Raw genomic sequence first — 71,917 nt, forward strand, 5'->3', positions numbered from 1 at the left:
TACATTCCTTCATAGTATCTTTGAAACCCAGTGTGTATTTTACATGTAATGTACATCTCACCACATTCCAAGTGCTCAGTAGCCACATGTGGCTGGTGCTAGTACCGAACAGTGCAGGTGTGTGTGTGCTGTGAACCTTCACTCAAAACTTGCTTCAGATGCTCTACCAAAGGAGGGAACACCCAGGCTTTCTTATGAACTTGCTCAAATGTGGGTGTGGGGCCAGAGTTAAGAAGGAGGGGTGAGGCTTAAAAGCCATCGACTGTCATTCATCAAAAAAAGGAGATGGACTCTTTTTGTATATGTATCTTTATTATCTATCTATCTATCTATCACATATATGGTGCTCTTCCAGATGATGAAAGATATTCAAAACTACGTGTTAAAAAAAATTCATTGTGGGGGTGGGTAGTAAGTAAATTGGAAGACACTAAAAGCTTAAGACTTAGTAAAACAAGGCTGTGTATATATAGCAAAAGTGCAGCAGTTTGGGGAAGGACACACAACAACTCCTCCCACTAGCAAATATGGCCCAATCAATGCCCCAGAATGTTTTCTGCTGAGCCCCCAGCCCCACCCCCCTACTGCAGGCTACGGGGCTCCTCTCTCTCATCCTTCAGCTCTCCGTCACATCTGATCCCCTCACCCTCATCCGAGGGGTTCTCCCGTCCACGCTATCTAAATGAACATAGAGCTTCCCTTGCCCATAATTCTCTTCTCTTCTGCTGCTTCATGTTTCTTCATGAAGCTACCACTTCTGGGATTTGTTATTGTGCTTGCAGTTTATCTCCCTCCATGAATCTGGAAGCTGCATAGGGCAGGGGCTCAAGGCTGTTTTGTCTGCGGCGTTGGGCCAGCCCTTAGAGAAGAGGCTGACGCAGGGTAAGTTCTCAGTTGCTGACTGAGTGCCTGCCTGATTCGGAGGGCAGGAGGAGGCGGCCGCCCAAGAGAAGCAAGAAGGCCCTACTGTTAGAGCCACCGGGTTTTCAGAAAAGACAAAGTCAGGATTTTTCTGTTTTAAGAAAAGCAATTTCGTTTTTAAGTGCCTAGAATAACGTTAGGCTAACTAAGGATTTCTGGAATGCTTTGGGATTTGTTTTAATGAATAAATAGAAATTATATCTGTTAGCATTAATTTTTATGTGTAAACGGGTACATCCAAATTGTATAAAAGCAGTTCTCTTGAATCATTTAAACCTCTTCTTCACCCCACAAAGCGTTTAGCACATGCTTCCCTCAAAGATTCTATTAATGGGAACTAAAACCATGAGGTTGAAATGCAGAATAAGGAAAATTTTTTTTTCCATTTATGCAGGCATATAAGTGAATACCTCAGAACTGTGCAGACCCAGGAATCCGATATCAAGGATCCTGGGAAAATCAACACAATGGCCTATTCTGATATAACCTCAGATTAAGGGATGTTTTATTAAAAAGAATATAAGAGGAAGGGAAAGCCTTCCTTATGGTAGAACTCAAATTAATAAATGTAGAAAGAATGATGAAAATAGAAGATCACCATCAGGCAAAGCTATTGTTGTAGCAAGTATCATCAGTGTATGCTAAAATTATTGGCTAAAAGTATGACGAGAGAGAGGATATGAGCATACTCTCAGAGTGTCTCTCTACTAGATACATGAATTCTAACGGAAAAAATAGAAGCTCTCCTGTGGGGAAACGTGGTAGACGCCACCTAAACCAAGTGATCAAAGTCAACATCACCAGTCCTGAGATAACCTGACTCCGTGCACCTCCTGATAGGATTCACTGAGAAAGGGAAAATGGCACTGGTGTGGGATTCTTGACAAAAATGCAGAACTCACATTTAATCCTGAGGGAACATCAGGCAAACCCAAGTGGGTTTTACATAATATTTTATTTTACAAAATAACTAATCACTGAATTTCAAAATGTCAAGATAACAAATGATTAGGGCAGACCAAGAAACTGTCTTTGATCTGAGGCGATTATGGGGGCATGAAATTTAACGCAATGTTCATCCTGGATTGGATCCTGGGCCCGAGAAAGGACACTGGTGGGACAGTTGGCAAAATTTAAATCAGGACTAGGGATTAGTTAATAGTATTGCATCAGCATTAATTTCCTGCTTCAGATACTTGTACTAAGATTATCTTAGTATGGATGATGTTAGTACTAGGGTACTTAACGCAAAGGGCGGAGTTGGTAATAGTCGTAAGGGAGCTCTTGTACTGTTTTGCAATTTTCTTTCTCTGAAATGAATTCAAAATAAAAAATTGAAAACAGAGATAGGTATATTGACTTGGTAATCTGAACCAAGCAGAGGAGTAATGTTCCTAGTAATAATACTGTTATAAGTTGGACTGTGTCCCACCCCCAGTTCACATGCTGACGTTCTAACACCCGCAGAATATCGCCTTACTTGGCAATAGGGTCATTGTAGATGTAATAAGATGAGAGCATACTGAAGTAGGATGGCCTCTTAGGCAGTGTCCTTACAAAAAGGGGAAGTTTGGACACAGGCAGGCACACAGGGAGAATGCCATGTGAAGATTAAGGCAGAGATCGGGGCAATTTCGCAGCAGAAGCCAAAGGTCACCAGAGATTGCCTGCAAACCGCCAGGAGCTCGGAGAGAGACATGGAACAGATTCTCTCCACAGTCCCCAGAAGAAACCAACCTGGCTGACAGCTTGATCTTGGACTTCCAGCCTCTAGAACGGTGAGACAATTAGTATCTGTTGTTTACGCCACGTGGCTTGGGGTACGTTGTGAATTGGCCCTGGCAAACGAATACACGAGTTAACGTGTATTGAGAACGTACAACACTCGAGGCTCTATCTTGAGCTCTTCACATGCGTTATCTCATCGCATCTTCACTCCGCCCTTTGCGGTAAGTGCTATTATTGCTTCCAGTTAATAGCCGAGAGAACTGATGCTTAGAGTGGTAAGGACTATAGCTTGTCGATGGCCAAGTGGGTTAAAACCTCTACAGTGACATCCGCATATTCCCAATGGACTTCTTACTCCTCCTGGCTTTCAATCCCAAAAGTTTCTTATGGGATGTGAAATGGTTGCCTTTGATTAGTTTCTCTTTATATCTTATATATAAATTCCAGGGATGAAAAATAGTAAAGTACACATGTGGATGCCAAATCCTGTTTACTCACCCCCCATTTCTCTACAATCACCCCAGCATGGTGAAATCAAACACCTGCTTATTTGGAAACACTCAACATCCAACGTCTTAGTCCTCCCAAGAAAGGAGCTTTAGTTATCCAAGGAGAGATGCCATTTTGAAAGTGAGTAAATAATTTAAGTGAATATTGGGATTAAATTCAGTCATTCAAATCATGTGGGGCTGCATCCTGGGGCAATGGAGCTACTTAAGAAAAGTGGAGAGTAAATGTTTCCTCCATTTGATAGCAAATAATCAGAGAGAATTGCCCACTGGGGTCCATTTTGTTTGCCTTCTTGAGTCATTCCTTCATTCAATTAACCTTTATTGAGCATCCCTGGGCTTCTTGGCACCAGGCTCAGCCAGCACCATTTGAAGAAGACAGTCCCAGTTTTCAGTTTGTTTCTTATTCAGGGTTGTTCCCAAGGCAAAAAGGTGGAGGTGAAAGCTTTTGAAGTCACATTCCTGTTTCCCAATTCTCAACCCCTGTCCTCATAGGCATTGTCTTCTGAATGACTGAAGGGAATTTTCTTGCATGTAACGGTGATCCCCCGTTCCCCATCTCTAGCTCACATTTCACACATGGGCTCTGAACCCATCTATGGGTTCAGGTTTTAAGCAGTAAACTGATGGGCTCAGATTTTTGTTTTACCCATCACTTTTCTGCTTAAAACCTTTCAATGGCTTTCTGTTGCCATCATGGTGAAGCCCAAGCTTGACACTTGAGGAGCCACCTACTTTAGTTTATTTAGTAGGATTTAGTTCCTATTTACCCTCCATCCTCATTTTTTTATCTTTCTCCTTTCCTTCTTGTCCCTCACACTATGCTTCAGTTCAAAGGAGCTTTCGCTGGTTTCCAAACATGTCTTTCTTCCAGACTTGTGCTCATGTTACTCTCTTTACCTGGTAATTCCTCTTAATTCTTAAAAGTCACAGCATGGATACATTTTTATTTGGGAACCTATTTTAGTTTCTATTGCTGCTCCAACAAATTACTGTATATTTAGCTGCTTACAACAATACCCATTTACTATCTCGCAGACCTGAAGGTCAGAGGTCCAGGTGGGCTTGGCTGGGTTCTCTGCTTAGTGTTTCACAAGGCAGGTCTGTGTTTCTTTCTGGAAGCTCTGGAGAACAATCTGCTTCCAGACTCATTCAGGTTCGTGGCAGAATTCAGTTCTTTGTGGTTGTAGGAGTGAGATCCCCATAGCCAGCAATAGCTTGAAGGTTAAATCCTTCTTGTGCTTCATGCATCTGTGACTTCTCCCTCTTCTGCATCTGACTTCTAAGTGTTCGTGTGATTACACTCATTCCACCTGGATCATCTGGGATGATCTCATCCTATTCACGGATTCTAAGGACTAGGCGTGGACATCTTGGGAAGGGCATTTTTTGTCTGCCACCGATGCCCACCTTCAAATCGAGGTTCTGGGTCCCTCCTTTGCAGTCCAGGGGCAGGCACTGCTGGTTGCCTAAACAAGAACCATTTCCCACTCAGCTCCTTCTCTGCTCTCAGGGCCTGCCTCCCACTTGAGAGGGAGAGATTGCCAGATTCTTGTTTTCCCAGCCTCCTGGTAGGTAGGGCATAAGCATGTCTGCCCAAGGACTCTGGAAAGACTGTCTTTTCTGATTAAAAACACATGTTAGAGGAGAACTGCCTTTCCAATCCTCAGGCCTGATGAAATGAGGACATGACACGGGAAGCTGCAGTAGCCATCTTGAGGGGCACAGATGAGGACGGAAGCCTGCATACCGAAGCTAGTGGAGAAGAAAGTTGAAAAGAGTCTGAGTTCTTGATGATGTCATCGAATTGCTGAATTGCATCCCACCACCCCTTACCTCCAGACTTCTTGGTAGGTGCCCTTCTAGCTCCTTATTGCTCAAGTCACTTTTTAGTGGGGTCTCCCTTACTTGCAGCCTGAAGCCCCTGTAAAGGCAAATCCCCACAGATAACTCCGCAGAGTTTTCCTTACCTGTGCTAACACTTTCCACACTGTACTCTGACTGTCCTTGCTGCTGGCTTCAGCCCTCTTGAGGCTGTAAGATCTTGGAGGCAGCAGACCTGCCCACCTTGCTCATGGATTCTCCCCTGCACCTCTGTGCCTGGCACAGTAAACACGAGTAATTATTTGCTTAATGAATGAATGAATGAATGAACAAATGAGTGAAAGCCCTCCCTCTCCTTCAATTTTCTTTACCCCAAGGACTTACCACTGTCTCTACGACCAGGGTTGCCATGTGTGTTTGGGCAGGTCGTGTCCTGCACAAAGGGCCCTGGTTGAGGGGTCGAGAGAGCAGAAATCAAGCCTGCTGTCCGCTCAGGAAGCCATGTACCCTGGCATGGGGCTGTGTCTGCCCGGAGGAAGGGATACCTTTTTCCTTATTAGCCTTAAGGTGTTCTAGAGCTAATAGCAGTGCTGTGGCAGCCCAAATTCTGACTTTTCTTGTCTTAGAGGGTGCATGCCCTTGCTGTTTCTTTTCCACTTTCCTGTGGAGCAGAGGATGCTCTTCAGGTTCCAAGCACCACATTCCAAGGAGCTGGACAACTATTTTGAGAAGCTGATTAGTATGAAAGTGTTTGTGGGAATCCCTAGGTTTTCATATGCCACCTCTCGCTGGTGATAGGCTGGTCATTTTAAAAGCAACCTCTGGGAATTATGACTCAATATGTCAGGAACAGCCAAAATAGGAGTCAGGAGACCTAGGTTCAAGTTTGAGCCCTGGCATTAATCAGGCTCTGGGTGCTTGAGCAAGGAACCAAACTTCTCTCGCCTTCAATTTCCTCCTTTATAAAACTAGAGGTTTTCAAACTGGACCCTGAAGAGTTTAGGGATGTTGAGGTGGGGCCCCAGGGCTCTCAGTGGTGAGTAGGAGGGGGGACTGAATGGGCGGGAGGCTTCAACCAGAGCGACTCAGCTTTTGTCTGCTTTACATATAGGACTTTATAAAAAATTAATTTTTAATTATGCAGGAATATGCTAATACGTTCTTCTTGTAAAGAATTAGAACATTGCTGATAAACCTAAGGTCCCTTTGGCCACCATTCTCCCCAGTGCCTGTGTATGGTGGGACTTCATCTAAGATTTCCACTTGAACACAGGGAGTCCAGCTCGAACAAGCTGGGAGACCGTGGGTCTGGTGAGCCTCTAAGAACCCCAAAAGTGCAAAAAGAGGGATTTCAGAGAAATAGGTCAGCCATGGCTGGAGGATGTTTTAATAAGGCTGAGCAGAAACCCGTGCAATGGTTCTGAAACAGAGCCCGGCTCTGTATGCTGTGATCTGGGGGGGATGTCACTGCTGGGTGCTGGCAGTGGACCTGGGAGAGGGCTGATGGGCCAGAGGACACAGATTTCTGAGTCAGGACTGGAAAGCTTAAGTACTCGTCCTGAACCAGCCCTCATCTCCATGGGGAGGGAGGAAGCGGTGGGTTTAGGACTGCTTCTCCTTTTTGGCCTGACTTTATAAACACAGAAACTGCAACTGACATTCGAGGTCTTCTTGCCAGGTGCAGGGTGCTGGGAGCCTGGTTTCCTTACATTCTCACAACATCCCCGGGGAGGCGGTTGGCACTGCTAGCATGCTTGTTTTAGGGGGGAGGAAACTGAGGCCTGGAGAGATTAAGGAATTGCCTAAGGGCACAGAGCTGGTAAGTGGGCAGCAGGGATTTGAGCTGAGGTCTCCCTGCCCAGGGCTGGGTGCACACACACCCCCTGCACTCTGGATCCTCCCAGGCACTGTAGCCCCCATTCCATCAGTGTTTGCTGTGTGCTTGTTGGATGGTGGCTGTGGGAAGGAGGAAACGGACTGGACACTACTGTGTGTCCAAGATTTGCTCCCCAACTTTTCCTCTCCTCCAAACCCCAGGGTCACTGGCAGAATATTCAGCTCTCTGGAACCCCCCATGCTGGGGTTAGCGATTGGCCCTTTTGCAAAGAGCCAGGGAAGCCGCCTGGTGGGCTGGTGGCGAAGGGCCTGGGAGAGAGAGTTTACGTTCCTTATGAGAAAGGCAGGGGAGATTAGCAGCTGCAGAGCCCCGCAGCCGGTCACACACACGGGCCCGCACTGGGCAGAGGGGCTGCGCAGGACCGCGGCGACTGCCCAGACGCCCCGCGCCTGCGGAACCCAGACCTGCGTGAAGGTAAATGCAAATCCGCTCCCCCGAGCGTGCTTCCTGCAGAAGGAGGGTTTTCAGTATGCGCGTCTGGTTTCCTCTGCCCTCAGCCCGAATGCTGATTTTATTTTTGCATTTTATGAGCCTGAGAGAGGGAATTCATTTCCTTGGTTATAATATGGCTCTATGAAGAAAGTCTTGTCCAAATGCATTTTGCTCACAAATGCTGTCCAAGAAGAGCAGCCAAACTGCAATGAAATGGAAAGAGATGATTAAAATCTGATTTATAGGCAAGGTGAATTGGTAGGTTTATGCCAAATTATTGCATCCAGGAAGGCTAAAGGAAATGAAAAAGCTCTTCCTGGGAGCTGAAAACCTTTGTAAAAAGAAATATTTAGGATGCACATACCCTTATCCCAGCCTGGCTATATTTTAAAATATGTATTCACCATGTTTGCCCCTTTCAGACTGTGCAATCCCTGAAGGCAGGAATTGGGTTCATTGCATCTTGGTATCCCCCGTGTAGGGATGTTTCTGCAATTTTATTTATAAGAAAGGGATTCTACGTTGAAGAGCTTGATGATCTCTTCATTGACCGATTAATGCTTCCTCCATCCCAATTCACCTTCTGAGACACATCATGACCTCCTAACAATGATCCCTCCATGTCCCTACCCCCACAAAAGCATAGGGTCCCAAATTATTATTTTTTTCGGGTTATAGGTAATATAATAAGAATATTAGCCATCAGCTTTTATTGAGTACTTATTATGGATCAGGGATTTCTATAAGCACTTTCTAAGGGTTATTCCATTAATCCTCACAACCACTCTGTGAAGTGGTTACTGTTATTATCCCATTTTACAGATGAGAAAACTGAGGCTTGAAGAGGTTAAGTAATTTGCTCAAGATCACAGAGCTAGTCAGTGGAAACAGCCACCACTCACTGAGTGCTTACTGTGGGCCAGGTACTAATCCCATTAAACTGATTATCTCATTTTATAGAGCTCTTAACCCTCAAGAAGTGACCTTCACTGCTTAGAATTTCAAGCATTTCATCCCTTGGAGACCAGAAGCAGTGGGAGAGCAGGGTCTTGTTTAGCCTTGTATCCAGAAAGTTGAGGATGGTGCCAGGGACAGCACAATTACTCAGAAAAACATTGTGGAGTGAATGAAGGAACAGCAGAGGTGTCTTTCCCATGGGAACTGCTTGCCCAAGCCACCCCCTCACCCCAGCCCCACCCCCACCCCCCGCCCCGGCTTAGTCCTGCTCAGGCTCAGGCTGCCCTTGGCACAATCTTCCTGACCATGGTTCCCTTTCTTCAGACAGGCAGGGTATTACCAGGACCCTACATGGCATCATTGGATATGGCTCCAGGGCTCCCCAAGGGGTATACCAGATGTTCTGTAAGGGGCAGACCCAGGTGTTCTGACACCAGTTCCTACCAGTGCTGGCCTGCCTCTCAGAGACAGGATCTAGATGTTTAAGAGAATATCTTTATTTAATTTTCACTTTAGTTATTTCCTGTTTTGAAAACAAACATGGGAGGGGTTATTGCTTAATGGGTACAGAGTCTGCTTGGGAAGAAGAGAACATTCTAGAGATGGCTGGTGGTGACGGTCGCAGGACAATTTGAATGTAGCGGATGGCACTGAATTCGACACCTAAAAGTGACAAAAATGGTACATTTTCTCTCATGTGTTTTCTACCACCATCTGAAAAACCACACGCATGGGTCTCTCCTTTTAACACAAGAAGGCTGGGGTAGGTAGTTACAGGGTTTGGTTCAGCTTCTTGTTGTTGCTAGGGTCCCAGAGTCTTTTTATAGTCTCAGCATGATGGTTTCCATTCTGGTTGCAGGGTTTCCTCTGAGACTTCTTCAATTTCATCTGCTCAAGAGAGGAAGGAGGGAATGGGTGATGCTCGCCCTGGCTCTGTCTTTTCTCAGGAGAACGCCAGCAGAATTTTCTTAGGTGTTATGGGCTGGAACTAGGTCTCATGGCCTTGCTGGGCAGCCAGCGTGGCTAGAAAAGTGATTACGTAGCTTCCCAAACCTAGAGCTCAGGAGGGTCACTGGGAGAGAAAGAAGTTGAGAGGGAGTAGTGATGGGACAACAAGTAGGCTGTGTTTGGTGTCCTGCTGAAGGTCACATGGTCATGTAGCAGGGCTGGCCAGAACGAGTCTCCTGCAGTCCCAGTCTTGAGCTCTTTTGCTAGAACATTTGATACATTTGTAGTGGATAGACGCCTCATAAAGAAGGACTGTCCTGGAGAATATCTTTCAAAGACAAAAGCTCTTCAGTGCATGTACTGAACTTAAAATTAATCGGATGCTGAGAGGTCATGTCAGTTGGGAGCCAGAACATCTGAGCTCGGCCCTTTGCTGGCCAAAAGTTTTGGGAAAGGTCCCCTGGTCTCTGTACTCATAAATGTGATTAATTATTTTTTCTTGGTTAGCGTTGTTCATTAAGTGCCCATTACGTGTTTTGGTATGTCTAGATGAAAGGCCCTGTAGGAGGACAAAGAGTTGTTATTAACCAACCATGTGGTATCAAGTGTGGGCTCATAATACAAGATGATAGATTTCAAATGTTGGATGAGGATGACGGGATCTTTCCACCGTTCCTCCAGGTCAGAAGCAGAGTAGAATAAGGGCTCCAGGAGTCACTTCAAATAAGGACACTTACAACATCCCTATTATAATTACCTTGCCATTGCAAGGAAGCCCAAGTATGTTCACTTGGCCATTGAAGATAATAGAGAATGGACTCCATTCTCTTGGATCCCACCACTTGCTCTTTCCATGGGAGGCACCGAAGAGGAATTGGCAGGCTCTGCCCTTTCTTTGACCTCCCCTTCTCCATTGAGCCTTCCTGGGCAACTCCAGGTTATACTGATTCTTCTCCTTTGTTCTTACCCCAGGGCACCGTATACTGTACATTTTAGCATTTAGTGGTACTGCAGTTAACTTTTCATCCCTGTCTTATAAGCTGTGCCAGGAGTGGGCACTGTTTGGAGGAAGGCCACCCAAGATTTTCTGGAACTCCTCAACCTCAAGAGCTAGCACATGTCCAGACATATGACAAACCCTCCATAAACACTGGAGCTGGCCCTATGGGATGGGATGCTTATGACTCGACCAGGTTGGAGTTTTATTTCATGATGCTCTGGAACTAGTAGAGTTGATTGCAGGCTAGAAGGTGAACAGAGCAAGAGCATCCAACCTCTAAAGAGGGCATAATGCAGTTCGGTGCCCTTGCAGAGTTCCCTGTAGTCAGACCACAGGGACATTCCCTGAGCTCAGCAAGACACTGACTTTGGGAATCTTATAAAGGGAAAGGGCAACTGTGCAAAACTGGAAGTGAAATTGCTTCAAAGAAGGGCAATTCTTAAATGGCAGGGGAAAAATAATGCAGTCCTGGTAAATGTGGGAATAGGATCCTCGAGTCAGCTGAGAAAGCCCAAAGTATTATTGCAAAGAAGAGTTATATTTTTATTAGTTCATCGTCAGAATGTAAAAACAAGTAAACAGAAAACGAATGAAATCATTTTACAGAAAGCCTATTCATTACTTAAAAGTAGCACCTTAGTGGTGGGCACTTTCTGGTCACATCCGGTCAGGTTTGCTCACGCTGACGAGTAAGCAATTCTTGATCATTTTCTTTGCATCTTTGTGCTTTTTTTGCCTGGCTATTAAGGAGCACCTGGCAATTCTGACAGCTTTATGTGCTTGGCCCTACTGGTTCTCCTTCCTGGATCATAAGACCTTTTTACTTTCCAGACACTTACATTGTCTCCAGGTCCCTCTGCTATGTCTTACAGATAGATGGGGGTAGGGACTGCCAGGGTGGCTGAAGCTGAATTTCAACTTCAGTTATTTTTTTAGCCCTTTCTAAATTCAGGCATCCCAAAACTAAACTTGCTTAGAAGTACAGGTAGGTGGCCCCGAATTGCTTTATCAACACCACCTCCAGGAAGTCTTCATGGATACAGGAATTGACATCTCCATCTCCAGAACCTTCTCAAATGGATTCATGTCTCCATGCCTCTATTTAACTACTTCTGTGTTCTCATCCATCACAAATATATTATGGTGCTGGCATCAGAACATTGTGTTCTCACTGGTTGTCATAAAACCCATACACTTGCAGTCTTGCTTGAGAAGTTTCCAGTGTAAATAACACATAAATTCACATTTTGCGTAATAGGGCCTCTTCCTTACAAATCAGGTCCTGAGAGTATGAAACATACAATACATCTTGGCACACAAGTGTTCAATAAAAATAATAAATTAATAAATACATAAATTACTTAAATATTTAAATAGCATTAAGGTCAGTGGCAACCTGCTAGCTGGAAAATCTATAAATAAAATAGCTGATTGTTTCAGTGGCCATTTGGCATGTAAATGTAAAAATACTGCAAAGACATGATAATGATCCTTCACAAAAAGCAAATTAGGTAGAAAATAACTTTGGGGGCCTATTCTATTGAGGCTTTAGAAAATTCTGCATAATATCTTCCACTTTCCCTCCAAGGTTTCATCCTGGGATTGGAACCTGAAAAAGAATACCAACAGTTTCTGTGAATTAGAAATGTGGCAGCAAACCCTTATTTCACACGACACATGACTGGGGCAATTGGGTTTGGGGATTCCATGTCAGAAGGGCCCAGCCTGTCCTTATGTGGCCTAGGATTTGGTTGCCTTTGGTGTCTTCCCCCCACCCCCAGGTGCCCAGGATAAGGTTCTAACTCCTGAAAACAGCTTGCAAGCTATTCTTGCTCTGACTCTTAGCTACCTCTCCCCTCTCGCTCTTCTTTGCCTTCTCCTCCAGGAGGGCAGGACCTACGCCTGTTTTCTTTACTGCAGTATCTCTGTACCCAGCATAATGCCCAGAACACTATGGGCATCAAATAATATCTGTTTAACGAACAAAGGTATCTTTCTGACTCTGGTGACTGTGAGCCGGGCACCCTCTCTCCCCTTTCTTCTCCCGCACTGCCCCCCACCGCTGCCCGGCACCCGGGGACCCTGAGTGTTCAGGTGTGGGCTGGGCTTTGTGGGCCTGCTCACCTAACTGCAGGACACAGATGCCCAGTCACTCCAGGAGGAGCTGTAGTAGCGGTCTCGGGCTTGCACGCGGATCTTGGCATCCTTGTGGCACGTGACCTTGGCGGAGGTTTTGTCCACGCAGAGTCTCTCTTTCTGCAAAGGAGAGGGAAGTCGTTGGCAATGCAGTCACAAGAGGGGCTGGGCATATTTCTGCAAAGCTTGGTCTCCCAAACAAGCACACCTTGGTTTTTGGGCACCACAGTAGAGAATAAACACTGGAGTTGTGTAGAACTTGCGCCACCTACCGATAGAAGCTCCAAATACAGATGCAGCTTTTCTATTTCAGCCCAGAGGGAGAGATGGTTTGGTCCAGCTTTCATCTTTCTAGAAGAGCTGCCTCGCCTGAAGGCCCCGTGCACACTCACCCCTGTACTAGGCTGATGGTGGGACAAAGGCAGATATGCTCTAGCTGTCCCCTGGATATTCTGAAATACTATATCCTGATCCTTTTATCAGAAAACATGCTGAAGGGGCACCTGGGTGGCTCAGTGGTTAAGTGTCTGCCTTCAGCTCAGGTCATGATCCTGGGGTCCTGGGATCGAGCCCCACATTGGGCTCCCTGCTCAGCGGGAAGCCTGCTTCTCCCTCTCCCACTCCCCCTGCTTGTGCTCCTGTTCTTGCTATCTCTCTGTCAAATAAATAAATAAAATCTTAAAAAAAAAACAAAGAAAAGAAAACGTGCTGAAATCCAGGTATTGTTAACTTTTAGCTGTGTGACCACAGGAAAATGCTTTGGGCTCTGTGTCTCAGTTTCATCCTTTATAAAAAGAGGGATAATAATTATTCCTATCTCATAGATGTGGAAATGTTAAAGGTAATCCTCACATAAAACTCTTGGCCAAGTCTTTAATCGATAGAAAGTGTTCAGTAAATATTACCTATTAATGATATAAATTTTATGTAGGGAAGATACATATCAAGATTTTAAATAATATTTAGGTAAAGTCTACTCCAGAATAGCCCTTCCCCCCTACAAAAAATAATTCTCAGGGAGTGACTGAATGGCTGAATTTCTACCAAATGCTAAACACTATCCTGAATAAGGCCTTTATCCAGTGATTTCTAAAACCGGGGTCCCAGGAGTGTTGGGCTTTATAAAAGTGCCTTCTGGAACTTGGGATTATGATGGCAAGGCAGGAAAGCTTGAAAGCCATTGTCTTAGCCTCTGTAAGCACTAACATGCTGCTCAAAATCATTTCACGGTATGTGGGACAGCTGGGAATTATCCATTTTGGGTGAGACATAGCACACATGTTCTATCATTCAATTTACTCACTAAATTGAAACAATAATGATTTGAGACTCCTGGAGCCCAGATTTCCTATGTGAGGACCAATTCTGAGTGCAAGAATTAATGACCACCCATACTGGAGGTCAGCTGTGGTTAGGTACACGGAATTTGTGTCCACTGGACTGGTTTCCTGGTTCTGACCGTTTACAGCTGCGTAACTTTGGGCAAGTCATTTAACCTCTCTGAGCTTCAGTGTCTTCCCTAGTGAAGTGTTGATGATAATACCACCTGCCTTTGTAGGGTTATGTTAAGGATTAAGTGATCTATCCATGTAAAACCCTTAAAGCAGTCTGAGGCAAGGAGAAAGTGCTAAATAGATGTTAGCTACAGTTATCATCCCTCGTCTCCTAGCTGTGGGCCTGCATAAACCTGGGTATATGGCCCTGGAGTCACCTCTTACCTTTTCCCTATTGTTCTTCCCCTGGCCCTGTATGCAGAATGTCAGGGAGAAGTAGGAATGCGGGGTGCTCCAGGTGTCGGGGTATTCCCAGCTGACCTCCACATGCCGAGAATTCTGTAGTGGTTTCAGCTGCAGGTTCATGGGCGGGTCCGGTTTGACTGTGGAAGAAGATAAAGAAACACCCTTTGTTTTCCTCGGGGGGCTTTGGTGTAAGGTAGTTCTGCCTTCTGATCCCACTTTCCCCTTTGTCCATTTTGGAGGGGCTTATATTCCAATAATGAAGATTTTTTTTTCAAATGCTAGAGAAAGACTCACTGGGAATAACTACAATTAGTAGGGAAACCTTGGTTCTGAATAAAAATGCTATGCCTGGGGGGGTCCTGCTGGATTCACCACAGAAGCTGCCTGGACAGCAGATGGAAGGGTAGCCAAGAGCCTGCTTTTCCCAATGGGCAGAACTGGGTCTGAGTTGCTAGCTGTGAGATCCGGGGCAACTTACTTAACCTGTCTGAGATTCAATTTTCTCTTCCTTAAAATGCAGAGAATAGTATCTACATTGAACTCTTTGGGGGGGGGTACAGAATAAAGGAGACAATGCGTGTAAACCCCTTACCTTGGTGCATGGGGCATTGTGAACATGTGACAAATGGCATTTATCTTTATGAAGCACATATAATTAAGAGGACTCACTGATGTCCCTGATGAAGAAGCTGCTGGTGTAGTTTTCATACTTGAGCTTGTGAATGGCACCCACCACGACCTCGATGGGTAGGCTCTCCTCGGCCGCGGGGCAGGTGCTGCCCTCCTGACACCCCACCGTGTACTTCTTATAATCCCTGTTGTCCACTCTGACCCTCTCTGCTGAGAGTGTCACTGCTCCACATGTCACCCCTTGGGGGTCAGAGAAGCTGAAATCAAAGACAGACAGTACCTCGTGTCTCACCCATTCGTGGGTCAGTTCCCAGTGGCTGGAGCCAGACAGCCGTTTGAGGACACAATTTCTCCAACGGGTTTGATTTCTCCACAGGGGCCAAGAAGCTGCCCTCCCCAGGAGAACAAGCTTTGCCACAGAGGTGGTACAAATATTTAGAGACAGCTCTGCATGTCCGTGCCTCTGGCCTAAATGAATCCAGAAATGTTTAGATCCAGAGCCCTTGGTTAAATCTCCTTATTAAAATTTTAAATTCATTTTTCCCATTGTAATGACAAAATCCATATGTGCTAATTATAAAAAATTAAAAAGATAAAAGTGTGCATAAATGAAATGTGTGTGCCTCTTTTAACCCTAATCTCACTCCCCAAACAGAAATACTATTCAGAGCTTGTCGTATCCCTCCAGACCTTTGTCTATGAATATTCAAAGCAATCATATATCCACATGTATATGGATACACACATATTTTGCCTATATATATATATATACTCACAATGATTTTATTTTTCATTAAATAGGACCCAACTATATATATGTGTGTGTGGTTTGTAACCATCTCTTCCCCCTCTGAACATATGGAGAGCGCTCCGTGACAGGCCACACAGACTGGGTTATCCATTTTGATGGCTGCATGTTAAGCTGGAGGATAAGGCGCCACACTTTATTTAACTTTTCCCCTGCTGATTACCAAAAACATCACACTGAGCACTGGTATCTGTGTCTCTGTGCATTTGTATAAGCATTCCTTTAGTAAGCATTTTCATTTTCAAGACGGAAAAGGGAGACCCCAGAGGTTAATGTACTCAGTTACATGGTGGCCAGACCAGGCTGATCACCTGGGGTTTGCTCTGTCGCCCTGCCTTGTTCAGGAACCTGGATGGTGAGGGAGGGAAGTCACACAGACCTGCTAACATAGGTTCAGTATCCATGGAAACTGGTTTCTTAGGGGAAGTCCAAGTGCATCGGACAAACAATGAACTTCAGATTAGTGGTGTCGTCGGCAGAAGGAAAAGGAGTTGAGGTGGCTCTGGGAAAATTTCTGGAAGCCTCAGGATTTTGGAGTTGGCTTCAGGGCTTTCAAGATCTATGCCCCGGAGCTCTTGGTTCTATTTTCATCTCAAGGTACAATTTTGGCAAGTCATTCGTAGCTTTGATTTCTCCTTTTATCCCTCCCCGTGGCGCTATGAGCCTTAATGAAGCATTGCCAGGCAATCTGGATGAGTGGGTTCAAACACAGCAGAGGCTATTCCCAGGCCCCAATAATATCCTGTTCTAACCCACACATTTGTTCAGGCGATTAGCTTAAATCTCCATGTTCTTTCCCCAATTTAGGCAAGAGGCGGCGTTGAAAAAATATAGGTTTGACTTTGTTTTCTCCCTTATCATTAACTGATAGGCCATGGCGAGGTTGCCCTTATTTTCTTAATGAAATAGTTCTAGCAAAATACTGAGAAATCAGAGTGGTTTCACTTACCCTCTGCTGCTCTCGACACTGAATTTCAAGTCAGTACTGATTGCCGTCAGCCACCAGCAGGTGAAATGTCCAGAATAATTCTTTGCCTCACATTTTAGAAAGAACTTATTTTTGGATTCTGGATTTGAAAAGAACAAAAATGCAATATTTGCAGGTTTTCTTTCAGATAGATTTTAATTGTGGTGAACCACAGGCCACCAAGTTGTACAAGAGTGAAGATCTTCCATTTATTCCCTTGGAAAATGATGCTGCTCCCATGACAGGCAGTTCAGCGAGGACTGAGAAGGTCTCAATAGGTTGCTGATTCTGCAGAATATACTATGCACCTAACACATCAGGGGGAGGCATTAAATTTGTCAAGGCGGCCGCCCCGTGCTGAGTTATGCACTATACACATTGGTTAATTTCCATTAGCCATTTAAAAAGAACTTCAGGAAAACCAACCATGAAAATCTCTCAACATGAGATCTGGATGGTGCCCAAAGCATCTAAGAAAGCAAAGAAAAACATAGGTGCTGGGTGGTTTCAGTTAGGGATTTGATATCAGTTCCTTAACTACGCTAGTCATGTCTTAACCTTTTACATTTTTAAATTTATTTCTTATGGAGCAAAAGAGAAAATTGACATCCTCTGAGCGAATGGAATTACCTTTCTGTTCCTTTAAGATATCAGTGGACCAAATTCCATCTTCCTTTTTGTGAATCAGCAGGAGCGAATGGCTCAGAACCTTGCCTCCTTTATGACAGGTATACCGGCCCGCATCTCCAAACTCTTTGACTTGGATGGTCAGAGTTTTACCAGAGCCTAAGACCTCACTGCTCTGGTCCGAGGTCCAGGTGATGTCATCTTCTTCAGGGGTATGGCAGGTGAGGACCACCATTTCTCCGGGTGCGTCCGGGTGCCAATCCAACTCTACGACATAAACTGGAGAGCACAGGGAATGGAGAACTGGACTGTAAGCTCCAGGAACCCCGGGACTGGGATTTATGAGCCACCCGTGCCCCTGCACTCCTGAGCACAACCTTGCTCGTGACAGCAAATGCTTGCTGAGATGATTGATCTCAGGTCACTGGGCCCTACTTGGGTTTAAGGTCGTGAAGAGATAAACAAAGTTTTATAGCTTCCATCGAGTCATTAACTGGCAGCCTGTTTTTAATAATTAACCTCTGATTCGCTGGCAGATGGGGAAGGCCTTGATACAATAGAAAAATGTGAACAGCACAAAACTCTTTACCAAAGGCCTGGTGGAGAGAAGAACCTTCCAGCACAATTTCAGTTACGTGGAAAATAAGGCAGGGCACAGATATGTCAAGAAAGACTGACCAGCACTGAGATCTTGTCCCCACTAACTGGCTAGGAGATTTGGAACAAGGTAGTAAATCACCATGAGCCTCAGTTTCCTCGTCTCTAAAATGATAATAATAGCATCTATGTCATAGGTTTGGCTATGAGGATTAAATTAAAAAAAACATATAAAGCACTTAGCATGGTGCTTACCATTGTAAACTCAGTGTTGGTTTTTTTTTTTTTTAATTTTTTAGTGTTGGTTATTGTTATTCACATACCAAAGTTTGGTCCGATGACTGCACAGAGAAACTGCCCTATAATTTTCCATGGGCATTTGAGGATTTAGTTCCTACTGCATAAATTAACTCACTCATGGAGATTTTCATTCAATTTTGTTTAAGCAGTTTTACACTCTTATGAAGCAGTTTAGTAGATCCTGGTCTTCCCATTTCATCGAGGAGCATGCCAAAACCAAGAGGCTAAGCAAGCTTACATCAAGTTAGAAGTACAAGACCTAAATTTCAGGCCTTCTGCCTTGTTGGCTTGGCATGGGATCTCTAACCTGAGTATCTAAACTGGCACTTGAGGAATGGCCTAGAAGAGTACTGCAATGAGTGCGTCACATCCCAGCTTCATTCATGCATCACTTACTAACGAGCTAGAGTCATTTAATGTAATGGTCCCCCAAGCCTGATCACTGAACCACCATCAGCAGCAACACCTAGGAAACTGCGGGAAAAGCAAAATCTGAGTTGTTGAATCAGGAACTTTGGGATGGGCCCGATGATCTGGTTTTTATGCTCTCCAGATGATTCTGATGCCCTCTCAAGTTTGAGAGCCACACTGGTTAAGAGCCTGGATATTGGAGTCACATAGGTCTGAGTTTAGATTCAGCTCTATATCTTACACTTGCCTGTGGCCTTAGGCAAGACATTCAATTACTCTAAGCTTCGGTGTCATCATTTTTAAAATGAACAAAATATTAGTGCTTGCTTCAGCAGGTCGAGACATGGATGATACAAGCGAATTCATACAACAGCTTAACATAGTGCCCTAAATGCTCTATAAACGGTGACCCTTATTGTTGGCATCCAGATGTAAAGCACTATGGGACATAAAGTTCTTACATCAGAGGGATTTATAACTACTGAATGGGTAACAAAGACGTGAGCTAAAAAGCATTTGGGACCCAACTCTTTGGAAATGATTAGCTATGCTGACATAAAACCACGTGGCTCCTTTGGCTTTCTCTAGTTTTTCTTTGTTCCATCAGCAACTGAACAGCAAGGCTATTTTTCCTGTCACAACTAAGACTCAGAAGGCCTAGAAGACCCTTACCCAAGGGCAGGGGACAACAACTGCAAGAGGGAGCCTGAGGAAGAGCATCCAGAACCTAGTGCCTGGCTTCATCTCCTCATCTTGCATCCAAAGTCGTCTGCCCTCTGTTTCTCACATTGACTTCCTGGAATTTCGGTGGTTTACCAAATTAGAAGCAACTTCGGGGTTTACTATGCAAGGGCCAAGCTTCCTGAGCTCACCAAAAATCCCAGGGTTGGAAGGGATCTGGCATAATTTTCTGGCTCAGGCCTTCGCCTTTGCTCAAGGGAGGGTCTAAAACTCTCAAACTCTCCTTGGGCAGAGGGGAGATGGCTGGATTGTTGCCTTCCCGAAATGATTAAGAATGGAGGGACAGTCCAAAATTTCTTTCAGGTATCCATTTTCTAATGTGGTACTCTCCTGACTATCAACAGATTATTTCTGATCATCAGCTGAAATGTCTTCACTCTAACTTATGCCTATTTCCTCCTGTGTTCCAAGCACATAGGAAACAATTACTTCATGTCCTTCTTGTAAAAACCTTCTTCGAATACTTAAATGCACAGGCTTTGAAGTGAGACAGAATTGGGATCAAGTCCCTGTTCCATCCTTCCCAGGGCTGTCAAACTGGGGAAGTTACTTAATCTCTGTAGCCTCTATTTGCAACATCCGTAAAATGGGATACAGACTGTCCCTATTTCACATGGTTGTTGTGAGAATTAAATGAAATACTGTGCTCAACAAATATTAACTATTATTACCAGGATACAATTACAGATAGTAATTGCCAACACTATGTTGGCTTCCATGAGAAACGTTCGAAGATCTTTCAGGAACAGCTAATAATCAGTTAATACATTATTTACTGTGTGTGAGAAAATAGGATAGAGGGACCCCTTATTTTACTAATACCTACCTATTCTATTATTCTACTAGTAATTTTTATTGATCATTGGGATTATAAACAGGGTCTCTTGAATCATCAGAGACATCATTTCAAACAACCAAAACAATCCTGGCTAACATTTACTCTCACTTCACAGGTGTTGAGCTGTCTCCTGCACTCACTAACATTCAGTCATCCGTGTAGTAGGTGTCACTTTGTAATCCCTAGTTCACAGTTGAGGAAACTCAGCCTTAGAGGTGACCCAGCTCAAGGTCACCTAACAGAGTCAGCCTTTGAGCCCAAGTCAACGCGAGTCTAAATCCTATGCTTCCCCCAAAGTGCTTGGTCAGAGGTGAGTCCTCTCGGTGCTCGGAGGGAGTGATATTGTGTGGTGGAGGGGGGGATGAGAGAACGTAGTTCTTAATCTTTCCAAATCCTTCACTTTGGAATTTTCACTGTATGATACAGCTGGTTTTTAGTAATACTTGTGAAGTCCATATAGCCTTTCCTATCACATCCTGCAAAAAGCTCCTACTCTGGCCCCTAATATGAAAGCCGAACGACATAGGTGAAGGAAGGACAGACGGCCTGCCTTTTCCCAGTGATGGCACTCACTAGGAACCCCCCAAGGCCTGCTTGCCCCTTTCGGGCTGATTGCCCCCCAGGGCCTGCCTGATAAGTCCTGGCTTAGATTTCGGGGCCGCCACAGAGAAGGAGAGCCTGGTTACCATTTTTCTCCAGTTCCCATATGGCCATGAGGGGAGATGCCAGCAAAACCAGGGAAAACCAGGAGACGACCAGCTGCTGAGGATGCATCTGCAGGAGGGGGAGAAAGAGAGGAGAAGAAGGAGGAAAAGAGAAGAGGAGGGAAAAGAGAAGACATGATGTCAGTAATTATTCAGTTGCTTTGCAAACCATATTCATGCTATGTACATTGTTTTTAATCTTGATTTTTCTCTTTCTTGTATGCACTATCAGATTAATACTACGTGAATTACAGGAGCCCTGAGCCAGTCTCTGGGTAAGAACATCTCCAAAGAGAGAACCACAGACTATCTGGAGCTGAAGGAGACCAGCCCTCTGATAGAATCCTCTTATTTTTAAGCTGAGAAACCCAGGACTCAGAGAAAGAACATGACTTGTCTGGATCAACATTCAGCAGTGATATACTTGGTCCTTACGAGGTAAAGGGCTCTGGGCTAGAGTCACTGGGGGTTAAAAAAAGGATTTTGGCCTGGATTCTGCCTTCTAGGGGCAAACACTTTCATTCAACAAATATTTATGAAGTCCGTGTGTTAAGTGCCTACCCTCCAGTTGGGGAGACCGGCTATACCTCGTATCACTGTTCCCCAAGGTGGTATGTGCAGTGACACCTGGGGTAAAGGACTTGGGGTGCTGCTGGGGTGGGGGATAAGCAGAGGCGATCTTCCAAATTATGGCAACGATCTGGTAGCCAGGTTGAGTTTCTCTCTGTGTTTAGACGATAATTGCTCAAAACTCAAAGGTTACTTGTTCCTACACAACGAAACCAGTGATTCTCAAACTTGAGCGCACATCAGTGTAACCCGGAAGCCTTGTTAAAACACGGATGGCCGAGTCTGGGGGTGGTGGGAGGTGGGGCCTCAGAATCTGCATTTCTTAGAAGTTTCCAGGTGAAGCTGATGTTGCTGGTCCAAGGACCACACTTTGAGAACCTTTGGTTTCACCCATGTTCGGGGCCCACAGCTCTGAAAATCAAGATGTTCTATGGGAGAAGACCATGAAATACTGATATACCCACTATGGAAAGTGAAATGCCTCATTTTGTGCCCAATCAGCCACCATCTTATAGTAAAACTCAATCTAGATTAGTGTCCAGGGTTTGTGCAAATATTTAGAATGTGAAAATTGTACCCTACTTCTGAATTAGATAGAGAAGATTATTATTTAATTTCATTCTGAAACACCTCCATCCATCTCAGAGAGCACCAGCGTTCTCTGAGCAGGAACATGTGCTCAGAGACCACTGAGTAAATCATACGAAGAATAAGACTCAAAATTTTTGGTCAATACCTTAAAAATGAGCATCCCTTGGCTGGGGTGACTGAATATTGACAAATCACGGCTTTGTTAGGACCACTGCTAACCTAGGAGAACCTTGCCCCACACTTTACTCCCTTCGATTACAAAGGCTGTGAGTGGCAGAGACAGGACTAGATCTGGCCTTCCTGTCGAGTCAGCGCTCTGTCCCTGCCGCTTCCACAGGCACGTCTATTTATTTGTCCAGGTTACGACTGGCAAAAGACTGGTTGCCACAGGGCATCAGTTAGGACATTCACAGGCTCAGAGAGTCAGGCCGACGTGGGCTTGAACCTGGTTCCTCCACTCGCTAGCTGTGTGATGTTGCTCAAATGATCTCTGAGCCTCAGTCTCCTCATCTATAAAATGGACGTGATACCCATCTCAGAGGGTTGTTGAGACAATGCAATGAGATGACATCTTGTAGAAGGCAAACAATAACAGGTCAGCTTGCACCAAGGGGAAGAGATAAAGGAAAAATTTGATACGTTTGTTTTGTATACAATGCTAGACCACAAAGTGCCGAGCTGTAGGGAAATGCCCTAGAGGTATTGCAATCACACAGGCTTGTAGAGCTGCCGGCACTCTGGGAAGGGAAATAACAGAGATTCCTGGCATCTCCTGGTGATTCTTTTGCTCTATCCTAAGGCTGGGGTTTTCCCTTTGCCTCTGTGTCTAGCACTTCCTCCTGGGGCCTTAGATGTGTTTGAGAATTTCAGGTGAACTGCACTTCAGGGTCAAGGGAGCCCTGGTGACGATTCTTTTTTTTTTTTTAAAGATTTTATTTATTTATTTGACAGAGAGACAGCGAGAGAGGGAACACAAGCAGGGGGAGTGGGAGAGGGAGAAGCAGGCTTCCCGCCGAGCAGGGAGCCCGATGCAGGACTCGATCCCAGGACCCTGGGATCATGACCTGAGCCAAAGGCAGACGCTTAACGACTGAGCCACCCAGGCTTCCCCCTGGTGACGATTCTAAGAAACAACTTGCATTTTAGTAACACCCACATTGTAAACCATGGAACCCTGGCTGGGGGTGGAGGGGGCGGTGGGTCACTCCCTTAATCCAACCCAGGGAATCCAAAAAGGGGGCAGCATGGAGTTACCCTGTTGCTCTCCAGATCAGTGCATACCGGAGAGCTATACTCCACAGCCCACATTTCCTCGGCACGCTAAGTTGGAGAGTCTTGAGGATTAAACATTTTTTCCATGTAATTTTGTAGTTTTCTAAATGCTTGAAATCCTTGTATATGGAACACAGGGACCCCAGGTCCTGTGCTCTGGTTACACTCCCTAATGCTGGTGCCAACACATGCCCATGAGACTTGAGGGGCATTTCTTTTCCAAGTTTTATCTCGTTTGTTACTTTTTAATTTAAAAAATTATTTTTTAAAATAAAAAGACATAGTCACACCAGGCATGGGTGGCACATTCAAAGGGCCCCAGCTCTGCCACTGATCAGTCGTGTGACTCTAGGCAAGTCACTTGATTTCTTTAAGCCTCACACTCAGTCTGTGAAATGGGCATCCTGTTGTGGTGAGGAGTTAGTGAAAGAATTCAGGTAAAGTATCCAGCAGGGTGCCCAGAGGAAGTCAGGACTCTTGGCTATTTGCTCTTCCTGAGTCCCATTCATAGCACTTACTACAATTGCAACACACACACACACACACACACACACACACACACACACAGCAATATAATATAGTTACTTCTTTAAGTTAGTCTTCCTTGCCACACTGAACTCTCTGATGGCAGGGATCATGTATTTCTTATTCCACACTATACCCCCCAGAGTTTAGCATCAGTACTCTAGCATAGAGGGATTTCATTAATTATTAGAAGAATGAATGAATGTACAGAAACCATAAAATCTCAGATCCCAGTAAAATGAACAGTAAGAGGTTGTCCAAATTCTTTCTAATATCTGGAAATTCCTTATTTGAGAAAAGTGGGCCATCAGCTGGGGTTTGGTAATCTCTTGGTTAAAATATTTTAACCTGATCATTATTTTTTTTAACGTGAAAATTATTGCACACAATGTATCTGGGCAACTATAAGGCCCCAATGCAGTGTAATCATCTTTTTCCTCCTCACAGATTTAAAAACCCTTCAGAAAGTACTTTTAAATACTGCAGTTGCTTTTTATTTTTAAAGTAACACCAAAATTAGCTAATCCAAAAAATCTGGATAACCCAACTGTCACTCTGGTTGATTATCCCAACTGACTATTGAACCCAACATAAACATGGGAGCAAGGATGCTCTGCACCTTTCAATTATGAGGTGTAAGTATAATTCAATTGTTTATTGAATTCATTCTGACTTAATGAATGAACAGCTTTGAAAAAAGTTGACAGTACTCAGGGAAGCACCACTCACGTCGTACAATTTAACCGATGGGCATTAATATTGAGGAACATACTTTTATGTACATACCGCTTTCAAACAAGACAAAACAAACCTTTCTATAAAATGTGCCTTCATTCACAGAACTCGGTGTACAATTATTATTAGTTGACTTTTAAAAGGAATACTTTCTACATCAGTTCCCAAAGGACTGACTTTTGGCTCATGTCCCAGCAGGTAAGTCACCAGGAATGCCTCCAGAAATCCACCCACTCCACCATGCCAGGCGCGGGGAGCACTCAGAAGACTCTACCCCTCTACCCCGCGAGCCTGCAGGCCTGCCGAGGGCTGGCAGGGGCTAAGGACGTGCTTACCTTGCTTCTGGCCCGGCCGCAGCGTTCGCTGGGTCTGAAACCGTTGTTTCTTCTGCTATTGCTGCTATTGCTACTGGAGCTTATATACCCGATTCCTACCAAGCTTTCTGATGGAAACTTCAACTAGAAACTGACTTGTTCAAGTTGCAACACTGAAAACAAGTCTCAAAACCTTCTAGGGGAATTTCAAGAAGTTCCTTTTTTTTTTCCCCATGTGTATCAATAATGCTGAGGGAACACAGGCATCAAAATCCCAGGTAATGAACTAAGAGGAAATAAATTTTGGGTGGGGAAAAAGGAAGGAGATGTGCTGCTCACTTCTTTGGATTAACATCATGGCCAATGTGTTTAGAGCCTGCAGCAGGCAGCCGCCCTGGGCTCCACAGACCGGAGAAGGAAGGCCACGGAAACACACAGGAGGCCAGGTTCAGGTCAAGATCAAGCAATTGTACGCTAGAGGGTCCAAAAGCAAACTCTATGGTTCTCCTAAAGTCAAAGAAAATGAGATGAATGGCAAAGGATTTAGTATATTTGGGGCCCCCCTCCACTACATTATTCCTTTAACATCTGGATTTCAGAAACATCCCATTGATCACCCACGGTGCTTCATGCACCACACATACCCTTGCACATTCATACAGACACAGCCCTGGGAAGATGATAAAAATGTGGGTATTACCAATAAGACACAAATATGTAGGGGCACAGCGCATGCTCATAGGTGTTTGATCACGGACAGGTGGGGGCAGAAAGTGAAATATCCACAGTCAGGCATATAGACGACCATGACCCACTCAAGGCACATCCCCTTGGGCACCCAGATAACCTCACACTCATTTGCACACAAAACTATGGCCCTAGGAGCTCTATACTAATGCACAGAATTAGCAGAATTAGCTAGAAATTCCTAGCGGAATTTAACATTGTTAAGAGGGGTGAAAGGTGAGCACAGGATTAGACACCCCCCTCCACGCCTCCCCGTCTGCACACGAACGGCAAATAAACACTAGCGTGAACACCTACACCGAAAACAAGCCTACAGATGCGGCCGTACCCAGAGCCGCCGACAGAGGGCGCTGCTGCGAGGCGGTGCCTGAGGGGCGCCTGGGACCCAGGAGCGCACTCCCGCCGCCGACATCTCCGTTACCGCGCGCGGTCCCTTGTCCCCGACGTGTGGGAAGTTCCTGGGGCCCCCGCAGAGTTTCAGGTGGGCGCAGATTCCCATGCTAACTTTCCTTGTAGTTTCTGCGGGGTGGGGGGCTGGAAACCCGGGCGAGAGCAGCGGAGCTTCCCAAGCGCACACTTCCTCCCTCCGCTTGTCCCATCCAGAGAGGGCGGGTGCTGCTGACTTGGCAGTCCCACTGGTTATCCGACCTGGTGCTCTGGCTTGGGCGGAGACATTACCTCCAGCTCAGAGCGCCTTCTTCCCTCTCCTCTGCCTTGTAAGCTTCAAGTGAAACAGAAGTTCTTCTCAGATTAACAAAGCAAAGCGTCCTGTATCCAAGACTTAGTAGATATGAACAAAGTAAGTTGCATTGTATTTTGGTTGTAGGATACCGTGTGTGTGTGTGTGTGTGTGTGTGTGTGTGTGTGTGTGTGTGTGTCTGAGAGCACTTTTGCTTTGCGATGGACATCTCTGAGGAATATAGCTAGACGTTGATGGGGAAGGGACCTTTCCACAGTTTGATTTTCGTTGTTATATGCTACACATATACACTCACACACACACATACATAGATTAAAATATGTATCAACTTGGCGAGGTTTCTTTCTGTAAAAATGTATTTATTACCCCCAACAAACCGTCAAAGCTTACTGAATGGAAAACTTCTTATAAAATCGACGTGAAATAGTTTCACTAATTCATTTATAGTGGCTGCATCATGATAGGTGAGCCCTTCTGTGACCTTCCACAAGTCCATACGTATATATAGTAAGACAAGTAAGACAAAAACATTTTACCAGTGTGTTCATAAAAGCATCTTCACAATTTAAGAAAAAACTGATTTGAACATAAAATCTAAGTAAAAATAGTGTGCTAGTTATGGAAAAGAAAGTTTAAGGTAAGCCCTCGTTCCCCCTTTCCACTCAGATTGCAGGACCAGTCCTGTGTGAAAAGTGTGGGGCCACCACTCTTCACCTACACCACGGACAAGTAGCGGTAGATGTTTAAGAGCATGGACTCTGGTGTTAGAGAGCTGAATTCCAGCCCCTGCTGTGCACATTACTTAACTTCTCTAAGCCTCAGTTTCCACATCTGTAAAATGGGATTAATAATAGTACCTGATCTTAGGTTTGTTGTGAGATTAAATGAGGTCAGATGTAATGCGCTTAGCACAGCATCTTGGTTAAGGGCTTAATAAATGGCTGCTTTATTGATTGATTGATTCTGCCTGTCCCAGGAAGACTTTGGTAGCTTGCTAGGGGACACAGAAGTTGAGTGACAGAATTAATACGAGGAGCCAGAAATAGAGCTCCTGATAGTCCTCATGCCAGGAAACCTGGTGTCTCCAGCTGAGCCCCTCATTTGGCTCTGAGCATACAGATAACCAGGATGAGAAAGAAGAACCTGCCTTTGCCCCATCTCTGCCCCATAGGACTATTTTTTTTAAAAAAAGATTTTATTTATTTATTTAACAGAGAGAGAGAGAGAGAGAGCGTACAAGCAGGGGAAGCAGCAGGCAGAGGGAGAGGGAGAAGCAGGCTCCCCGCTGAGCAGAGAGCCCCACATGGGGCCCCGTAGGACTATTTTGATGATCCAGTTTATCCACAGAGAAAGTAGTTCTTTCAGGTAATAAAGAATTCAGGTTCTCCGGCCCTACCTTCAGAGATTATTAGTCAGTAGATCAGGGGCGGGGCTCAGGAACCTGCATTTTAACAAGCTTGCAGGTGATTCTGATGTGGGGACCGTGGCCTGCCCTTTGAGACACTCTGCACAACCCAGGGGCACTCGAGACACATCCTTGGCTGTTCTTATCTCTGGATCCTCACAAGGCCAGCGAGCACTCTTGTAATGTCAACCGAATGCTGTTTGTCCTGATTTCACAGAAGAGGTTTATCACCTTATCTCACTTCACAATCCACATCCTGGCCCCAAGCAAACAGAACCAAACCTGTGATCTCCCTGTGGTTCTTCCTATGGGAAAGGAATGTCCACTGACTAATAGCAGGCACGCTGGGCTGTAAGATGAAGAGGATCTCCCTAGAAACTGAAAATAACTTGAAGAATTTTTTGACCACAAAACCTTTTTTTTTTTTTAAAGAATGATCTGAGCTTCTAATACAAGTTTCAAATAAAGGGGAATTTTAAATTTTAATTTAAAATTAAAATGTTAAAAAATTACGCATGCTACTATAAAAACTTCAAACAATACAAATATATATAGAATAAAAAGCTGAAGCCCTGATTCACATGACTTCAGAGGTCACCATGGCCAATATTTTGGTGTATATTCTTCTGGAGTCCACTCCCGACCCTTTTCTATGTATTTATATCTATCTGGCTATAGAAATGGGACCATACTATACATATTTTTCTGTAAATTGCTCTTACGACTGTATTTTGTGTCTCGTGGTTTCTTATGTCTTGCTAGAGGTCTCCTAGAATATTCTGTCTGGATCAGTTAAGGTGCTTTGGGCATTACTCTCCAGCTAGCTTTTCTCAATCTCCCAAAATAGCTTTGCAATTCCAGGCATTAATCCACACAGGATCGCATTTAAGATAATAAAAGACCATTTTTGTCTTGTGTGTCTTTCTTAGGAACAAAGAATTTGTCCCAGAAGTCCTCATATTCTTCTCATCTCCCTGGTCACCTATAAACTGATCACTGAGAAGGAGAGTGGGCTTACAATGAAAGTCAGGTTTTAGACAAGTTGGGTTTGCCCTGAGCTGTGGAGAGGATTAATATTCCAGGGGAATGGATATTCCAACTAGGTGGAAACTGCTGTGGGAAACAAAGTCAGGAGAAAAATTATTGAATTTCCTTACTATCTACAGCCCATTGACAAGTCCTTGAAACAGGAAGAATGACATTCTCTAGGAACTCAGCTGCCTTGATGTTAATACTTTGCTAAGGGCAAAAGGCAATCTTAGCCTGACCTGCCCCCCACTCCCACTGGGTTCCTGTAAGTCTACTTTAACATATGATCCTGGAGTCCTGGTGATGTAGGAAAGATGTTATTAGGGTTCGAAACCGACGGCCAAGAAAGAATTCTTAAGACATCTTTGGTGCAAAGACTTTATTGATTTTATGAAAGCCAGGGACAGGACCCGTGGGCAGAAAGAGCGGCAATGGGGTCATGAGGAGTGGCCCATTATATACTTTCACGTTGGGAGGGGGTTAGGGATAGTGTAAGTCTCCAAGGAATTTTGGAAGCAAGGTTTCCAGGACCTTGAGGGGGCTAGCTGTTGTTGGGAAAAGGTCATTTATTACTGTCTAATAAAACCTTAGTCATGAGACCATTCAGATGTGTATCAGTGGGCCATATGCTTGGGGGATGATTACCAACATGTATCTTGGGGGTGTTCAGAGATAAAGGAAGTTTCCAAAGGAATTTTTATATGTTAAAGTAGACTTACAGGATCCTGGTGGTGGTGGGGGGGGAGGGGGGGATGGAGGGGCTCAGGCCAGGATTGCCTGTTGCCCTTAGCAAAGTATTAACATTGAGGCAGTTGAGTCCCGAGAGGAATGTCACTCTCTCTGCTTCAAGGTCTTGTCAATGAGCTGTAGGTAGTAAAGAAATTTAATAATTTTTCTTCTGCCTTTGTTTCCCACATCACTGGGATTGAGCCCTGCAGTGGGCTCCCTGCTCAGCGGGGAGCCTGCTTCTCCCTCTCCCTCTGCTTGTGCTCTTGATCTCTTGCTTGTTCTCTCTCAAATAAATACATAAAATCTTTAAAAATGTTTAAAAATATATAAAAATTCCTTTGGAAACTTTCTTTATCTCTACACCCCCCCCCCAAGATACTTGTTGGCAATCATCCCACAAGCATATGACCCACCGATACACATCTGAAGGGTCTCATGATTAAGGTTTTATTAGACGGTAATAAATGACCTTTTCCGAACAATAGCCAGCCCCCTCAAGGTCCTAGAAAACTTGCTTCCAAAATTCCTTGGAGACTTATACTATCCCTAACCCCCTCCCAATATGAAAGTATATAATGGGCCACTTCTCATGACCCCAGTGCAGCTCTCTCTGCCCACATGTCTTGTCCCTGTGCTTTAATAAAACCATGTTTTGCACCAAAGACGTCGCAAGAATTCTTTCTTGGCCGTTGGCTTCGATCCTAACGTCTTTCCTTCATCAGAAACCAGGTAGGCAACCGAGAGTCAAATATATCTGTTAGGTGAGCCCAAGTGGTTAGGGCTGTCAACGAAGTGAAGAAATACGACAATTATGTAGCTATCACTCAAGTCCAAGTGTTCTTCTCCCATATGATTAGTTGCTTTTGAAGGGACACTTCTAGTTCAGGGGCATGGGAAGTAGCTCCCACCTTCGTGGGAGATGTGTGCTAAGAAAAAAGACTGAGGCGGGGGGTGGGAAGGAAAGAGAGACAAAGAAAAAAGACCTGGGGTTCTATGGCCAAAATTTTAACAGTGACTATCTGAGTGACATGATTGTAGGTGATTTTTGGTTTCTTCTTTATGATTTCCTAAATTTTCCAAAATGCTTATCATGAACTTGGATTACTTTTCTATTCAGAAAAAAAATGTCATTGAAAAAAGACACGAACGAAGCACACGAGAAGGGCAGAATATGTAGTGGTTAGGAATTTGCGTTCTAGAACCAGATAGTCCTAGGTCAGCTCATGATCCACATTTATCTCATATAATTGAAGGTGCTCCTGGGATAAAAATTGCTGCGTCACCGGTGAAGCGCTAGGCTTTATAGGTGGTGATGGAGGGGCCTCTGCAGTGTGTGGGGCTTCCTGGAGGCAGGGGACAACCTGAAGTAATCTCATTCAGTTTTTCAAGTGTCCTTCAAATACACGTTTTTTGTTTTAATGCTTTGTAAAAGATCCCTAACATCAGCTTCTTTTTTAAAGGGGCTGAGATGTTTTCACCAACCTCTTCCCCTTCAACAATGAGTCCGGTCACATTTCTAGAAAGTCATCCTTCCATCTGGGCCTGTGCTCTGAAGGCAGTGGGTCAGATGTCATCACGGCTCAAGTTCATCCCCCACGTGGGCTTTTTTGCTGGCTAGACCGGACTGACTTGCAGAGGAGGGCTCCACTTTGTCATGGATGTTTTCATTTGCATATGGAAATCTTTTTGTCTTCCTTTCTAAGGGCAATTTTATGTTAATCCCAGTGAATGGAATGGGTGTGCAGACAACCAGAAGGAAGTGGGTGTGTCCTGGGCTGCAGGACAGCTGAGGTGTTTAAATGCTTCTGTTAGAAAGAGGTGGGAACACTTGGTCTGGTATTGCTGTCACCTGAGACAGGTAGAACAAGGCAGGGTGGGTCCAAGGTGGAGGGGGCAAGCTTCTGGAGTGAAGGGGGCCCCTTTCCACATCAACTCAAACCAAAAGACGATTATTACGTATCAACTGGTCCCTCCTGCATTTGTAGGGTAAATTGTTAAATCATCATTCAATAAAGCATATTCCAGCTGCTGGAATTCCTTGGAGCATGGAATTCTCAAGACAGGAAGTAGCTTGAGCAAAAATCAGAGCCTGAGATTTGGAACATCTTCCACTGTGACTGTTGATTGATTTGGGACTCTCCTTTCATTAGGAAGTTATATTCATCTGGGCTTTTATTGTATCTTGCTCTGGAAATCTGCCCTGGAAGGTAGCTATTGACTCTGGTCTCCTGCCCTGTCATTTTCTCTCCAAGTTTTGGCTTTGAAAATCCTATCTACTTATCAATCTACCTTTATTTATTTTTGATGGTACTTTTAAAAAATAACTCAGGCCCCTCGTTAAAAGAAATCAAATAGTACAAAGGTTATTAAGTGTTATTAAGTCTGTCTTCTTTAGGTGCCTTCTGGACTCCCCAGTGTGGAAATTGTTTATACCACAGATCCTGGGCAGGCTGTCCAAACTTACCCATCACATTTGGTGATGATCTTTCAGTCATTTTATGTGAATATGTAACAACCAAATAGAAACAATTTTATTTATGTTTTTGAACAGGTGAGAAATGTTCCTTTAGATCATAGGAGACCATAGGAGACAGAATTGTATGACTTCGGCACTGCCTCCAACAAGCTCCACTCTGTTTGGGGAGAACTGATAAGGCATGAAAGTTAAATAATGCCAAGGTGAGAATGTGGCTGGGTCCTGGGCGGTTGGTCACCAAACTAAGCCTAAGGCGTTATCGTGTTTGTGCTGTAAGCACCACTGGTGACGAAATGCCACTCTGTAGTCTCTGGAAGGCCAGAGAAATTTAGCAAAAGGCAAGAGCAGCATCCTCAGTCCTAGCAAGAAGCAGCACAGCAAACAGACCCTGTCGTTGACCGGTCTTGAGTTTTGGTCTCTGTTCTGTTCTGCCAGATGGATGATCTTGGGCAAACTCCTTCAACCTTCCGAACCTCAGTTTCCTCATCTGAGGAAGATGGGACCACTGGTAGTGCCCACCTCAGAGAGCACATAGAAGGGTCAAATTACATTTCGTGTAGAAGGTGGATCGGTAGATGGCAACTGTCATTAAAATTAAATAATATAAAAAGGGAATGTGGTTGGCTGCCAGGTGAGTTTCTGGTCCTACAATGGAGCAATCAATAGGTCACATAACAGCAAAGTTTTAATAATGATTTTGCCTTTGTTTGTTTAGTTACTTTCATTTGACCACGTGTCATGTTACTGAACGCCTTCTCTATGCCAGATGCCATGGCAGTGTAGTAGGGACACTGTCCCCTGCCGTGATGCTCTCACGGGTCCTAGAGGGCCACCAAAGAACCCAGAGGCAATGACACTGCAGTGTGACACATCTTACGATGATGATCATCACAGGGTGCTTTAGAATTTTACTTGTCTTTGGGGTGGTAGTCACGGAAGGCTTCCCAGCAGAGGTGATGTCTAAGCTGAGAGCTGAAGAACGAGGAGTTTGCATGAGAAACAATAAGACTGAACATTTTTGAGTATGCTTCTGTCTCCCAGGTGCCGTGCTGTGTTTCACGTGTGTTTTCCCATCTAGGACTCACAACAAAACTATGAGGTAGGTACTGTCCTGCCCACTTTACAGATGAGAAAACTGAGGCTCATAGATGTGAAGTTAACTTGCCAAAGAAAATGTAGCTAGTAAGTAGAGAAGCTGAGATTGAGACACAGCCCATGTTCGAGTCCACCAGTACCATGTGTCATGCGCGGCCAGCCTACATTATGCTTACAAAGTGAGGGCAACTCAGGTTAGCAGGAAAGGCATTATCCTCAGCCAAGCCATATATAGGAGGCCAGAGGAATAAATGGTTTTCTGATATGTGGGAAATAGGAGGGGAGGAGGAGGATGTGATTCCAGTCGTTTTCGAGAATGATGCGTCCAGATATGAGGGCCAGGTGGGGAGAGACTGGGGGGCAGAAGGCTCAGAAAAGAGAGTGCAACAGCCATCCGGTATGAATGGATGGAGACCGCACTCACGCGTCCTCCCACTGCAAAGGGGAGGGAGCCACACGGCCTTCCACTCTGTGAGTATGAACTCCCCAGGTACCACTGGACAGATATCAGGGTGCACTGGGCTTAGATAGAAGCCTAGAAGATGAAGAGGGCTGGTTAAGAGGAAGTAAGCAAAGGGTTGGGAGGATCAAGCAAACACACTCAGTGTTTCGCACCATAGTGCAGGCCACGTCTAGACAAATGAGCAGCAATCCAGCAAATACTCTCCATTTCTGTCATCCAACTGGAGAGTCCAAGTTGTGGTTCCACTCATGAGTTGAGCAAGGGATACCGATGAGTCTGGGAATTGATTGCCCATGTATCACCTTTTGCAGTGATCCGTGTATTCCAAAATGAGCAAGAGTCATTTGGACCCATCAGTTTCTGAGGCAGAAACTTCCCCTAAGAATGATAGGTGGGCATCGTTGAGGAGTTCTTGAGCGCTGTCCTCGTAATGGCAGCTGACTTTTATTTAGAACGTTTGTTTCTTGCCAGACACCAAGTAAAAGCTTTATAGTTAGTCCTCATAACAACCCTTTTTTAGGTAAAGACCCTGGAGGTAGAGACAGAATGAGTGTCTGGGATTCATGATCTCAGCGACCACCCTGGACCAGAGACCTCTGCCCCGGGCTGCTGATAGAACTGGCCCATGTTTCTATGTGAAGGGCTGTTTTCCAGAAAAGCCTTTTGAATGCTTTGGGCTTGACAGTTAAAATTCTGGCATTTGTTTACCTCACAGTTGCTTCTCGAATGACAATTAGGTACTATGCACTGTGCTAAGTTTTGTGGACACAGCTGTGAGCAAACAGACAGACTGCCCCGTCGGAGGTAAATGTGTATGTGCAGAGGACAAAAATACTATGAAGGAAATGAATGGTGGGCGGGATGGAACAGCAGGGAGACGGTGCTGCGGTAGGTCAGGGGAGGCCTGTCTGATGAGGTGGCATTTAAGACGGGACCTGAAAGGGAACCAGGGTAAGAGCAAGCAAGAAGTCCCCATAATGAGAGAGCGCTGGGTGTGTCTGAGGAGCTGAAGGGAGGCCAGTGCGAGCAGAGCAGAGGACTGCGGGAGATGCCCGGCCGGACTGGGCAGGCCCCGGGCTGGTGCTGTAGTTGGGATGGCCTGTGGCATGGGCACCTCTAGCACGGACAGGTGGAAAAGTCCCTGAGCGGAAGCCGCCGCAACCCCCTCACCAACACGCAGGTGTGCTTTGTAACAAGAGCAGGACAGATGAGGTCCCCGGGAGCTGTAAAACATTACTGACTCCACTCGACCGGAGGGTTCTAAACCTTCTCAGTTGACAGAGCCCTGCGTGCCTCAGTGGCTTTTTCTCACGGCCCCTGCGGCGGAAAGAGATACCTGATGGTTTCATTTAAGTAGTTGGGTCCAGACAGCTTCATAAGTCTTTATGTTCTAACAACTTTTTCTTTTTTTTTTTAAAGATTTTATTTATTTATTTGACAGAGAGAGACACAGCGAGAGAGGGAACACAAGCAGGGTGGGTGGGAGAGGGAGAAGCAGGCTCCCCGCTGAGCAGGGAGGCCGATGCGGGGCTCGAGCCCAGGACCCTGGGATCACGACCTGAGCTGAAGGCGGATGCTTAACGACTGAGCCACGGGCGCCACCTTCTAACAACTTTTTAGTAGTCATTTGAAAAAAGTGATAACACAGAAGTGGAAAGAAGAAAATGATATTTCTTTTGCTTCTCAAGTCACCCGATTACTAATGGGCTGTGTGGGGGATCAGATTGGACGCTGCCGCCTTCGTTTCCCGTTCCACACCGATTTCCTCACGCTGCTGTGTAGTGACTGCTGGAAACACAGCTTGGCAGAGATAGGCCATCACTGAAAGGAATGTGGCAAGGAGTGTCTAACATTGACACTCGGAACAGCCCTGAGTCAGTGCGGTGTTCAACAGATGTTGAGTATCCTGCGTTTCCTTTGGGGAATTTCAAATATCTCACAGCACTTCTGTGAATTTACATGGTACACTGGGGGTGATTTGGTGGACAGTGTGGGGACCACAGAACTAGACATATTGGTTTCTGATTATAGAACTGAGATCATCCTTTGCTGCTAAGTCCAAAGCCATCTTTGAGTACATAGTAACATTTTGTGTGAGGATTCCAGGAAACAACGTTGCCACTCTTTCTGAAAACTCTATCCTATCTGTCCTTAAATCCATAGGGATGCCTCAGAGTGCTAACCCAGTCTGACTACTTTGGATAGAGGAGAGAGGAGGAAAAGCGGGAGAAATGCATCCAGATCTTCAGCAATAGCGTGAAAGCATGCACTGTTGAATAAAGAGGAAGTGAGCATGCAATATGCAATAGTGATTTGGAGCCCTTGATGAAGAAATGAATGCTAGATTCTGAAGGGTTGGTTGTTGTCAGAACCTGCAGTTAAGCTGGCTAAGCCTTGTGGTATTGCCTGTTGTAATCAGGAACATCCTTTCAGAAGGCAATTGTAGAACATGGGGAGAAGAAATTTAACACCCGCTCTACCAGCATATTTCTTTGGTTGCTCTCATCTATTTCTTTAGCTGGATGCCATTCTTGGTGAGTGAGAGAAAGTGTGAGGATTAGTGAGTGAGCAAATGAGCAGACCTGTCTTAGGAATGCTCCAGAACCTTGCTGCAATATAAATATCATGCTATCTCAAAGAATAATAGTCGGTAGAACCAGTTGACTTTAAGGCAGTTTAACTTTCTCTTTCTGCATGACATCATGTATGTAAATTTTCCAGGTTGGTTGAGACACCGATGAAACCAGTTCCCGTGGCAACTGGAGATATCCTTACATCATCCTTGTGATGGCTGGACCCAGGAAATCAGCGGGGGAACCCACAGTACCACACAGAGGTAGGATGTGTCTCACTGGTAACCCTTTAGGCATGAGAATGAAGAAGAGTTCTTCGGTTGGCTTTAGGCTATCTCATTCTACCTGGCAGTTGACCAGAGAGACACTTCCTTGGGGGAAATCCTAGCCTTGGAAATGTCTCACTCGTGTCGTCCCGTTGAATGGTCTGAGTCCTCTCTGCATGGTGTAGCCATTGGACTTTCCTTCTGGGTTGGCTGACTTTGGTCATGGCATGCCACAGGGAGAGTGGGTCCAGTGGTTAATTTATGCAGAAAAAGCATGACTTCTTTGGAGGCTGGGGTGGGAAACAGTGATATATCCTTTTAAGCTTGGATGACCTGACCTGGAGCCGCCTTTTCTCTCTATGTATTTCATTTAAAGTAAACTCATGCTACCTTCTGAGGTGGAGTATAGGGCATAGTTAAATGTAATGGTATCCACGAGCCCAGATGTTTAAACACAGATTTATTGTTTATATGGCACTGGGAAAGGTACTCAGTTTTTCTGTGTTATACCTTCCTCATGTTAAAATGTAGGTGCCTTTTCTAGTACTTACCACAAAGGTAAAGTAGGTTGTGAAGATTGAAGTAGGTACTGCATAGAGAGGACTTATGCTTTTGGAGAAGAACCTGGCTTATCAGACACTTGGTACCTGTTATTTTTATTATTTGAAGACTGCTGTCCTCCAGGGCTAGAGACATAGATTATGAGGTTCTTTGATGCCTCATTCTCTTCTAAGTCTTTGAGTCTTTAGAATGAAATCGGACACAGAATTGGTGTTGTTGATTAACAAATTATAAAAATATTCCCCAGCGGATGCTCAGGCACTGCTGAAAGCTACAAGAAGTCGCAGGGCCCATGGTCATAAAACTAATGCCACAAAATGGTCCTTAATTACAGTTTCAGAGGCTCCTATCTCATTTTCTTCTATATCCACTTAAAATTATTGTATTTGAATGGAATATATCTATTCAGACTCTCTCATTGTTCTATTGGAAATTTTTAGTGCTAAGGCTTGAAGTCAAGGCCCCTTATTCCGCTAAACTTGCAGGATGACAAAAGCTGGGGCTTTTAGGAGCCAGGTAGGAAAAGTAAACAGGTGAAGGGTGCCCCATGTGTGATTCTGGATGGCATTGGAGATATCAAAATACTAGGGTGCTCACGCCTCATCTAAATGCATTCAAATTCAATTTTTAAATATTAAGACCTTTATTTTTTAGAGCAGTTAAGGTTCCCAGCAAAATTGAGGGGAAGGTACAGAGAATTTCCGTATGCCTTCTGCCCCACCCCCCACATACACAGCCTCCCCATTATCACCAGAGTGGTATATTGGTTACAATGGATGAACCCACACTGACATGTCATTATCACCCAAAGTCCATAGTTTGCATTATGGTTCACTCTGGTGTTGTGTATTCTGTGGGTTTGGACAAATGTATGATGACATATATCCACCATTATGATATCATATAGACTATTTTCCCTGTCTTAAAATCCTCTGTGTCCGCCTTCTCATCCCTCTTCTCTCCAGTTCCTGGCAACCTCTGATCTTTTTATTGTCTTCATAATTTTGCCTTGTCCAGCATGTCATAGAGTTGAAATCATACAGTATGTAGTCTTTTCAGATTGACTTCTTTCACTTAGTAATATGCATTTAAGTTTCCTTCATGTCTTTTCATGACTTAATACTCATTTCTTTTCAGTGCTGAATCATATTCCATTGTCTGGATGTCCTGCAGTTTACTTATTCATTCACCTATTGTAAGACATCTTTGTCGCTTCCAAGTTTTGGCACTTATCAAGAAAGCTTCTATAAACATCCATGTGCAGGTTTTTGTGGGCACATAGTTTTCACCTTCTTTGGGTAAATACCAATGAGTGTGATTGCTGGATTGTATGGTCAAAGTATGTGCAGTCTTGTAAAAAACCATCAAGCTGGCTTCCAAAGTGGCTACACCTCCAATTCAGTTTTAAAAAACAATATTGTAATCACTACAACAAACATGTCTGTGGGTTGAATTTGTACTGACTGATTGCAACTTTGGAAAGGGTGCATAAAACTTGCCACGGTATAATAAAGCTCAGAATTCTGCACTAAGAATCATAGTGAATATGACTTCTCTTGATATCTCGTGAAAAATGGAATGAACGAACGATTATCTCCTCTTCAAAGTGCTCAGGACAAAAGTGCCTTCAGTGTAGTGCAGGCACCAAACACATCCAGGAAGACAGGGATCCCCTCCCAGGAAGCACTGAAACAAGTGCATTCATTCATTCATTCATTCATCCGTGACACTTTTATTGAATGCGTAGTGTATCGTTTGGTTGAGAGGGGACCTCTTTTCCTAAGGAGTTTACAGTTTAGCAGTGGAGATAAACCAAGTGCTCAGCTGGCTCTTAAATAGGACAGGATGAGAGAGACACTCCAAGACTGCAGAAAGGGTGAAGGGAACGTAAGGGACAGAGAGAGCATGCCCATTGGGGAAGGTGAAGGCAGATGACATGAAGCAGGGGACTGTCACGGTAGATTGGAAGGAGGGGGCTACATAAGGAGAACGGGAGGGGGTGGGGGAAATGAGGTAAGAATATGCAGGGGCCAAGTGTCCAAGAGATGCCAAATAGTTCTCCTTCCTTGAATTTAGTGTCCACTGAAGAAAAAATGGACAAGGAAGCTGGAAAGATGACAGCAGACAGACACACAAACAATTGACAATGTTTGAGCCCTATGAGCAAAGCCCAGTTAAGATCAGAGAGAAGGAAAATTCTTGCTCTTCACTGAATGTGGGCTCTTTCCCCCAAACTCTCTGTGCTTTGGTTTCTTCGTCTGTAAAATGAGGATAATACTAACACATTAGTATTTACTTCTTGTAAAGTTCTTACAAGAAATACTACTACTTACTGAGCAAAAACCATGGGTCAGGTTCTATGCCACATGCTTTATATGCATTCACTGATTTTATCCTTACAACCACCTTATGAAGAAGGTACTTTATAATCCCCATTGATGTCTGGGGAAAATGAAGCACAGAGAGAAAAAGTAACTCAATGTATGTCATAGAGCTAGAGAATGGCAGGGCAGGGATCATGAGATCCTATGTAATGTATGATTTGGTCGAGATCACGCATGTGAGCTCTTGGTGCCTGCCCATAGCAGTCACTCAGTACATGCTAGCTATTGTTGTTAATTCTATTAGCATTGTTATTTGACTAGAGGAATCACCTTAGGTTTCACGGAGGGGGTGATATTTGCAATCAGCCTTGAGAAGGACATTCGAGACCATGGGCAAGCTGGAGCTGCACAGCTTTGCCACGGAGAGTAGGGAGGAGCCCCTGCACCTGAACGCAAGGCTCCAAGGGAAGCAGGAGAGAAGGGTACAGCTGACGAGGCAATAAAATGGCCTGGCTGTCCAGCGGTAGACAGTGTGTCAGCATTCGAGGTTTTAAATATAGGAAGTGAAGAGATCAGAGCTTTGCTTAACTTTCTGTTTAGCGAGCTAAACTGTCTGTTCTTGAGGCTGTGCTGTCCTCCAGGGCAGCTCTTCAACTGTGAGTCCTGGCTGGGAAGTGCCCACTTCTGGTGGTGATGCCCTGGGGCCAGAAGAGGAAACAATGATGATAGGAATCTCCATTCAGAAGTCCAGCTTTCACTTTAGACTCGTCCCTCGATGGGGACAGGCCGTCTTTGGGTGCTCATGTGTGAGAGGGGAAAGAGAAACTCAAGAGCAGAAGTGCCCCTGCAAGTCATGTGGCTTTCTGCACCATCTCTCCCATTTCTCCCTCCCCTGGTGACACTTCCTTTTAAGATCCAAAAAAGCAAAAGCTGACTTAAACCATCTCCAGGGCCAAACATTCCCGGGTGAAAATGAGGGGCTGCTCGAGAGGAAATGAAAGGAGACAGAGATATGGTTGCCTTAAGAGTTTTCTGCTGTGATCCACTGGACAGATTCATGTTGAAATAGAAAGATAGGTCTGAAAGCGTGATGCAAACGCAGGTGTTCGGAGTCCCTGCCAGAGACACACAGGGGAGAGGAATTCTCCAGAATCATCTTGGTGTGGAGTCTTTGGCCGGGAAGCAGCCTGTTGAAGTGGAAATGGCACAGAAATAGAAACCAGACCACCTGGGATCTTCTGGTCCAGTGTTTTCCAAAGGGCAAATGTCTTTCGAGGTGATTTTAGACTGCAAAGGAACAACTTATTAAACAGTCACAAATTGGGACGCCTGGGTGGCTCAGTCGGTTAAGCATCTGCCTTTAGCTCAGAACATGATCCCGGGGTCCTGGGTTCGAGTTCCGAGTCTCTGTCTGCCTGCCGTCCCCCCTGCTTGTGCTCTCTCTCTCTCTGACAAATAAATAAATAAAATCTTAAAAAAAAAAAAACAACCAGTTACAAATCCCAGATGAGAACTTCCCCCATTTCAAAGTTGTTTTTCAGTTCCTCGGATACAATCAGGGAGGAAGAGTCAGTTTGGGGCTAGGGTATCTGGAAGACCTCTCCATCACTTGTGGATCTCTTCTGAACAGGGTACAGGCCTCAGGGACAGAGGCGGTAACAGGCAATACCACTATTCCAGAGGGTCTCAGCCTTGGTTCACACTCTTGTTTCCTCAGGAGAACTTTAGAAAATTACTTAGATCTGGGCTCCTCTGTCCCCTGAAGAGTTCTAGTTCAATAGATCTGGGGGAAGGCCTGGGCATTGGGACTTTTAAAAGCTCTCCAGGCAGCAGTTTCTAATTAAAATCATTTTATATTGTATTTATGAATCTAGTCATGGCAAGTTATACTGCTTTTCTATTTAGGTAATGAAGTAAAATTTCCTTTCAATACCAATTGACTTATGCAAAAATGGTAAGTGCCTGTTAAGAAAAAAAATACAAAAACGGAATCCTGCAGGTGGTATTTAGCTGTGGCAAAGACAAAATATGTATTTAGTGAACTTGGCAAAACTCTCTCTTGGATCTTTTCTTAGCTCTACAATTTCTGACCTCCTGTGGGTCCAGTCTTCCTCTCAACGACAAAATGGAAACAATGATCCCAGGTCACCTTTTTCTCAGTGGTTTTACCCCCGGAATCCAATTATTGAGCTTCAAGTTTGACTTGCTAGACAAATGTGAGGCAGGAGATGACCCATGCTACAGGGAGGGGCTGATGGCAGATTTCTAGTGAACTGGTTCTGGGGCTTTTTAGACCAGGCTATTTGAAACTATTTCCAGGGAATCTTCTCTCTCTCCCTGCCAAGATGACCCACTGTTCTCCATGAAAGGTCTCAACCTCTGGTGATGAGTGATTTGCTCCCGTGGCAGTAAACTAAAGAACAACTCAAAGTCCCACCAGGCCCTCCAAGGTTTGCACATTTGCTTTTTGTTTGTTTTTTAAAAGATTTTATTTATTTATTTGACAGAGAGAGAGAGCAGGGGGAGCAGCAGAGGGAGAGGGAGAAGCAAACCCCCCGATGAGCAGAGAGCCTGATGCAGGGCTCCATCCAAGGACGCTGAGATCATGACCTGAGCCGAAGGACGACGCTTAACCGACTGAGCCACCCAGGTGCCCCCAAGGGTTGCATGTTTGAATGGAAGCTGGACATCCTGTATTCCCACCATCTCAGTCAGGATCTTCCAAAATACTGTCATCCCCAGCTGTAATCAATGCAAAAATTAATTAATGAGATATCTTATGTTCTTTTTTTGTACTAAGTCTGAAATCTAATTTTTTCCCTTCTTTATAAAAAAATAGCTTTAGTAATCTGTAATTCACATACCATACCATTCTCCCATTTAAAATGTACAATTCAAGGGCACCTGGGTGGCTCAGTCTTTAAGCATCTGCCTTCGGCTCAGGTCATGATCTCAGGGTCCTAGGATCAAGCCTCATGTTGGGCTCTCTGTTCAGCAGGGAGTCTGCTTCTCCCTCTCCCACTCCCCTGCTTGTGTTCCCGCTCTCGCTGTCTCTGTCAAATAAATAAATAAAATCTTTAAGAAAAAAAATTAAAAAAAATTAAAATGTACAGTTCAGTGGTTTTTAGTACATTCACGTATGTGCAACTGTTTCCACAATCAGTTTTAGAACCTTTTCATCATCTTGAAATGAAGCCCCATACTCTTGCTTTATCACTCTTCTACCACCCCAGCCACCCTCCCTGTCCTAAGCAATCATTCATCCACTTTCTGTCTCTTTAGATTTCCATATTCTGGACATTTCATATAAATGGAATCATGCTACATGATTATGTAGTGTCACTACATATTATGTAGTCTTTTATGACTGGTTTCTTTCATTGAGCATGTTTTCAAGCTTCATCTGTGTCCAAGCATGTATCAGTGCTTCTTCATTCCTTCTTACAGACGAATAATATTCCCATGTATGGATGTGTCACATTTCGTTTATCCATTTATCCATTGATGGACATTTGGATTGTTTCCACCCTTTGGCTGCTATGAATAATCCTACTATAACATTTGTATACAAGTTCCTGTGTGGACACATGTTTTCATTCTTCTTGGATAGTTACCTAGGATTGGAATTGCTGGGTCATATTGTAAATTTATGCCTAATCATTCTAGGAACTGCCAGACTGTTTTCCAAAGTGGCTCCACATTTTGCATTCCCATCATAGTGTATGAGGGTTACGATTGTTCTATATTCTTACCAACATTTGTTGTCATCTGGCTTTTTGATTCTAGCCATCTGAGTGGGTAGGAGGTGATATCTCATCGCGGTTTTGATTTGCATTTCCCTGATAACTAATGGTATGGACTGTCTTTTCATGGATTTATTGGCCATTTAATATCTTTCTTGGAGAAATATCTATTCAGATCCTTTGCCCATTTTTAATTAGGTTACTTGTCTTTCTATCATTGAGCTGTAAGAGGTCTTTATGTATTCTAGATACAAGTCCCTTATCAGATATATGATTTGCCAATATTTTTTCCCATTCTGTGGGTTGTCATTTCACTTTCTTGATGGTGTCCTTTGAAGCAAGCAAGTTTTAAATTTTGATAAGGTCTCATTTATGTATTTTTTTTTCTTTTGCTGTTCATGAAGCAGAAGCAGTTCTAAGAGGAAAGTTTATAGCAATAAATGCCTACATTAAATTAAAAAAAAAAAGGATCTCAAATAAACAACCTTACTTTATACCTCAAGAAACTAGAAGAGGAAGAACAAAGGAAGTCTAAAGTTAGCATAAAAAAGGAAATAAAAAAGATCTGAGTGGAAATAAATGAAATATGGACTAAAGAGACAATAGAAAAGGTCAATGAACTGTTTTTTTTAAAAGATAAACAAAATAGACAAACCATTAGCTAGATTTACCAAGACAAAAAGTGAGAGGACTCAAATAAATAGAAATGAAAGAGATGGCATACAACTGATACCATATGAAAAATGTGATGAATGAACAATTATCTACTCTTCAGAGTTCCCATTTGTTTTTTTCTTCATTTCCTAGGACAGTGATATGATATTTCTCTTTATTCTTTCAATATGGCAAATTATAGGTATTAATTTCTAAATATTAACTCAGCCTTACATTTCTATAATAAACTACTTAGTTGTAATATATTGTCCTTTATATACTGCTGGCTTTAATGCATCAATGTTCCTGAGTGAAATTACTCTATAATTTTCCTTCCTCAGAAGACCCTTGTCAATTTTTGACTATCAAGGCTATGGTGGCCTCAAAACCAGTTAGTGAGTGTTCCATTTTATTTATTGTAGAATCTGACATTATTTGTTCTTTAAATACTTGGTAAAACTAGGTAATGCTATCTGGGCCTGTGGTTTCCTTTTGGGAAAGATTTTTAATTATGTATTCAATTTATTTAATATTTACAGTATTGTTTCAGTTTTCTATTTCTTCTTGTGTCAGTTCTGGTAAGTTATATTGTTCTAGGAATTTGTCTGTTTCCTTTAAAATTTGAAATTTAGAAGTACGGTTTTTAATATTTTCCCTTATGATCTTTTTAATGTTTAAAATAGCTATAAAAATATCCCTTTCCATTTCTGCTATTGGTTATTCCTTCTTTTTGATCTTGATTTGCCTCAGTAGGGGTTAATTTTTTATTTAATTATTTTCTTTTCTTATTTTCTTTCTTCCACTTTCTTTAGGTTTAATTTGTGATTTCATGCCTAGCTTCTTGAGATAGAAACATAGGTCATTGTTTTTTCAGGCTGTCTTCTTTTTTAATATATGAGTTTTAAGATTGTAAATTTTTCTATATGCATGATCTTAGAGCTCCCCAAGTAATTTATTATTTTGGTTGCTCATTGTTACACCACCAGCTCTGATCAGAGTGCTCAGTCTCTCCTATGCTCAAAGTGTTCTAAAGGCTTCCATGTAAGATATTTCATGTAGGATAAAGCCCAGATTCTTACATTGGCACACTTGTCCCTCCATTATTTGCCCCAACTCCCTCATTGTTTTCATCTGCTATTGCTCACTACCATATCCAGCTTGCTCCAGCCACATTGGCCCCTTGATGTTCCTTAGAAGCATCAGACACACTCCTGTCTCAGGGCCTTTGTACTTGCTGCCACCCCTCTCTAGAATGTTTATACTTCAGATAGACACATGACTTGCTCCCTTCCTTCATTCAAGTCTCTGTTGAGATGTACCTTTTTATAAAGGCCTTTTCTGACCACCCGACATAAAATAGCACCTCTTAGCACACTATATCCCCTTTGCCCTGATTTATTTTTCTTTATTATTATGCCTCTGGCCAACTGACCCAAAATAAATTTAAATTTGTTTGTTCCTCCCTTCTTCCCTCTCTAGAATATAAGCTTCATGAGAGCAAGAATTTTTTTTTCTGTTTTATTTACTGCTATATTTCCAAAGCCTAGAACAGTACCTGGCATATAGTAAGTAATCTACAAATATTAATTGAATGAATGGACTCTATGCTTGGAGTAAGGAGATCTGGATTAAATATTTCTGAATCTATCATTTATCAGCCATGTGACCTTGAGCAATTTTAACTTTCTAATCCCCAGTTCCTTTATTTGTATATAAATATAAAAGTTCTGAATATAAAAGTTATTTATGAAGTATAAAAAATTATAATAAGATATTTTTATTATTATGGTCAGAAAATGTCTTACATGTCCCAGATTTCTTTTTCTTTGGACTTCCATAGCATTAAAAAATTCACTCCTTTGGGATAAGGCATTTTGTTGTATTTGGCTCTAGTTAAAACATAGGTATGTTTCCTGGAAAAGATAACATTTTCACACTTCTGTAGCCACTAGCAAGTCAGTATGAATTGGTATAGAATTCTTTGTCACAAAAGGTACAGGATATAGGAGAGGTGTATTTTGATGGAGAAAGCAGCAAGATCTAGAGCATGAGGGAGAGGAAGTTCTGGAAGGGCAGTTTCAAGGGCACTGGGGAAAAAATTAGGAAGTCCTTTATTGCTCAGGTTAGGTTATGTTATGCTTCAGTGGAAAACCACCTCAGATTTTCAGTAGCATAACCAAGGAAAGGTTAGTTTCTTGTCCATATAGAATCTGCTGTGGGTCCATGCTACTCACCAGGGGTTGGGGGCAGGGGTAGTTATGTTTTGATATGTGTTTATGTTTGGGATTTTGTAGGAAGTCTTGATTAAACAACTTTAATAATTTTAGTAACATTTTGTAAGACTATTGCAGTCCTATGTGTTGACAGAAGATTTTACAGAGTTTATGTGGGAATATGCTTGAATATACTAGTGTGACTTTGTAGCCCTTTCCACATAGAGTTTAGACATAATTGTTGCATTCTGCAACTGAAAGTTGTGTCATGTGGTTTTATGAATATATGTGTTTATGGGGGAATGGGACATATTATTTGATTTAGAACTTTAACAAAATGCTACCATTTATTGAGCACTTCCTGTGTAACAGGTACGAAGCTAAGGGCTTTAGACATCCTATCTCATTTAATCCTCAAAACAGCTTCCTGAGTAGGTACTATTATTGTACCCACTTTATAATGAGGAAAATGATGTTCAGAGGCATGAAGTAATTTGACTTCAGTCATACAACTAAGTGGCAGAACTTAGACCAAATTCAGGTCTGCTTGGCTCCAGAGTTCATCGTCTTATGAATGAAATGCTGCCCACTCTCCCCCACCTTCAAGTAATTCATCCTAAATGCATAACTGCCATTAGTCTATCAACAGACCTGAATTGATGATGACAATGATGATGATAACAAATATAGTAACATGGTAAGGGCTATATTTGATTTCATAGCATTTGGGCCCTGGTTTGGGCTTCCAAAAATGTCCTTTTGTATATGTTTAACATTCCCAACATTATCATCACTCCTTTGGGCTAAGATTTTGCTGGTGGTAGACTCCAGTTAAAATGCAAATTCTTTCCTGGGATCAATTAACACCAATCATTATGACAACATCAGCCAATTTCTAACATCAGGGAACAATCAAGTGGAGAAGACAAAATTTAAAATAGTTTGTTAGGAAGCAATTTAATGTAGCACATACTCAAATGAGAAATTAAATATAATTGAATGGAAGGTATATTTCACATAAACATAATAGGTAGGTCAGTGAGGGAAGGGTTTCATAATTGGCAACAATTATCAGTAAAGTCTTCCTGGAGTAGCACTTGATATGAGTCTTGAAGTCTTGACTGATTTGAAAAACATTTATTTGTCTAACAATCCAGATTTCCTAAAATCTTCTATAATAATTCTCTAGTGTTTTCCTCTGCCCATAACTGTTACCTTTCTCCATCGTCTCTATTTCTGGGAAATGCTTCTTCCTCTACTCCATGTGACTTGAGTGGGAGCTGCCATCTTCTAAAAAACACATCTCTCCCAGATAGTGTTAATTGGCTTGAAATAAGCACTTCATCTAATTTGGACCAATCATAATACCCAAATTTGTGGCCACAGTTGATGAGTTCAGTGATGTTTACCTGACCCAACATTAGCTAATTAGTTCTGTTTGTTGGATTTTCAGTTTGGTACTAGAAAGAGTGAATCTCAGTCCCTCTATGGGTTTGTGCTTTGTGAGTTCTGAGATACTGGAGCTGTAGTGGCTATTTTCCTGGCTGGTCTATTTTAAGAAAGAATAGGGTTGACCTGCAGAATGAAACAGAAATGAGGGGCACAAAGAGGGTCTTGGTGGCATTTGATTATCTGATTCCAGGGGTCCCTGAGATCCACCTTTATGCCCTGCTGTGGTTGTTCAATCTTCATATGAATAACTTCTAATAATCCCCCCTGCCACCACTATTTTCTGCCCTTAGCTAGTTTGCCCTATTTTTTGCCCTTAGCTAGTTTGAGGTGAATTTTTGTCACATGCATCTAAGACTCCTGATGATTATTTCATTGTGACTTCATGTTGAAATAGGTAGAATAGGGATTATTTTTATTTTACAGAGAAAAAAATGAGGATCAGAAAAAAAGAGTGTAACCAAGATGCTAAAAAAGATGAAGAGTTGACCTAAAACAAATGTCCAGTCTTCTCTCCCTGGAGAAAACATTGGTAGGTACAAGGAGATGTGGGCAGGAAAAGTCTGCTGGCTTAGGGGACTCAGTATATTAACTATGAATAGGATAGCTTCCCATTGCTGTGGGTCTTCTGAATGTTCTGATGCCAAATTTTGGTATCATTTTAGCTTGTCCTCCCCCCACCCCTTTTTTTTTCTTTGTCAGCAAGCTTTGGTTTTGAGGAAACAAAGGAATCCCAGTTCCACCACAGCACCCACTTTCCATTTTACTTTAGGCCCGTGGGGTTATCCAGGCCTGAAATCAGTCATAACCATCTGTTTGTACCATAGTGATGTAACACTGAAAAAAAAAGAGAATGGTTCTTGACAAGGACTGATTTCAAAATGATATGAAATGATTGATTGTCTCACTCTTATCAAAGCACAATGAAATTCTTATTTTTTTTAAAGATTTTATTTATTTATTTGATAGAGAGAGACACAGCGAGAGAGGGAACACAAGCAGGGGGAGTGGGAGAGGAAGAAGCAGGCCTGCTGAGCAGGGAGCCTGAGACAGGGCTTGATCCCAGGACCCTGGGATCATGACCTAAGCTAAAGGCAGACGCTTAATGACTGAGCCACCCAGGCACCCCTGAAATTCTTATTAACCTAGAGATACAGAAAGAACAATCTCTTGAGTTTAAGGACAAATTTTGCTTATGCTGTCTTCAAAAAAAAAAAAAAGGAAGACAAGAAGAGGAACTTAGGACATTTAAAAATTTATGTCTTCTCTTATTTCAAAAATAAGATTTAAGGTGGCTTCAAAAGGATATAAAAATATGGAAAGACAATAAGTTAAAAGTAGAAGAGAAATAAAAAAAATGACAAACAGGTAGAGTCATTAAATAGAGTTAAGAGTGAGGCCAATCAACAAATATGACACAATCCTATATGTATTTGACAGCTGTTTCCCAAGTTGGGCTTTAAGCTTCTTGTTGTCAATATAAGCAGGGAAACCCAATCAGTTACCCAGTCTGTAATTCCGTGAGATAAAACAAACCAAATCCTTAAGAGAAATACAATTGCATCTGATCCTATGACCAAAAATAATGTGCCCTGGGTTCTTACAAAGAGAGCACTGTGCTGGATAATGTAAAAGGTCTCAAGGGCCCCTTCTAGGAGACCCAAGGATGAGATTCACAGCCGTGGTTCTCATAGCTGAGAGTTTTATTTCTCAAATTTTAATCATCTTTATGATTTCTGCCATATCTACTTACTACATTTAAAAAATTATTAACCTAAATATATTTTTAATGTAGTTTTTACTTTTTAAACTTAATTTTAAACTTAATTTCATTTTAGCAAGAGAGATAGGCTATTTTAAACTTAATTTTAATTTAATTTTAAACTTAATTTTAACTTAATTTTAAACTTAATTTCATTTTAGCAAGAGAGATAGGCTAGTTCTATTTTTCTAAGACTCTTCAAATTAAGTTTATAAGTATTAAAATTAAAAAGTCTATTATGACCTAAAATTTACTTATGTACCCCCTAGTGATATGTGGGCCACACTTTGGGAAAACACTGGCTCAGGGAAAAAGAAAAACCCCCACATCTGAATAACCATGATCTCATTGTATCTTCTTTCATGAAGTATTATTACCATCATCAAAGATGAGCAAACCAAGGTTAGGACTTGTGCAAGGTTCCACAAAAACCACACTGGGATGAAACTCAAGTTTTCTGATTAAAGTCAAATTCTAGCTTCTAGCTGAATGCATGGAGGGCCTTTTCCCAAAAAGAAGTTCAAGCCCTTCTTGACAGTTGGCCCTTTTGCTTCCTGCCATAATGCCTCACGCGCAACTTGGTCTGTGGTGATACCAGCCTGTGGTTATTGGAACCCAGTCTTCTGGACCAAAGATAGGAAGTCTGCCAGGCAGATGTGGAATCCAAAAGAGGACCTTCATCCACTGCTTTTGACAGCTCTACCACTTCATGTCCCCATGGATTTTTGGGGAAGTATTTTTGTGGCTCACCAGTCTCTCACTAGGCAGGGCCATTGTCCTGGGTTGACCTTATTCACTGGTGGAAAGTACAGGTGGGAGATTTGGAATGGTTACAGTTTGACTTTGACTCTTGGCAGCTCACTGTCACTATGAGCTTTTTTTGGTGAGACCTTGAACTGAAGTTTGTTGTTGAGGATTGCAGGATTCCTCCTCTCTTGGGGGACATTTTGAGTCATAACTGGCAGCGGCTTTTTGATAACAACTCCTGCAAGCTCAGAGGAGAAGCCATCTCCATCTCTCACAGGAATATGACTTTGGGTAAATCACCTTGAACTCTGGACGCATGGATGGGATCTATCCTCCCACTGCGCCCTGATTTGTAGTGTAAGCCTTTTTCTCCTCCTCCTCCTCCTCTTACTACTTCTTCTTTTATGAATAGAAGTAATGTTCGCCGCTACTTCTTTCTCTAAAAGAGATTTTTTTAAAGTCTCATAGTTAAAAAAATTATTATTTAAAAACTTTTTATTTTGAGATAATTGTAGATTCACATGCATTTTTACAAAATGCTATGGAAAAATCCTGTGTACCTTTTACCCAGTTTTTCCTAATGGTAATATTCTAAAAGAAATTTTAGAATTACTGAGGTACAATTTGTATATGATAAAACTCTTTTAAAGTATACAATTTCATGATCTTTCACTAATATATATAGCTGTGTAACTGCTATTACAATCAAAATATAGAACATCTCCAACATCCCCAAAATTCCTTCATGTCCCTTTGTAGTTAATCACTTCTCCCCATTCCCCTAGAAGCCACTCATCTCTTCTCTGTCCCTATATTTTTGCCTTTCCTAGACTGTCTTTTAAATGGAATCATACAGTATGTAGTCTTTTTAAAGGAGATTTATTTATTCATTTTAGAGAGAGAGAGAGGGCGCATGTGAGTGCAACTGGGGGGGGGTGGCGGGGCAGAAGGAGAGGGAGAGGGAGAATCTCAAGTAGACTCCCCATTAACTCGGAGCCCAGTGTAGGGCTCAATCTCACGACCCTGAGATCATGAAATGAGCTGAAATCAAGAGTCACAAGGTTAACTGACTGAGCTATAGGCATCCCACAATATGTAGTCTTTTGTGTCTTTTTTTTCATTGAGCATAATACTTTTGAGATTCATCCCTGTTTCTAAATGTATCACTAGTTTGTCCCTTTTTATTGCTGAGTAGTATTCCTTTATGTGCCACAATTTGTTTATTCATTCACCATTTGATAGAAATTTGCACCATTTACAGTTTTTGGCTACTAGAAGCAAAGATACTATAAACATTCTTATATAAATCTATGGGTGGACATATGTTTCCATTTCTCTTGGGTAAATTCCTTAGAGTAGGATTGATAGGTTATATGGTAAAAGTATGTTTAACTTTATAAGAAACTACCAAATATTTTCCAAAGTGGTTGGTACAATTTTGCATTTCCATCAGCAATATATAAGAATTTCAGTTCCTCTACATCCTGGTCGACACTTGGTAATGTCAGTTATTTGGAAAATTTTAGCCATTCTAGTGGTATCTTACTAACGTACTTTTTTTCTTTTTTCCTTTTTTTTTCCCATTTGTATATCTACTTTGGTAGATGTGTCTTTGAATCTTTTGCCTATTTTTTGATGAGTCACTTGTCTTCAAGTTAATGATTTGAAAGAATTTTTAAATATTTTCTAGATATGTCTTTCACTAGAGATATGATTTAAAAATGTTTTCTCCCAGTTTGTGACTTGTCTTTTCATTTCTAAACAGAGCAGTGTATTTCAAAGAAAAAATTTTTTTTTATTTTATAAAGTCCAATTTATTAATTTTTAAATTTTGTGGTTTGTGTTTTTATGCCCTAACACATTTTTGCTTAATGCAAGGTCACAAAGATTTTCCTCATGTTTTCTTTTAGAAGTTTTATAATTTTAGCTATTGTGTTTAGATCTGGATCCATTTTGAATTAATTTTTGAATATGGTGTGAGATAAGAATTATCTCGTTACATATTATATATAATTATAATTTTCTCATTTGAATATCCAATTGTTATAGTGCCATTTGTTGAAAAGACTATTTCTCCCCATTAAATTATTTTGTCACTTTTGTCTAAAATCAGTTGACACTGAATGTATGTGGATCTATTTTTGGACTCTATTCTGATATGTTGATCTATGTGTCTATTCATCAATACCAGACTATCTTGATAACTGTAGCTTTATACTAAGTTTTAAAATCATTTATAAGTTCTCTAACTTTGATATATATTTTAAAGAATTGTTTTAGCTATTTAAATTCCTTTGTACTTAATATTTAAAAGTGTTATGTCAATTTCTACAAAAAATAAGCCTGGTGGGATTTGGATTGAGATTGTATTAAATCTATAGGTTAGTTTGGGGAGAATTGACTTCTTAATAACATTGAATCCTCTGATCAATGAATATGGTTTATTTCTCTATTTAGCTATTTTTCTAAGCAGTATTTTGTAATTTTCAGTATAAAAATCTTGCACATATTTTGTAATATTTATTGATTTGTATGTTGGCTTTGTATCTTGCAATCATGCTAAGCTAATTTATGAGTTCTGATTTTTTTTTTTTTTTTTGGTAGATTCCTTAGAATTTTGTTTGTAGATCATCATATCATTAGCAAATAAAGGCAGTTCTTCCTTGGAATTTTGATGCCTTTTTGTTTATTTCCCTTAATACAGTGGCTAAGACCTGTAAAACAGTATAGAATAGAAGTGATGAAAGCAGACACCATTGTCTTGTTACCGACCTTAGGAGAAAAGTGTTTAGTCTTTTATCATTTAGTCTTTTATCATTAAGAATGATGTTAGCTGTAGGACTTTTGTAGATGCCCTTTATCAGATTGGGGAAGTTCCTTTATAATCCTAATCAGTTGCAAATTTTTATCAAGAACGGATACTGACCTTAGTCAAATCCACCCCCCCACCCCCCCCACCCCCGCAATCTATTGACATTCGTATGGATTTTGTTTTTCAGTCTGTTGATATGACGAATTACTAGTGTTGAACCAACATGCATTCCTGGGGTAAACCCTACTTGATCATAATGTATTATCTTTTTTTTCTGCACTTAGTTTGTTAATATTTTATCAACGATTTTTGAGTTTAGTTTCATGAGAGATTTTGGTTTAGAGTATTTTTATCTTGCATTTTTTTTTTTTTAATTTGGTTTTAATGTCAGGTTGATGCTGACCTCATAAAACAAGTTGGGAAGTGTTTCTTCCTCTTTTATGTTCTGGAAGAGTTCATGTAGAATTGATATTATACTATTGGGGAGCAAGAATTCTTGTCCTATTCAAGGTCCTTCTAGCTGGACTAAGAATCAAATTGACATGAGACAGATTAGCAAGAGAAAATCAAATTTAATAGTGTATGTGGGCAATCCACATAGACATGGAAATTTCCAAAACAGTCATGCAAATGAGGTATATATGTCATCCTCAAACAAGGGAAAGGGAGTAGGGGTCTGTGATTTCAAAAGAAAGGAATACAATTCACAGGGGTATAAGGAGAAGAGCAGATGTTTGGTAATTAGATGTTTGTCCTGCCATATAGATGGGTTATCAGATAAAATTTATCTCTGGTAATAACTCTTATTCTCAATTTGAATTGAGATTCCAATTGAGATTCTTCTTTAAACAACAACAAAAAAAGACTTTATTTTTTAAGTAATCTCTACACCCAACACATGGCTTGAACTCACGACCCCAAGATCAAGTCACATGCTCCACCAACTGAGTCAGCCAGGCGCCCCCCCTAACTGAGATTCTTCTACGTAGTTAAGAGAGGGGCAAAAGTTTCTCTTGAGGCTGCAAGGTCTTGAACACCTTCAGCTCAAAATAATCTGCATACCAAAGTGGCGTGTGTGTGGGGGGGGTGCTGCCCTGAACCCCTTCAGTATCTTTTTTAAATGTTTGGTATAATTCCCTAGGAAAGGTATCTGGGCCTGGAGTTTCTCTGTAGGAAGGATTTTAACTACGAATACAGTCTCTTTAATAGATGTAAGACCCTCCAAGTTTTCCTTTTTCTCTTGAGTGAGTGTTAACAAGGAATTTGTCTATTGTATCTTAAGTTGTCAAATATATTGCCAGAAAGTTGTTCTTAATATTACATTATCCTTTTTAGTGTGTGATAGATCTGCAATTGAAGCGGGAGAGCTAGGTTCTTGTCTCACGGAATCGAAGAATAAATCTCGCGGACAAAGGAGAGTGAGTAAAGCGATAGAAGTTTATTAAGTGAAGATACAGAAAAAACTCTTAGGAGTGAGAGGGGTCCCGACAGGGTATGCTAATGAGGGCCTTTAGGGTTGGTCTTTTATAGAAAGTTAACCAGGGAACTTAAATCCTTTTAACATCCCTATTGATATCACCATTGAGCAAGGACTAGTGATAACACCTTCAATGGCTTACTTCCTTTTTAGGGTCTGGTTATTCTTTGTTGGTCACAGGTGATTATCATAAAAAAAGACACCCAACCCCGCACATTTAGGGCAGGGTGGTCTGGTTTGTTCCCTTATCTCTGGTTTCCCCATACCTCCACATTTTTGGGATTTCTGTGAGCCTGATCACAGAGTCCCCTATCTATCTCTCCCTACCTAGCCCTGCTGTCCCTTACTCACAATGATAATCCCTCTTTCATTCACAACATTGGTAATTTGGGTCTCTATCCTTTTTCTTGGTCAGTATCCCGAGACTTAACCAATTTCATTGTTTTTCCAAAGCACCAGCTGTTGGTTTCCTTGATTTTGCTTACTATATTTATTTTCTCTTTCAATGTTTTTTTTTTCCCTTATCTTTATTATTTCCTTCCTTTTATTTACTTTGGGTTTAATTTGCTCTTAATTTTCTAGTTCCATAAAAAGGAAACTTAAATAATTGATTTTAGACCTTTCTTTTCTAATATGAACATTTAATGCTGTTAATTTCCCTTTAAGCACTGCTTCAACTGGATCCTACAAATTTCTAAGGTTTCTTATCATTTTAATTCAGTTCAAAATATTATCTAATTCCCCTGTTATTTCTTCTTTGACCTGTGGCTTATTTACATGTGTGCTGTTTATTATGCAAATATTTGAGGATTTTCTTGGTGTCATTCTGTTGCTATTGTCATTCATATTTCTTGCTTCTTGGCCCTTTTATTTGGGGCATCTGTGTGCTGCTTCTAATGCATTGGCCCCCTGGACAAATTCACTTGGTGTTGCCCAGAGCCCTCAGGATGTCAAGGCTGCATTTATTCATTAATTCAAAAAATACTTATTGAAGGTCCTCTATGTGCCAAGTTCTGTTGCAGGCATGGGAGAATTATCAATTGTGAACACAAGAGAGAGAGAGAGCTTGCATTATAGTGCACAAGACTGACAATTGTGAAAAAAATTAAAAGAGCAAAACATTCCCAAATGCTTATGATGGTGAAGAAGAAAATGGTGATGTGGTAGCAGAGGATGAATAGTTGGGTACTTTAGGTGGGTGTGCAAGAAAGTCCACTCTGAGAAGGTGTCATTTGACGTGAGTTTTGAATGACAAAAAAAGTAAGTTTTCATTTAAAAATCTGGAGGGGGGGCACCTGGGTGGCTTAGTCCCTTAAGCATCTGCCTTCAGCTCAGGTCATGATCCCGGAGTCCTGGAGTTAAGCCCTGCATCAGGCTTCTGCTCAGCGGAGAGCCTGCTTCTCCCTCTGCACTGAACCCCACTTGTGCTCCCTCTCTCACTGTCTCTCGCTCTCAAATAAATAAATAAAATCTTTAAAAAAAAAAATCTGGAGGAAGGAGCACCTGGGTGGCTCAGTCGGTTAAGCGTCTGCCTTTGGCTCAGATCATGATCCCAGGGTCCTGGGATCGAGCCCCGAGTTGGGCTCCCTGTTCAGCAGGCAGCCTACTTCTCCCTCTCCCTCTGCCCCTGCCCCCCACACTGGTGTTCTCTCTCGCTCGCTCTGCTCTCTCTTTCTCTCTCTCAAATAAATAAATAAATAATCTTTGGAAAAAAATAAAAACCTGGAGGAAGATTGTTTCAAGCTAATGGAACAGCCAGTGCAAAGGCCCTGAGGCAGGGTATGTTTGGCTTATTCAGGGACCAGACAAAAGATCAGAGTGGGTGGAATACAGAGAATAAGGGAATAAGAGGAAGTAATGACATCACTGGAGTTAGCCAGGGATGACACCACATAGACTTGGAAGACCAAGACAAAGATTTTGGTTACATTTTAAGTCCTTGGTGGAGAGTTTGAATAAGGGGAGTGACAAGACCTGATTTATGTTTCAAATGGATCAGTCTTGCTGTAGCATGGAGCATGGATTGGAGGGAAACAGGAGGGGAAGCAGAAAGGCCATCAGCCCCACTGTGGACCACCATGGAATAGGTAGGGGAGGCAGGGAGAATGGCTCTTCTCCCAACTCTTTATTCACTCATTCATTCAGTAGCTCTTTCTTGAGTATCTGTTGTGTGTCAGCAATCCGTTAGGCACTGGGTCTACACTGATGTATTGTCATGCGCTATGCTACCACCGAGCTTTCAGTCAAACGTCTCTCTTGGTTTCCTGGGTCCTCAAGCAGTGCTGGCTGTACACATGGTCTTTCATGAACATTAGTCCTACAGGGGCTCACCTGAACCACCTGCACTTTCATGTGGGCTCACCACGGGGACAGCTAACCGTGTAGGATTCTCCTCCCTAGGCACCTTCCCTGCAACTTCCTATGCCCTTCAGCAAAACGCAAGGGATGCAAATGTGGAGATGCAAAATGGGTCCAAGGGGAGAAGGAGGTGTGTGAATTTACCTGCCACTAGCCTAGAACCTGATTGAAGGCTGTACACGTGTTTGTGAGCATCAGGCTCTAGAAGCCTTTCCCCCCTGGGGATCATTGAAGGAATTACAGGTTATAAAGATGATCTTTGTTTGTGGTCTGTTTTCAATAAGGTCAGGCTTTTTTATTTTGTAAGATAAAATTTTTTTAAGGTAGTGAAACAACATTGTTTAGTAGGGACAACACTTTTTCAGATTCAATTTGCAACCACAGGGTCTTGTGTGGAATTCTGGGTGTAACCACATTTCTCAAATGGTAAGGAAAGTGGGCAGTCGGCTTTCTGCAAAAGCAACCAAGCATTTAATACACCATCTTTCACTACTTAATGGTCAAAGCCTATGAAATCAACTCCCAGCGAAGTCTGCTGGGTGGGTCAAACTCCTCTACATCTTCTTTACAGAATACAAAATGTCAGGTACACTTTTTAATGGACGGAGAGAGGCTTCAAATTGCAAGGAAGCAATAGGGAGTGGAACAATAATCTAGTAGGTTCTACGTGGCAGGGACCTACTCATCTGAAGTGAACAAAGATAGGATTCTGGCAAAAGGACAGGTGAAAAATCAGTTTAAACCAGTCCCAGAAAAATTTTTCCATGAGATCCTTATTTCAGAATGTTATTCAGAGACCCAATATACAAAAGAGAGAAAATGGAATCTGTTTTAAAGGTGGAGGGATAAGTAAGCTCAGCCGGTTGCCACCTGCCTTGTGCCTTCCCATCCCTGGCAAGTCTTGGAGACTTCGTCCTTCAAGAAACCCAGTTGGAACCCTGTTGATTTTAACCATGATAGAGAACAGAGATTGTGTTAATACCCCCCACCCCAAGTTGAATTTTATTTAGAATATATCATACACTAGCCACTTTGCAAACAAACTAATTTACATACACAGCATTATGCTTTATCCCATGAAATGACTATTGGCTCACCTGCTGTCAGGATGGGGAAACTAAGGCTCAGATTGGCTAGATCATGTGCCCAAAGTCACTCGGTTATTAAGTGGCAAATCTTGGCTTCAAACTCAGAGCTGACACCAAACCTTCTGCTTTTAACCAATAAACTCTACTTTGTCTCCCCTCTCTCGGACCGATTTCTTCACTTCTCAAGAGCAGAAGCATTTCAAGGAATGTTTACAGAAAGGAGATAGGAAGGAGGGAAGGAGGAAGAAAGTAATGTAGAGGAGGCAGAAGCAAGAGTAAGACTTAGGCTAGTGATAAAGAGGAAATTAGTGTAAAATGATAAAAACCCAAGGAACCAGCTGCTAAGAAAGGAAACTCCATGGAAAATCCAAAGAAAGATAATACCGTGAAAGAGAGTGAAAGAAGAGAGAGGCTCAGATGTAAGGTCACTGTTTACTAGTGACAGAAATGCCGAGATTTCAGTCAGGACCAGAGCCCCTGGTTTCTATTGCAATTTGAATACTTAGTCATTTGAAACTGGGTTAATGTTCAGTATAGCAGACCAGCACAGAAGGCTGGCCCAGGACACAGGAATCTCGCAGGTGGACCAGCCAGCTGGAGCTGGGCAGTCTTTTTGGGCACCCAGCTCATGAGGTTATACGGTGCCCAGGATGTATGGCTTCCCATGACTTCAAACAATTAATTTGCCCCCATTCAGCTAGGTTGCTGGGATGGTTGGCTGGGTTGGAGTCCATGGGCCAACTGTGAACTAACGCAGGGGACAACCCAGAAGCCAAGAATCGGCTGTGGTTATAGTGTTCTCTCAAAGAATAAAGCAGGGGAAGGAAACCAGTGAGAAAGCTCTTGGCTTGTTTGGAATGACTGGTCTTTGCCGTTGCTTGGCCCACCTGTACAGAATCAGTTGCCAATACCAGCAGTAGCAACACTGTGCAGTACCGAGCTCCTGGGTAGAGTTGGTGGCATGCTGCTGATATTGGCTGGGCAAGTGGGTGACCGCCATGGCGGAAGCACCTGCCCCAAGTGCAGGGGCTGGGGGCAGAGGACATCCTAATTCTCTGGCTCCATTCACCTCTCTGAAGCCCCCTGATCATATTTGCTACTTACCTACTTCTTTAGGTAAGGGATGTGGAGTCACAAGGCACAAATGTTGAGAAGCACCTTGAATCTCTGAGAAGGAAAGGAAAGAAACTTTTAGTGAAGATCTTCTGGATCCCGGCAATTCACATGCCTTTTCAGATCTGATTTTCCCCCAACTTCTATAATAGGCACTATTAGCTCCATTTTATAGGAGATACTCAGAGGTTCCTGAGATTCAGAGAGATTGTGCTGTCTGTCCAGTTTTTTCTACTCCTTTTTGTATCCCCTTCTCCTTGAGGTGCCTTGCATCTCTTGTGGGCATCTAGTGTTGGCATCCTCTTAGATGATCAGTCCTAATCGAAGGGCACCAGAATAGGTACCAAAAGGCAGGACCCTGGCCCTGGATGGGCCACTTCATGGGCCAAGCAGATAACATGGCTATGGAAGGCAGTCAGGAAAAAGGACAACAGGGAGAGGTGGGTGAGTCAATGTAAAGTGCATATGAAGACATTCAGATGCGAGAAAAACACACCACTGCGACAGTAAACAGGGTCAATAAAGCCAGAGCTTTTAAACTTACAGCCTCCTGATTAGATCATCTCTTAGGTGCTTTTGAGCTCCAATATTTAAATTTTTGCCTCCCATCAAAACTAGCACATCCTTCGTCAATTATCTTCAGGTTCTGCTTTCTGTTGGTTGGAGTGGGTGGTGGCAGTGAGCTAATCAGACAAGCTAACCTCTTCTAATGGACACATTAGCTAACGGGCAACTCCTCCCATGACTTAATGCCGTAGTTGGGTTAAAGTATATCCCTTCCGATCTTGACCTGGGGGATTGACAAATAGTGGGAATTCACATTTCCGTGCCCTATCCCTGCAACTACACCCTAGGGGCAGCACCCGGCACAAGGCTGGGCAGGAATGGGCACGTGACCCAGGCGTGTTTCCCTCCAAATGGGGCATCAATAAGATGGCCAGAGCCTAATGATTGGACTAAATCCTCCGGGTTCTGTATTATGTGGTGGCCCCATAGTGGGTGGGAGGTGGCAGGGCGTGCGTGGGGTGCGGGGAGGAGAACCATGACAATTTTAAAGTCATGTAGTAATATTTTTGTTAATCACATTCTAAACTCCTAATACACATATAAGTATTTTTAAAAAGGTAAAAAAGTACATTTGTGGTAAAAAGAAAAAAAAATACCCAGAAAGGTATAAAGAGTGAAAGTCTCTCTCCTTTGAACTTTCAGGCCTTTTCCCTGAAAGGAACTAACTACTGTTCATTTCTTATAACTATCTAAACTAAGGAAGACCTCCTGTACCCTCGACTATTCTATCCTCAGAGAAATCACAAGCAAACAAACAAACCACCAAACCTCATGCATCTTTGCCTTCTCTCACCCCTGCGGGCTACAGATTGTAACAGCGGTGTGGTCTTGTTCTTACATATTTTTGTCCTCCTTACTCTTTGCTTTCTCGCTCCACTCCTGTAAAACCCCTACCTTATTCTCACCTTTTCCATTTCAGAAAAGCCTTTTATCAGTGGCTTACATCTGAGTGTAGAAAAGATGCTCATGAATATGAAATGTGGGACCTGGAAAGAGTTTTTCATAATTGTGGAAGCTGAGGGCCCAGGAAAAATGAATACACGCACTATCTTGGGTTTGTATGATGTTTTACTGTTTACGAAAGGGTTTCTCGTCCACTGTTGTATGTTACCCCTCACCAGCCCCCCGTGTGGACACGGGCTAGGCAGTACTATTTCTACTGTACAGATGAGGAACTCGAGGCTTCTAGAGGTTGGTTTCCCCAATAGCCAGTGCGGTCACTGTCCTAGGGCCATGGGCGGAGCGAGCCTTACACCTCCCTGGCATCACAGCCCTTGCGGCAGGATTTCGGGTGCGGCGAGGAGAAGGTGGAGATGTAATTCCTCAAATTGCAAGACTTGGGAGCCTGGCTGTTTTGCATAAGTCGACAGCGGGCTCTGGCTCAGGTACTCTGCTGACTTCACTTTCCAGGTTTAATTTGGCTCCTGGCCCCGGGGTTTCCCAGGCCTAGGGACGGCCCGGCCCCGGCCTGACGCAGAGGAGTGAGAGATGCTCCTGGCCCACAGCCTGCGGCATGGCCCTCCCAGACCTGGGCAGCGTGGAAGCTGGGCTGATCCTTCCCAGTGCCCGTGCCCGACACATTGGAGCCAGCTGCTTCCCCCTCGTGCTTTCCTTTCCTTTCTCCTGAACTCTGTGCCATGGGAGGGGAATGTCTGTTTCTAACTGCACCTCCTTTGCCTGCATGGGGAGTGAGTAAAATGGCAAGAAGGTCAGGGTTGACTGAGGTCAACACAATGGGCAAGGTGAGCGTTCCTGACATAGGTACGAAGACAAAGGGGACTTCGGGTTCACTCCTGAGGACCTCACGGCTCCGTGGGATGCTCAGTCAGACACATTGCAAAGTAAATGAGTGGGCAATTGCATTTGGCTTCAAGTAATAGAGAATCAAAGCGACAGGCTTTAAACAAGAAAGAGTCTTTATTTTTCTTACAAACTCCTTTAAGTTTGGAGCTGGGCATCCCGGGGCTGGTCTGGTTCTGTGCCGTCACCAGGACCCGGGGTTCTTTCTTTTCTTCCGCTCCACCTTTGCTCTGTAGGATTGCTTCCTGGTCAGAAAGTGGCTCTTGGAGATCCAGACTTTGGATCTCAGGAAGAAGGAGGAAGGGGAAAATGCAGATGGGTACAATGTTAGCTGAGTGTGCCCCCTTCAAATCACTTTCCTGGAAGCTCAGCACTGAAGTATCGACTTACACTTCATCTGCTATCCTATCTGCAAAGGTGGCTGGGACATGTTGTTTGTTTAGTTTTATCTTTTATCAAACTGGGCACAGTGCTCCCTCCAACAGTAGACTCTTCGTTGTTATGAAGGAGGAGGAGAGGGGGTGTTGGGTAGATTACTGGCAGCCTCAGCTAATCCGGGCAATTTTAGCACATGGCAGTGTATTCAGTGCATTCTGCTGAATGTGTGGATTAGCTAACCAATTAAACATTTCTGTGCCTCGATTTTCTCACCCTCAAAATGGACTTAATAATAGCACCTCCTTTGCAGTGACTCAATTTTATAGGACTCTTAGGAACATTCAGTGAGAAAATGTATGTGAATGGCTCAGAGCTATGGGAGGTCTACCTTCGGTACCATTAAATGTTAGTTGTGCCAGTGAGCACAAGGGCCAGTGATGATCCCGATCCTGAAGTCCGACTGCCTGGGTTTGTATCCTGCCTCCAGCACTTTCTGCTCAGTCGTGGGGGCATGTTACTTCCACGGTAAAATAGGATAACAGAATCTGTCTTTTTGAATTACTATCTGATTGAGAGGATCCATGTAAAATGTTTAACAGAGTGTGTGGCGTATCAGAGACCCTCAGAAAAATGTTATTCATTATGATTATGGAAGCATAGAGAAGGGACATGTAGCCCAGACTCGGTCAGGCAAGGCTTTCCCGGCGAGTGGTGTCGGGTCGTGTTGTAGCAGGTGTAAAGGAGAAAGCCCAGGGGAGGAGGTAGGGAGCGTGGCACCAACGGAGCGGCAGCAGGGAGGGCCTTCAGTGCCTGGGCCCCAAGGTCAAGGTGGGCAGTGGGACGCATTGAGGTGGGGTGGGGGATATGTTTGGGACTCGAAAGGCTGCAATGAGCAGCTGAGCGGCTCTGGGGAACGGGGCCGCCCGCCCCCTCTCCTGGAGGTGGTTTCTGAATGTGGACGAGCTCATATTCACAGCTGAGGAATTAGCTGACTTGAACCGCGCGTGGTGTATTGGCATCTGCAAACTGCTACATGGTGACCAAAGGCCCAAGTTCAAGCCCTGGCCACGCTCCTCTGGGAAAAGGCTGTGAATCAGCTAATGACTTCCACTTTGGCAGAGAAGGAAATGCTAATAGCTGCAGGCTGATCTGATGATTGGGAGAGAGGAAGTTCTAAGTTCTCACAGGCATAGAAAAACAAGTTGCTTCTAGGTTTCCAACACGGCTTTAGTAGCCATTAGCAGACGAGAACAGATTTGTTTATCAGATTCCCCTAGAAATTAAGTTGTTGGCCAGAGAGGTGAATTCTGAGGTGGGAGGAGTTTCCGGGGATACAGAGGTGCATTGTAATTTAGGGACCATCGGGGCAGCAAAGGGGAGGCTGTTTCCTCAGCTGTGAGGTTGAGTGGAAGGAGCACTTGACAGGAGTTCCAGAGTCGTGGGGGCCCAGAAACAACGCACGGTATTCTGTAAAACACGGATAATAACGCTTGCTCGACTGGCATGACCAGGCTGTTTGAGGATCGCATGAGAAAAATGTCTGTCTGCAAAGACACCACGTAGGGTGCTCCTAGAATAAACTGCAGCCTCTTCCCCAATTTCCTGGGACTTCGGATGGATTACAGAAGACATCAGTCTCTTTCCCACCTTTGTCTATTGACACATGCTCCTTTTCTGCCTAGAACATTCTGCCAGGTTTTCCTATGGTTTGTTCTGCCTCACCTCAGCTTATGTGCCCCTTCCTCACAAAGGCCTTCCTGACCCACGGAAAGTATGCAGTCCCTCTGAGCCTCTAGCGCCCAAGATAGCAAGCGGTTCAAAACTCAGGCTTCCAAGCAAGACTCTTGGGTTCAAGTTCAACTCTGACACATACCGGCTGCTTGACCTTGGACAATCACCTAACCTGTCTGTGCCTCAGTTCCCACAACTGTAAGATGGAAATATTAATACAGGTATTCCCCACTTTCTGGAAGTTCAAGTCATTTCACTTTTACAAAAGACCTACATGAGTACCTGTTTTCACTAACTAAAAGAAATCTGAAGAGGATTTTCATGTTTATAAAAAAGCCACTACCATGCTAACAAAGTATGTTTTTTTGGTATAAAACAAAGTGGTGTAATGTGAACTTTCAGAAAGTGGGGGATGCTTTTCACCTGATGCCATTTCTTAGGAATGTTCTGCTTTCGGATAGTGGGGGAAACCTGTAATCTATTTCACAAAGTGGTGTGGACAAAGGATGACTTTTATAGACGTCAGCTATTACTACTGTTCATCAGGGCCCTCTGCTTCCTTTCTAGCACTAACCACATCTGTGATTAATTTATTTGTAAGGATGTTTATTATCTGACACCCTTAAGGCGATCTTTGTGAGAGCAGTGAGCCTGTCTTTCCCATCCGTTCTTATGTACCATGTGCTGGACACCTAGCACATGCTCAAGAAACAGTTGTTGGACAAGGAGTATACTGAAAGACTGTTTCCCAGAACAGAGCCCCGAGGGTGACTGAGACTGTGCTGGGCCCAGCCAAGGAGCTTGTCAGATGGCCTTGCTCCGCCCGTATTTCATTCTCTCCTTTGTAGGACTTTCCCTTATGTAATGAAACAGCAGTGAAACCCCACGACACCTGAGGGCTTCCCCGCTTGCCAGCCCACTATCTGACCACAAAAAGGGGGAAGAAACCTTAACAGAAAAAGAGCAGCTCAAAACCACATGCTTCTTGGGACCCAAACATGAGCTGTCTTTTCCCCAGAGTCATGTGAGGGCATTGCAGTGGACTGGGGGTGTGTTCCGCTGAGCCCCAGAACCACCAACAGATGAAGCATCAGAGGCCCTGGTCTCGGTCTCAGCAGTCGAGACTTTTTCCGCCTCTGCTCCTGAGCGGCTGTGCAACCTTCATCAGGATCGCATGAGAAAAATGTCTGTCTGCAAAGACAGCACGTGGGGTGCTCCTAGAATAAACTGCAACCTCTTCCCAGGTGGCATTTGGCTCAAAGGTCATCAGGTCACTTTACCTCTCTGGGTCTCTTCAGTCCTCATCTGCAAATTGAGGGGACCGGCATAGCTGATTAAAGGAGAGTGGCCATAGAGTCCTGGCTTTGCCTATAGATCTGGTATAATTATTGATGAGAACTTCTTTCATTCTCTAAGTGTCTGGTACTGCCTGATAAATTATAAGGTCAGTTTGATTCATCTCTTCTAGTTATAATATTTTGCCCCCATTTTTTTTTCTGATCACCTGCCCCTGCCTCTGCCCCACCCCCAGATGCATGCTCTGCCTCACTTCATGAGCGGGGAGGCTAAGACCCCCAAAGACATCGTCACTCGGATGCCTCTGCTCTCTGGCTTCCAGTGGGGTTTGGCAGTGGGAGGTCTCAGCAGATGGGTGTGGGGAAAAGAGAGAAGTAGGGACATTGATCCTCTGCTGCAACCTTGGAAGGGCTGCTTCCTACCCCCACATCTTCCAGGGGCCTGAGCTCTATGAACATCACTCTCACCTGGCTCCTGCACACCTAGGCATGAGGGACGGTAATGGCTGCCCTGGGTGTGTGGTCATTCCCAGCTGCTTTCTTACTGCTGCCCACAGCTCTGTGTACAGTCCCTCCTCTGATTCTCTCCAGCTAACTGTTTCGAGTGTGCCGCCTACTTCCTGCTGCACTTGAACACATATAGACTCTTTAACACGCTGATCCACGCTCCACCTGGCACGCGGGGCTCGTTAATGCAGGGAACCCTAAATCCACATGGAGGCAGCTGCATTGATGGGTCTTACTTTTCTAGGACGGTAGGAGGGCCACGGACTGGCTTGTGGAATAAACGGTAGAATGAATGAAGGGGAGGGGACATTTGAGCCAAATGCCATTTAGGTGCCACTTTAGCAGCATAGAAATAAAAAGAAACTTACAGTGCATGCCTGACACTAACAGGCATTTGAGAAATGTGCATTGAATAAGTAAGATTTCCACCCCCCAGTTTTATTATGAACATTTTCAAACATACAGCAAATTGAACAACTTGTATAGTGAACACCCATATATTCACATCTAGATTTTATAAGGAAGATGTTGCTATACTTGTTCTATCACATATCAACCCAACCATCTAGTCCTCTCTCCATCTATCAATCCATCTTATCTTTTTTTTTTATAGTTCAAAGTAAGTTATAAACACAGTATACTTTTCTCCTGAACAGTTCAGTAAAAATAGTAATATATTTTTTTCATCGCCAAAGCAATTGAAGCTAATTGTAAAACGTTTTGACAACACAGGGTGTGTGAAGTGAAAAGAAAAATCTCTCTCTTCTGTCTCCAGTCTTGTTCCCCAAGCATTAGGGCTCATAAGTATAGTTCCAAACATTGATACAGACATATATTTTTGATATTTTACCAAACTAGAATTATAGCATAATTATTATTTTGCAACTTGCTTAAAAAAATCAATCATACCTTGAAGTCATTCTTTCCTGTCAATAATTACAATTTCTCTTAACTCTTTTCGATGGCTGTAGAATTTTCCATATTTATTTATTTAACCATTTCATATTGATAGACATTGACACTGTTTCCATTTTTTTTGGTACAATAAACAATGCTGCAATGAAGATTCTTACGCATTTCTTTATTTGACAAATATTTAATAACCACCAACTATGTGCCAGGCACGGTTCTATGCTCTGAGCATATTGGGAAGAAGAGATAGATAAGATCTCTAGGTGAAACTTACGTTCTTGTGAGGGAGACAGGTTATAAACTAGAAAACAACAATGAAATTTTAGCTGATTATGAAGAAAATAGAACAATGTGATAGATGGTGATAGCAGGTACTACTTTACACAGGGTGGTCTGGGAGGGCCTCTTGGAGGAAGCCACATTGGAGCTGAGACCTGAATGATGAGGAGGAGCCAGGTATGCAAGTTCTAGGGAGAAGGCACAGCAAATGCAAAGGCCCTGAGGTGGGAACCAGCTCAGTGTATTTGAAGAACAGAAATAGAGCCAGCATGACTGAAGTCTAGCAAATGGTTGGAAATGAGATTAGTAAGGTAGGTAAGGGCCAGATCATATGGAGCCAAGGAGTTGGAGTTTTATTCTTAGTGCAGCACATCACATTACATTTTAATCACTGGGAAGTCATAGAACAATGCTCCATCTGACCTGTGTAGAATGGAATGTGAGCAAAAACATTTCGTGTATTTGGTTAGCTGCAGCATGGGAAGCCATAGCTTTACCCAGGCTGTGGGGCATCCTGGAAATAGAATGAATGTCAGGGTCAGAGATCTGTGTTCAAATTCCAGCGCTACTGGTACATATCCAAAAGTGAAAGTAGGGTCTCCAAGATATTTGTACACCCATGTTCATAGCGGTATTATTCACAGTAGCCAAAACATGGAAGCAACCCAAGTGTCCATCAATGGCTGAGTGGATGGACAAAATGTGGTATATACATACAATGGAGTATTATCCAGCCTTAAAAATAAAGGAAATTCTGGGACACCTAGGTGGCTCTGTCGGTTAAGTGTCTGCCTTCGGCTCAGATCTTGATCCCAGGACCCTGGGATCAAGTCCCGCATCGGGCTCCCTGCTCAGCAGGAAGTCTGCTTTCCCCCGGCTTGTACTCTCTCTCTCTCTGACAAATAAATAAAATCTTTAAAAAAATAAATAAAGGAAATAAAGGAAATTCTGACACTGGTACAATATGGATGAACTTCGAGGATAGAATGGTAAGTGAAATAAGCCAGGCACAAAAAAATACTGTAGGGTTCTACCTCCATGAAGTATCTAGAATAGTGAAATTCATTGAGACAGAAAGTAGAGTGGTGGTTGCCAGGGGCTGGAGAGAGGGAGGCATGGGGAGTTATTTAATGGGTATGGAGTTTCAGTTTTGCAAGATGAAAAGAGTTCTGGAGATTAGTTGCACAATAATGTGAATGTACTTAATACTACTGAACTGCATGTGTGCTTTAAAATGGTAAATTTTATGTAATGTGTATTTTACAATTGAAAACTTGACAAAAACTCCAGCTCCATCATTTAGGAGCACTGTGACTTGGCCAATTTGTCCCTCTGAGTCTCAGTTTCTGCATATGTAAAAGGGAGACAATAATACCTTCTAGCTCTTGTGGAGGCAGGCTCAAATGCTGTCTCATTCTAGTCTTCCTTTGCAGAATTTGGAGTCTCAGGCTTCCCAGCCTTCCCCAGGCAGCTGAAAGACCCTTTCGGTGAATTTTAATTGAGTTGCCCTTGTACCTAATACCTGTAGATGCTCAATGAAAACTTGTTGACTGACTTGCTGACTGAATCCACTTGTGTAGACATGGTCTAGAAGGAGGCGTATGTGTAGGAAGCTATGTGTCTAGTACATAGTTAGCATCCCATAAATATTTATGGAACAGGTGAATGAACAAAGTGGATGACACGTGAATTATAAAATAATCTGCCTGTTCCAAAACATGAACAAGAGTATTTTTCTCATCTGGTAGCATAAATAGTTGCTTCAGAAAATAAACTGACTGGAAGCCCCGTTGACTGAGTCTCATCTTGGCATCTGTATTAGTTTACTATTGCTAGAAAATAACACATTTCTGCAAATACAGTGGTTTAAACAACACACATTTATTACCTTACAGTTCTATTGGTCAGACTTCTGACATGGGTCTCACTGGGCCAAAATCAAGGTGTCAGTAGGGCTGTGTTCATTACTGGAGGTTCTAGGAATGGATCTGCCTCCTTTGGATCATTTGGGTTATTGGCAAAATTCAATCCCTTATGTCTTTAGGACTGGGGTCCTGTTTCCTTTCCATCTGTCACTGAGGCCCATTTCCAGCTTCTAGAGGTCACCCACATTCCTTGACTTGTTCCCACTTCCTCTGTCTTCAAAGTCCCCCAACACTTCTTCCCCTCCATCTCTCTGACCCACAGAAAAAGTTCTCCACATTTAAGGACCCACGTACTTAGATTGGGCTCACCTGCATCATCCAGGATATTCTCCCCATCTCAAGGTCCTTAACCTTAATTCCACTCACACATTCTCCTTTAAAGATGGAAAGATGCTGGGGATTAGGGCATGGATATCTTTGGGGTTTATTATTTTGCCTACCATGACATCATGAGCATGAATTGGTTTCTCAGAGCAGGCAGTTGTCTCCCAGCAAAGAGCTCCGGGAAATAAGCCCTCCAAAATGGAAATTTGGACGAAGAGAAGAGAGATGAGGCACCGGCAGTAAATGTGTTGGCAGGCCTGAGAATAATGCTACAGAGAGAGTTTCCCGGCTTTACGGTATGTAGGTCGCTGAAGGAAGAGAGAAATACTCACAAATGTCAAGAAAGTTCAACTTCGTGTGTCTTACGATTTCCCTTTAGATCAGTTCTGCCGAGGATAAAGCAACCTTCCCAGGCCAGGAATAATCATAATAGTTTCCCCCAAGATTTTCATGAGTTGATTGGTGGGTTGTTATCAGCCCATTGCTGCCAATAATTGAAGGATGCTGTCTTTGCTGGCTCGGTGAAACTTCCAGATGTTATCAGAGCAAGCGATACTTGAGGTTCTCCCTGCACCTGGCATCGGCTCCTAGAATGGGTCCGACCACTAATCAGGGGCCTGGGGGTGTCCAACGTGGACCTTTAGGTCACTTCCAGAGCCTCCTCTCAAGACTGTCTACATCACACTGCTAAGATGCCATCTATTTTAAATCTTTTTCTTTGCCCCTTTGCCATCTTCTTTCTCCCCTTCTCTCTCTCTCTTGCCCTTTCTTCCCTCCTCTCTCATTTTCTGATGTGTTAGGATCAAAATAATGAAAAAGAATAGAAACAATTTCAACTCAGGAAATAACCCAAAGGCAGAAGAAAGACTGTACAAAGTTCACTGCTTGAATCTTTCCCGTTCTGATAAAAGGTGTTTACAGCAGAGGAATCTTGTCTGGGGAAATGAGGCAGTAAGAGGTTGCGATAACTCTGCAGGGTGGGGCGGGACGGGGCGGTCTGCTGCCCCAAGATGTCACAGAAACTAGGGGGAGAAGGAGAAAACGGCTGCTTCTGAGGACACAGGGATTGCAGGTTTTGAGTGAACCACAGTTGTAATTGTCCCGTAGGTCATCCCTATAGAGGGATGACAGGGCGACTCTTGACCACAGTTTGCCCTTAGAGAAGGGGTGTGTTGGGCTTGGACTTTCTAGATGCTACCACAGTGGGAAGCCAGAGTCTCATCGTGTGCTAATAGAGGTCACAGCTCTTGGGAACGGGGCTTGCAACACAGAGGAAACTCCCCCTCCCTGCCCGTGACCACACCTTCGCCTCTCTCACACCCGGGCTGCCCAGTCAGACAGCTCTGGGGATGACACTGGCGTGGGATCATCAAGAAGACTGCTTGGGAAACCCAATAGGGAAAAGAGGTAGTTGAGCCAAGAAAAGTCACCAGACCTTTCTTTTGGCTTGAGGCATTGTATATATTTGAATAATAAGAACCAAATTAATATTACAATTCTAATGTGACTGTTGAGCCACGGTGATGTGCTAATCATGGTTTTACAAGGATTATCTTTAGTCATTAGGCTAACTGCAAGGTAGGCGTTATCTACATCCTATAGATGTTGAAACTGAGAATGAGAGAGGTTAGGAGAGTTGCCAAAGGCCACAGTATGTGTGGTAGGGTTGAACTTCAAGTTCAGGTTCAATTGCTTTTATTTTGTATTTTTTTAAATTATTTTTAGAAAATTTTTTAGAGTACCCGAAGTGTGTATATACGTGTATATATACGTATATATATACACATATATACATATAATTTTTTTTATGTTCAATTGCCTTTAAAGCCCATTTCCTCTTTCCCTGACAGCTTCTCTCCCTCCTCCCCTCCTTCTCTTTCTCCCTCTGTCCCTTCCTTCCTCCTATTTTCTCTCTGCCGTGTTTGCTTCGTGCCTTTTTCTTTTGAGAAAGAGAGAGAGAGAGAGTGGAGGAGGGGCAGAGGGAGAGAGAACCTTGAGCACGCTCCACGCCCAGCACAAAGCACGACGTGGGACTCAATCCCACGACCCCAAGATCATGACCTGAGCTGAAATCAAGAGTCAGATGCTCAACTGATTGAGCCACCCCAGTGCCCCTCATGTCTTTTTAAAAAGGAAATAAATTGTCACATACTCAGTGGGAACCCCTGTGTGTCACTCCCCTGTCTCATTCCCCTCCCTCCCTCTTCGGAGGCAGCCAATCTCTCAATTGAGGTTATGGAGTGGGAGTGGTCCTCCCACCCTTCATTGTGTGTCCACGGCCATAAATGATCTACAGCCTGCTGTGTTTTAAGCATTTACATATATAAAAAATGGCTAAAAGTATTCATTTACAGAGAAAAAAATACAAACAGCTGTTAACAACAAGAAAAAACTCACTGTCTCATTCATCAAAAGGGCAATACAAATTAAGATCACCTTGAGACACTATTTTTTTCAACTTGTGAAACTGGCCAAGACTGACGATTTGTTAGTGCAGTGCGTAGAAGAGGCCGTGGGGAAAGAGACACTGCAACTTTGATTGTGAGTGACTGAATCGTGTTTTCTCTGGAGAGGGCAATCTGACAATCTCCATCAAAAATGCAAACGCACAAAATTACAAAAGAAATTTCATTCTGGAAATCTGTCCATAGATATATTTGTACATTTTCAAAAGCACATGTGTTTAAGGTTATTCCTTAAAGTATTGCTTGTAATAAAAAAGACCAGAAATAATCCATACATCCATCAATAGGGGCTGGTTGAATAAATTGTGGTGCATCCCAATTAGAAAAAAGAATGAAGATACTCTCTGTGCTTATATGGAAATTCCTCCAATACATATTGAATTAAAAAAAAAAAAGCAAAGCACAGAAGAATATGTATAGTCTGCTACCTTTGTGTGGCAAAGGAGAAAATAAGCTTATCTATCCATGTTTGTATGTACATAAGAAACTCTGAAAGTTTACATATAAAAATGAGTAAGTTTTGTATGTGGGAAGAAAGAAGTGGGATGAAGGAAGAAAGGAAGACTTTTAAATGTATTTTAAAATTATTTTTTTGAGCAATGTGGATGGACAATGTTACCTATCCCCAAAATTAAATTAAAAAACTAGGGTGGTATCATATAGTACAAGTCATTCTGCAACTAACCTTTCCCAGGCTGGTTTATGTTTTTGAGGCCTCCCCATGCAGTCATGGCCTTGATCTTTCCATTAATTATGCTGTCTTGAACTGTGGAATCTTACAGCTGGAAATGCTCCTGGAGGTCACCCAGCTCCCTACTTTCATATTACAGGGAAGAAAAATGAAGGTGCAGAAATGACAAGTGGCTCACCCAGGCTGGCCCAGCAGGTCAATGCCAGATTGGGGTTGGCCTCAGATCTTCCAAACCCGGCTAGGAGTCTGGGGCTGCCTTACGCCCTTCACCCCCCAGTGCCAAAATCACCCCCCAATTCCTACTAAGAGGTTGGTAATATTATGTGCTATCTTTTCCTAGGGATGTTTGCCTTTTAAAAACAAAACAAAGATAAACAACAACATCAAACACAAAATGGGGTGATCACCATTTTATGCAATAGGGCTTATTTGGGGTTAGTGAAATGATGGGGGTGGGGGGACACTAACAGCGGTGGTGTTGTTAGCCAGGGTTGGAGTAAACTTTATAGTATCTCCTTTCCCCTTTCTTCCTCCTAAA

The 71,917-nt window shown here is 43.1% G+C and overlaps 1 protein-coding gene and 2 long non-coding RNA genes across 6 annotated transcripts; 2 read left to right on the top strand and 1 right to left on the bottom strand.

The window, feature by feature from the left end:
* The first annotated feature begins 2,130 nt into the window (after positions 1-2,130).
* Positions 2,131-25,043, top strand: LOC118542982 (uncharacterized). 4 transcript variants are annotated; one of them, XR_013445603.1, is made up of 4 exons: positions 2,131-2,699; positions 4,829-5,008; positions 20,710-21,152; positions 24,606-25,043. It is a non-coding gene; the product is annotated as an uncharacterized LOC118542982 (long non-coding RNA). The 4 variants fall into 4 exon arrangements; XR_013445602.1 differs by lacking the exon at positions 2,131-2,699 and having other exon boundaries at positions 4,453-5,008; XR_013445604.1 differs by lacking the exons at positions 2,131-2,699; positions 4,829-5,008 and having other exon boundaries at positions 18,034-20,854; positions 20,947-21,152.
* On the bottom strand, positions 12,341-20,784 carry IL12B (interleukin 12B). Its single transcript, XM_036103645.2, has 6 exons — positions 20,697-20,784; positions 17,127-17,402; positions 16,479-16,596; positions 14,761-14,978; positions 14,071-14,228; positions 12,341-12,472 (listed from the first exon to the last, which is right to left on the bottom strand). Exons 1-6 carry the CDS (start codon positions 20,782-20,784, stop codon positions 12,341-12,343), a joined length of 990 nt encoding a protein of 329 aa, XP_035959538.1.
* A 6,881-nt stretch (positions 25,044-31,924) lies between the features above and the next one.
* LOC144380953 (uncharacterized) lies at positions 31,925-35,150 on the top strand. Its single transcript, XR_013445312.1, has 3 exons — positions 31,925-32,010; positions 32,849-32,906; positions 35,054-35,150. It is a non-coding gene; the product is annotated as an uncharacterized LOC144380953 (long non-coding RNA).
* Positions 35,151-71,917: the final 36,767 nt, after the last annotated feature.

Source organism: Halichoerus grypus, chromosome 2 (genome assembly GCF_964656455.1).
Source record: "Halichoerus grypus chromosome 2, mHalGry1.hap1.1, whole genome shotgun sequence".
NCBI lineage: Eukaryota > Metazoa > Chordata > Mammalia > Carnivora > Phocidae > Halichoerus > Halichoerus grypus.

Excerpts from the sequence above, each read along its gene's own strand:
- IL12B (XM_036103645.2), bottom strand. The coding sequence starts at position 20,784 with ATGCATCCTCAGCAGCTGGTCGTCTCCTGGTTTTCCCTGGTTTTGCTG. Across the intron at positions 16,597-17,126 it reads TATCTTAAAGGAACAGAAAG|AATCCAAAAATAAGTTCTTT; the intron begins GTAATTCCATTC and ends TTTCAAATCCAG. Across the intron at positions 14,979-16,478 it reads AGTGTCGAGAGCAGCAGAGG|CTTCTCTGACCCCCAAGGGG; the intron begins GTAAGTGAAACC and ends CTTTGATTTCAG.